The 62,100-nt window shown below is 37.1% G+C and overlaps 1 long non-coding RNA gene across 1 annotated transcript; it reads right to left on the bottom strand.

The window, feature by feature from the left end:
• Positions 1-54,009: 54,009 nt before the first annotated feature.
• Positions 54,010-57,355, bottom strand: LOC116785935. The gene is made up of 3 exons (XR_004356773.1): positions 56,583-57,355; positions 55,456-55,567; positions 54,010-54,061 (listed from the first exon to the last, which is right to left on the bottom strand). It is a non-coding gene; the product is annotated as an uncharacterized LOC116785935 (long non-coding RNA).
• Between the last annotated feature and the right edge of the window lie 4,745 nt (positions 57,356-62,100).

Raw genomic sequence — 62,100 nt, 5'->3', positions numbered from 1 at the left:
AAGTTTAATGGCTATTTTCAAATTTGCTTTCTGATGACCACAGATGTAGGATAAACTAACACAGCAGTGTAAATAACTGTAGCTGTTTCTCCACAGACCAATAAAGAGCCATGATCATTAACAATAAACTATAACCATCAACAATAAACATTTAATGACAATCATAAAAAGAATTGGCCATTGTGAAGCTCAACAAATTTAAGACAATTTCACATTAAATTGGTGATTGGGCATTTAAGAAGAGAGTATTTCACTGCAGGACAGCAAATGATGAAATAGCCACTGTCTTCTGACTCGGGATGTTTAAAGGCATTTTCTGAAGCTGAGCATTCTGGTTTTTTCCTTCTGCATGTTCCCCTTGCACAAACATTTAAAGTGCACTCCACTGGCTGAAAAGTTGTGTGAGTAAAGCAAAATGAGTCCATTTTAAAGCTGTCAATTTTGCAGGTTGGTAAAACTGTGACAAACTCTCTGCTCAGCAGAGCAGTTCTGCTCCTTTCTGAGCAGTTCTCAATGCAAGAAATTACTTTCCTCCTTTCAATCTGCAAAATACAAGGAGCAGATGGGTGAAAGCTGATTGTTTTTCTTAGAACATGTTTGCACTAAACAGTTCCTAAGCTGGCTCCGTGTACATCACAATCAGACCAAAGATTCACATTCAGGATGGGACTTAATCATTTGTCAGCCCCCCGTCAGTTATCTGGGAGATTAAGTTCCTTGCTGAATTGCACTGAGAAAAGATTACAGGGAGGAAAGGTGGCACATTTCTGTTCAGTGCAGGTCTAAAGTTTCCAACTAACATATTGAAAACACAGTCAGGATAGAACACCACAGGCACAAACACACTGAAAAGAGAATTTGGTACCTACACGGTCAACTTTGTTAAATCTACTGAGTTTTTAAAACTTAAAGAATATCATGATTCCAAGTTTCTTTAATTATCCTGAAAAAGCCCATGAATCTCTTTTGGTAAACATAAAACTTGCAGGACCAGACTTTTCAAAGGAAGAATGGAAATTAGTGAAATTTAAACCCTACTATTTTTTAAGCTAAAAGATACCATAACAAGAAAATAATTAGGCACGTCCAGCTCAACAACACAGTCAACCATTGGATCATACATAGATTGATTTAAGGTTTCAAATGATGATAGTTTTTTTTTCTTAAAGTCTTCTATTAGTTGTTTATACCAACTGTTAGAAGTCACCACTGAAACAGTGGTTTCAAAAGAGGTCTTCAACAAAGAGTGATTACTTTTCTGAAATCCGCTGGATGAAACTGAATTTCAAAGGCAGAACACAGTTTTGCCACAGTTTCAAAGCTGTGATTATTTTTTTGGTCTTCTGTGGACATGAATGAAATTAATAAATCAAATAAAAATATATACAAAGTTAGGTCCAGATGTATAGAAAAAGAATGAAATATAACTTAAATGGAAAAATTAACCTCAGTCATACCCATTTTCAGATAAATGATGAGAACAGGAGAGGGAAAGTGAGGACAAAAAATTCGCCTACATTTAGTTTGAGTAAAGGTAGAACTGAAATGAGGGTTAATTACCATTTAAAAATTTTTTTCCTGTTAGAAATCCCAAGACAGAGCCTCCCACCTCAGAGGAAGTGCTATAAATTAAAGTACCTAAAACCTCTAGCAGCTTAAGTTCTTTTCATTTGACTTCTCTAGTATTACTCTTAAAAATAATTAGCACCTCAACCTTAGTCATAACTATTTCATTAAGTATCTGCTATCATGTTATCAAGGTCTTGAAGCATTTTTGAGCCTTCTTGATCACATGTAGGTATTTGGCACTTGACCCATCAGATATCAAATCACGAGTATTTAAGTTTAAAGTATACACATGAGAGAAAGTTGATAACAAGAGTTAACATTCCTTGCTCCACAGCAAACACTATTTGCCTTGACAAAGCAAATCTTGTGCTCCCTTGAAAGGGGAACATGACAAAATGTAAATCCACTGTCACAAAAGACTGGACTGCGATGTTCACCATTGAATTTAAGCAATGAAATCGCAAAAGTGATTTTTACTTCCCAAAAGCAAAAATAGTTGCATTATAATAAAAAAAAATTATTTCTTTTCTTGATCTCACACTAGGATCTCCATGTTCCAGAACAGTCTGGTGTAAATAAAATAAAAACTTCTGATTACAGAACTAAGGTGAAATTCCTTTTCGATGTGGACTCAGCAGGTTAATTTGTCAAGGACGCTCATGGTGGTGCAGTGCTTGGCAGTAATACGTATCTGTAAAATTCCAGCAGAGCAAATAGCTGGAATAAGTGTCAGGAAAACCCAGTTATCTGCTGTACTAATAACCACAAGGCTGTACATACCATGCTGAGAGAACCTGTAGCAGGAGCAATGTCATTACCTTCAAATTTCAGGTTGGCTTGATGAGCTGTTTATTCCAATTAACACAGAAGGAAATTACTGGGTAACTATCACCTTCATTTAGACAGTCTCTCTAATGTTCCCCTTATGATGAATTCTGCACCACACTTTTTTTTGAGGATCACAACATTTAAAGCAATATTAAAATCACACAACTGAAAATTTCACTTCCTTGTGCTGTAATCACAGGCAGAAATAAATTTCTGGGGAACTTTCACACATCCAACAGAAAAAGTAAAATACCTGAAACTGCCTCTGATCAGAAAATAAGATAAATTTGCTTTTTACAAAAGGTTGCCACAATTCTGCTTAGATGTTGAAAGACTATATCTCTAGTCTTTATGAAGTTAAGTGAATGATCAAAACACTATAAAAATGGTGTCTTCTTGCAAATAGCCTGAAACGGTCACTGCTGTCCTTTTCAATGTTTGTTTTTCTAAGGATTAATGAAAATGATGGTATAACATTTAATTATTTCAGCTTCCATAAATCAGTATCATTTTGTGTGTAAAAAGACTTATTTTCACAGGATATAATGTTAGAGAAGAAATTTAATGCTCATTATCAATGAAGTAATACAGTAAACCGCTCATTTATTTATCTACTTTTTACTATTCCTTCTTTCTTCTGTTTGAAAATTATCCCCCAGAATTTTCAAAATGTTCCACAAAATGTTCAAAATGGTTGTGTTAAGATGCAAAGTTTAATGCTTTCATTCCACATGTTTGCAAGCTGACCCTTGATGAAATTAAGACATGGAAGGCAATGTCCTTTCTTATGGAATGATGTAAATAACTAAATCCTTAGCACAGGAGAAGAGTTCACAGAAAATTAAAAGTTCATGCTGAGCCAAGACAGGTAGAAGAGATCATTTTCATCAATAGACAGAAAAGCTCAGGTCAGAATAGTGAGTATATTTTATCGAGAGCAACAAGCATTGAAATACACAGTCTGAGGGTGAAATTAGGTCAAGACTTCCCAAAATGAAAAGAAACCCTAATCTGATCTAGTTTACAACATCAGCTCCAGTTATAATTTACAATTTTGAAAATAGTGTTCAAAGTAATGAATCCCAAACTTTGAGCAGATTGACTGATTCTCTTGTTCTAATCATTTCCCTATATTTCATATATTCAGTTTTTCATTTTAGGCAGAAATACTAAGATTTACAAATTGGAAGTAGAGAAGAGTCAAATGAAGCATTGGCTTCTTTTTCTCATTTCTTAACAGCATGTTCAATCTTTTCTTGGAAAGATAAATATCACAGCTAAATTAATACGTGTAAAGTACAATACAGATTCCTTTCAAATTATCCAACTCTATCTAGTACTGTTCTTGACATTTAATAACTGTCTGCCTGATGATCCTGGAACTGTCATGGGAAGGTAACAAACCTGTCCTTGTTCTTTAAGAGTAAAGACAGTAACTGTGCATTAGTTTCTAAGATGTACACAATGTCTGCAACTGGAAAAGAGAAATCAGTCTTTTTGCCATATTTTGAGATGAAAAGCCACCTCTCAGTGACCACAAAGCAACAATGGGCTGGAGGTGAAGTGGGTTCAAGAAGCTTTCAGCAGCTGTGGCAGTCACAGCATCCAGCATTGCCACAGTTCTCAGCTGATCCACTCAGAAAATATTACTGGTGAACACTGAGGTTCTCCTTTGAAAAGGAATCCAAGAAACATATTCTTGAAGTAGGTTCTTCTAAGAAATGCAGTCTTGAACCGGGTTCTTTTTAAGTGGATCAAGGCTGGAGTAAACAAAACACAGTATCTCTGAAAGTGTGGTCAGGGCTTTCTTCAGGATCTAAACTCAGAAAAGATGTGTTTATGAATTGGTGCTTTATTTGTGGCCTTGCACTTGCATGTACAAGCTCGAGTAGGAGCCCTTATCAAACTTGATATTTCAGCACTCATCTGCTTTTCTGTCTCCAGGTAGCAAAGTGAACAGTGAAAAACAAATAAGAGAATTCCTCCTTCAATCAGAACAGCTTCCCAACTGCAACCAATGCCTGTAATGCTTTTCCTCACATTAGGCCTGAATTCCAGACCTTATGCAAAATGAGGAGTACCAAAGGTAAGCAGTGCAATTAGGTGTGCCTCAGCAATACATTTTAGAAAAAATATACTTACCCTGTGTTTTGAAAGAAGGGGGAAAAAAGAACATGAGATAAACATCTGTGTTAAGTTTCTTGGGAGAAATAAAACAATAGTAGTTTGGGGATGTTTTTCTTAAAAAGCAAAGGCAGTGAAGTTTACTCATGTCTATAACACAGGAGGAACCATTTCAGTGTCGATAAATTAACTGGACACACAAAAACAAGTGTGTCAGGGGAGATTATGCTGGAACCTGGGTGTACCACAAGCATGGGGATGTATCTCACATCAAAGTTTTCAATCTAATTATGAGTGGAAATCACTAGTGGTTTTGCGACTTAAAAATTTATGTCTGAAAAACCACCATACTAGAGCAACTTTTAGATTAAGATCAACTTCTCATTGAAATCGTCCAAAAGAACTGATAAGATGAAATAATCACGCTGCAGAAATATTTCTGCTTTTGAGGAAACAGATTACAGTGTTGTTCTAAAAGCCATGGACAAACTACATCCCCATTACAGCTTGAGACAGTGAACAACATTTCTCATACTCTTCAGTATCTCTCACAGTAGAAGTGAGAGGATGAAAATACCAAATCTAAAAATACTATATAACAACAACTACATCCTCACACACATATGGGTTACCTGCATCTGCTTCAGAGACATTCACCCTGAGTTTGCCACAGCCCCTGTAAACACTATAAATGTTAGGTAACTTCTGGTGAAATTTGTCTCTTTGGTTACTTGAAATCTTTTTTATTAAATCTGGCCCTTGCTATTGGCCTCAAACATTAATCCCATATCTGATGGCTAGGATTCTTATCCACTATGTAAGAGACTTGGATACACTTCCCAAATTTGGATTAAGTAAAACAGAATAATTTCCTTCAGAGCTTGAATTTTAACCTTCAGCGCTACATTTACGTGCCAGGCATTGACTCTGCATCTTCCTTTACCAGAACTTTAAGAATTGGAAATTTTTTTAATTCTCAAAGCTCTGTGGGACACAAGAATTGTTTTTTTACTAATGAGAGTCCTATCAGAACACTGTGTATGTGTATTTAAGGTTTGTTATATACATTGCACATACTATGAAAAAGTGGAGAAAGACTATAAAAACTACCCAGCACTCTTAGTTCATTGAACCCTACCTTGTTAGGGACAGTGCTCAGCTACTCTTTCACATGTGCCCTCAAAGCTTACACTTCCAACAGGCATGGGAGAGGATGGAAATCAACAGCAAGGGCTGGGGTAATTGCAGGAAAACAACAATATTATTGGCACACGAGGAATTAGTGAAATATTGAGTACCTGAAGGAGCTGAAAAAGGCACCCTACCTTCTGCAACTTCCAAACTGAGGCTTTTTAATGGAGACTGTCATTTACAACTTCTACATTTTTAAGTCTTCTAGATGTGAAATCCTCAGCCTCCCTCTGTAGAGTAATTACTGAAAGGTGTTTCCTGCTAAGCTGTTTATAATGTTTGTGTTTATTTTTTACTTTGTTTCTTGCCATCAAACATATTGGTTACATGAATACCTGAACTAGATGTATCTTTTCCCCACCGTTTGTCAACTGATACAAAGAAAAACTGCTTCTTTTTCTGTGCTAATTGTTGTAGCAATATGTTACCAGGAATAGAATGAGTCTGAGTAAGATTTGACACTACATGCAGAGTGAAGGATGCATCTAGACAGTAAACCCTGGATCCCAGCCCTGAAATCCCATTTTATACTCATTTCCTTGGCTTTGGGAAGACATTAAGACAGCCTGCAGCTTACCAGAAATAAAACATTGACACTGACAATTCCAGTTTAAGCAGATGTTCTGCAGATGCAAAGGAAGATTTAGAATGTTTTCTGGACAAGACTCCCAAAAATTACTCTCTCACAGATGAATAAACATCAATACAAAGCACAGTGTTGCAAGTCTTGTATTTCTATATAACAGATAATGAAAAACCATCTGTCCATTGTGGTAATTTGCCAAGCAGCCAGTCTAGCATACCATCTCACTATCTGTAAAATATTCTGCTAATAAACAATATTTCTTAGCTGTTTTCATCCTGCCTGCACATGCTAAATAAAAACTTAATTGCATGCCCCACCTCTGTTAAGGTCAGTCATGTACATGACAAGGAGATCAGTTCCCACAAGTGTAACTGTGTTCCTCTCTTCAATCTGAAGAAAGAGAGCTTTACATTGAGTATTACTGCTAACCTTTTATTTTGCAGGAACTGCTCTATTTAAGTGTAATATTCTTTTGGACTTTTTATTATCAATACCCCATGCTCTCACTATCCAATTCTATTCTTAATTGTCTTTCAAGTGCCAAAAGCCAGTGGGTATTAAGAGATAAATTGTACTCAGCACTACTTGGGTCCAACAAATAACATCAAGAATATGTTTGCAATTAAAATTCACACAATGGAATATTCTAAGTGAACACCATTTAGTATCAGTAGCAGCACATGTTGATGATGAAAAATACACAATGGCATGGTACTCTGTGCTGTATTATGCAAATGGATGCAGCAAAGGTCAAAGCTTATCTCAATCTCATAATAATGTAGTCTGCAGAGAATAATTAATTTACAGTGTGCTTTCTTACATTGTGGAACACAATACTAAACTCCATTTTATTCAGGAATTTTCTTTTTCATTCTGCAGAAAGAAATCACATCAAAGACTTTCGATTTCCTATTTGGGGGTTGGGGGGAAGGAGAAGGGACAGTTCTTTAGTTTATGTTAGTCTAACAGTAACAGCAAGCTAAAAGTAAGCATTAAAAATTCTCTGTTTTAATTGCTGAAAATGCTGTTAAATTTTGGTGTTTAGGAATGAGATTTCCATGCCCAGTAGCTGCCTTTGAATGATTTCCATAAAGCAAGCAGTACTATAAGGACTCAGGTGTACTCCACAGCTCCCTACACAGGACAACAATTTAGTTCTATTCCACATTTGTGAACTACTGAAGTCTCGTGCTGTGGATTTGAGGCATCATCCAGTGCAGGGAAGTTATGAAGTTGGAAGCATAAAAAGCCAGGATGCTCACCTGGGTGCCACATACTGGTGGGAAGCTGGGAAATGGAACTCTGGTTCTGTCACTGTAAACACAATCTTCCCCATACACTGGTGCTGTTCCATTTTCTTCTGCCTGCCAAAAAGAACAATGTGATTTCTTGGCTTTGTGAGAAAAATACCTTTCAGGAGTTGATGTTCAGAGCAGCTCACGATATGTTATGCAAACACTTTTTCACATATATTAAATTTTAAATAAATGTTAAACATGAAGAATTGTAAGAAGAGGGGGCTTCTGACATCAGCCTCAAGAGAGCAGATCTCTAAACAATAGAATGAGATGCTGGTGTTCTTGCAAATCCAAGAGAGTTTGTCTTACCTTCAAATGTTTGTACCAGATTGTCATTTTGATTTGGAAGCTAAATACAGGGGCTGGGGAATGAAGAGAGGTCACACTGTACAGAGCACAGCAAACTAACACGATAAAGAAGTAGTAGCTATGTTACAGAGTTGTGTTTTACAAAGAATTAACTGGTCCTAGAGGAAGTCTGTCACTCATTTGGAATTTTAAACCAATTCCAGCTTCAGTCCCTTCAGCTTATTTCACCTTATATTTATTTTCTAGGAAGCTGTGTGCTCGGGTGGTTGCTTCAAGGGATCTTGAACAGCATGATGTCCGTGCGATCCAGCAGTCACTAAAGCTCATTCCGTGCTGCTGGCACACAGGTCAGAACAACTCTTCCGTGCTTCTTATTGCCTTTCATGGGAGAAATTTGCACACAGCAAGCACTTTTCCCCTGTCCTGAGTTGTCACCTGTCATTATAACCCCAAGTGTTGGTCACAAGATGCAGAACTAGACCAGCTGCTGCAGTACAACATCATTCAAACTACCACAGATATGGTACTCCTTATGTCAGGTACCTTTACACACCCCAAATGAAACACTGGCAACTCCAGAGGAGGGTGAAAGTGCTGTGGAGTAGTTAATGTTGACAGTAGTTGCTAAAAGGTCATTTGGAGACATTCATTAGTTTTTTGCTTTAACAGGCAGTCATTATTATTGGCAGCAGGAATTGGCAGAAAGCAGTGTTATTGTCAGAAAGCATTAAAAGAGTGTCATTTGTCAATATGTGCTCTTCTGTGGAGCTGGCTGAGAACTCCATCTATGAATTTAAATGCGAAAAAAATAGCATGAATACCCCGATGTGGTTTTATCTGCATCTCCTGATATTGTCACTGAGGATTCTTTAGGGACTCTGTATCAGGCCACTATCCTCTCTGTCTGGGAGAATAAAAGGAGGATTTTATCCTAAACTTCAGCTTCTATGATGCTGTTATGAGTTTTTCCAGATCTAATAATCTCTCTGTTTGCCTACCCACCCGTCAGCTAGGCACATTTAGCATTAACTCTATTTCTAAACACAGATACAAAAACTTTTACTATCTAGATGAATTTTTATCCGTTTATCTGAGAGGAAAAATATATTAAAGATTATATTCAATAATATTCAAGATCCCCTTTTTTGTTCCAAATATTTGAGTCAATGCTAACCATAACTCAGGTCAGACTCAGAAGGGGTAGTGGAAGAGAAGTACAAATGGCACTTGTAATTTTCCTTTTGAGGCATTCCAATAATGGAAATAATACAGTTTTTGTCTTTAATGCTGTCAAGTTCCATTAAAAGCATTTTTTAGCCCTTCCCAAGCCTACATTATAATAAATGTCAACTCTCCAGTTATTAGATACTTAAATATTTGTACTAAGAGCCTTTAATAATGAGAATACACATTGCAGATATGTATGCTGTTGTACTATTCAAGCGAGATAAATCACTAGAGTCAATTATTCCCAGAGTCTTAATAAAGGTGATTTTCTTATGAAATCTCAAAATGTCTCCTTTTTAATATGGGCACAACTGCACTAATGATTTAGAGTTATTATTTAATAACTTCCAGAATAAACACAGAAGCACTCACTAATTATTTGATGACACCATTCATTCTCCAACTGGCTTCCTTCACCTCTAGCACTTGGAATCTAATTCATTTCTCCAGGTTCTCTTCCCAGCAGTGAGTCACATTTCCAGTGGTTGTAGGAAAAGAAGATTTTAAGCTTAGTAATGGCTTCAGCAGAATCAAACATTCAAGGAGTGGTACTCCTTGAAGTCAATCACATACTCAGGTGTTCAGAGCTTAAGTCCTCAATGGAAAACACCAGTTCTAAAACCCCATAAAAAGAAGTTAAGAATTTCTAGAGAGCCTCTTCCTTCCCACCTGGGGAGGCAGAAATGGCATATTAGGGAAAAAATGGAAACTGGCAACAGCCAAAGTGTTGATGCAAGTCTGATGTCTTCAGGGTTGCTGACATCTTGGAGTACTAATTTTGACCTTGACCATCATTCTTTTCCTGATTTAAGAGTTTTCCTTTTTATTCAATTCATTAACAGTGAAACTGAATTTTTTAATTAATTTGCCTGGTGAAAGAGGGCAATGTCTTTTCACTTCAAATGTTTCCATATTTTAAAGGGACTTGTTCATGTGCCCTGTTTGTGAATCAGAGGAAGAGGTGGTTACTGTGTTACAAAAGCAATAAAACATGCGATTTACTAAAACATTACCTGAAAATATTATCCATGGAAGAATGAGTCTGATTAGCTAACAGCAGCAGATAGGTTTATGATTGCAAGTTTTATGGCTATTTGATAACATAAAGTGTTATTTGCTTCTCAAAAGGAAGTTGCAGCACATAATGCATTTGCTGAGCTTAGTCATGTCATCCCTATAAATCACACAAGTTGCATCCTCCAGAAATAAAATCTGCACTGTATTGTTAAAAATTTAGCGTGCTAATAAAGTACCTGAGAGATTATTTCTAATTTTCAATACACAGTCAAATGAACATTTTTATTGTAGCCAAAGGTATTTGCTGCTGATAAAATTATAAATAACATTACCAGTTACTGACATTTAATAATGACCATAATCAACCTGAAGCAAGTTGTTCCTTACATTAAAAATCAGTAAAAGATGATAACCTTTGGTAGTCTGTTTCAATTACACTTACAAGATGCAGTAATACAACATAACTACAAGACACACTTCAGTTACATTTTTTTCTTGCATTTCCCTGGTTAGGGGGAAAAAAAATAATCTTTATTATGTGCTATTCTTTGAGCAGATTGAATTATTCAGTTCCTTCCATGTGTTCACAGACCATGTTTTGCCAGTATTTGGTTCGAGCTTTCTCGTGTTGATTCCATCACAAGCAAATATTAGTGGAATGCCACAGTCACACTTGCACTGCAGTGAAATCTTGAGGCACGACATCCTGGCACTGTCACACAGCTGCTGTCCTGGGCTACAAACACCCCAAAATGAAATAACTACCCAGCCACAGAAGTGGGATGTGATCTGTCACATGCTGAGTTTGGGAAGCTGATGTTCGAAAAGCTGTCCAGAATAATTACCAGAAAAGGAAGATGTAGTCTATCTGAGTTACTTATAGAGTTTCTGTTCTACAGTAGCTGAGTAACCAGTTATGTTTGACATCACCACACTCCAAAACGCCTCTTGACCACTGAAGTATGTGTAGCAGACAGAGGAAGGTGTTAGGAGAGCAAAGGATTTACATGAGCATATAAAAACAGGCCAAGGTAAAGCAGAGAAACAAGTATTCCAAGATCAGCACATGAACTGTGGAAACATTTTTTTGTAACACAATTGAAATCTCAAATATTACTACTGTCTACTAAGGTTAATCCTATTCAATTTATACATTATGTAGTGGGTTCAGCCCTTTAACACTTTGCCATACAGCACTTCTGCACGGGATTACCCAATCAAAAACGCTCAGTTCCCAAGATTAAGAGAGTCCTTGACTTCAGTAACAATATTTGTTATTACTCTTTTTAGTATTACTATTTTAAAAACTGATAATTAAGGAAGAGTAATTATTATTTTAATGTCATTTCAAAATTACTGACAAGAAATGTTTGACACTAGAAAGAACCAAAAAAAAAAAGTAAGTTAGTGCAGCAGCATCTTTAAGAGGCAGCTGTTTGACTTGTGTTTATATCATAAAAAAATTAGGCAGAACACAACTGAATAGATTGTGGCAGATCAGGATTATCCAAGCACAAGAGAAAAATAACATAAAAAATAAACCAGCAGCCAAACTAGTAGAAATCACCTTTTCTAGGAGTGTGGTCTGAAGTTTCATTAAGGCACAGGTTCCCAGACTGTTTTCAGTGGAGATGCAGGTATTCAGACTGCAGATGTTCCACAGACAGCTCATTAGTCACACAGTGCTCAGTTCACCAGGCTCCTTCCAGCTGAGAAACTCTACTGACATACAACAAAAAGTATAAAAAAGTGTGTTAAATGATGTTAAATTTGTCTGTAAGTAACCTTCATGATTACAGAGAGGTCACAGGCCTGGGAGTGTCAAAGGATGCTCTCAGTGAGACAATAAAAGTCTTAATAGAACAATTTCTATTAAAAACAGAGACCATTCTGTAGAAGTCTTGAGCATCACTACTTCCAGCTGCTCCCCTTGCCTCATGTAAAGTGTCACTTCAGCCATATGCAGACACCTGTTCACTTCATCTGCTTCCCTCCTCTCTCACTTCCATTAACTGTTCAGCTCATATGATACAGAAATCATTCCCATCCCCTTTGTTTAGTACCAGCACAATAGAAATACAAACAACAACAACAAAACATTCCTTCCTGAAACTTTTACAGCAGTTGCAACACTGTCACTAAATAATAATTTCCCCATTTTCATCTTTTTGTCATTTATTACTGACAAGGCAGTAAGAGCATAAGTATGTTGGAGAAGAAAAGCCTATTTAAAACGTTATAATTCACATGTTCTTTAGCAAAACCAGCTCTGAGCAAGACACCAGACAGCTATCAAATTCCTAAAAGCAGGAGCCACAGAAAAAGGGAGGGAGGACATCATGGCATTATCTTCCCCTCACTGCCACACCAAGGGGGCAGAAGGATCTGCAAAAGAGAGAAGGTGCTAAAAAAAAAAATCTCTGGTGCATAACTGTAGGGTTTGCTGCAACAAATTCTCTTGCTGTGCTGTCTGAGCTGCACTCACATCGTGCACAGCCACCTACTGCCTGACCGAGGCCTCCTCACTCCTCTCTTCACTGAGAGATAAAATGAGCAACAGCCACCACAGGGACCAACAACAATGCTCACACACGGTTAGGAATAAGAGAAGCAAGTTTTACCTTAAAATGCTCTGGGTCTAACACAGTAATCTGTACATTAATTAGTGGTTTGAAAGAGCTACATAGATACCAGACTTCTGGCTAAATAAAAATCCCTTCTGAGCTGCTTTTCCTGTCTCTGTGGTTCCAGAAACCACCTGTTAAACTGGTAACAAAAGATAATTAGCTCATAACTACAGCTATTTGCATGCTATCTCCTCTATTTACAAATCCTTGAAACTTCTATTTTGCCCAATTAGTAGTTTGGATTGTTTTTCCCTTCTAGTAGCAAGAAGAGAAGAAACTCTCCTTTAAGATCTTGATCTCTCATTAGTCTTTCCACTGAATACACCACTCAGCTATCACTAGGCCACTGCCATAAGGTACAAAACTTTGTCTTAATAAACCGGTTACTTGCTAAATCACACACTGTTTTTCCCTGTAGCTACCACTCCATACTCCAAGATCAGATGCATTCACTCCATTGTGCAGATACTGCAGATGAGTACACTTAATAGTTAACAACCTGAACGCTAACACTAATTTAAATTACTACAATATTATATGCACATTTCCCCCGAGGAAATGTAGAATACTTGTGGAATACTTCTTTCAAGATTCTTGGTTTAGTCACTGAAACACCTACTCACCTAGAGAGGAAAAAAAAAAGTATTATATCTTCTACAATTCTACATTTTATACATGGCTACATTCAAACAAAATGAATTATTTTAGAGCTAGACTGAATATTTTAACAGGAACATTTAAGGTGTTATCTGGAATAGCACTAGAACATCAAAATGCTTAGTGCCCATGCAGGAGTTGCCCTTTGCTCACAGCAGATAAGCAAAGACTACCTGATACTCTATTAAATACTCATGTACACATTTCTCAGACCAGTTTTATTTATCACCTGTATGTAAGTATAATTCCAATGCCTTAGTTCCTCCTGAAACGATGACTCCCTGCAGCTCTGTCCCAAGCAATGATGGCACATACTGAAAACCAGAACCCAGGGCACTCCCACCCAGGATTCCCAGAGAGAGCTGGCCAAGGAACTGCTCCTCCCAAAGTCCTGCAGGGAGGTCTGTCACAGGGATGGCAGAGGGTAAGGTATCCTACAGCCTATCCAGTGGTAATTCTTTAACAGGAATTAAAAAAAAAAAAGCTATCAGTAGTAGACTCCTCTGTGTATCTGGAAAGGAGTTTACCAGATCTCAAAGTTTATTGTCCCCACCCGTTCTCCTCCTTCAAGTGGCATCACTGCATGTCTCCAACACTGAATTCCCATTTTTCAGGCAATGCCAGCTACAGATTTGGCCTGTCATTTTTGTTACCTGGTTGCAGGCCTTTGGGACCTGCAAAAGATGGTGCAAAGTCACCATTTGAATCCCCTGTCAAACTGGTCTCTGTTGCTGAGTGATGTGTGCCATCAAAGCCTCTGAAACGACCAGCACTGCAGAATTTAGGATTTTGTCACTCTTGAGAAACACTAATCTGCCTTCCTTTGAGAACATATTTTCGTGTTGTTGCCACCACAGCAGCTTCAGGAAGACAACATGACTTGTGTCTCTCTTTGCTTGTTCATCTTGGGCCTCAGTGTTCAGGCTGGCTGCTTTCTGCTTCTGCTGCTACTTAGCCTGCCCTGGGGTTAACACAGGTTTTTGCAGAGCATTTACCTATAACATTTCTGGAAAGTCAGAGTCCTCAAAACATTCACTGGGTTTTACAGCACTAGAGGAAGATTTCATAAAAAACTTCTGAGTACACAGAAAACTCAGTGAATTTGTCAACAGTTATGGTTATTATGACTGATGGAATTAGGTTTTCTAATTTTATACTGCTTTACTTATTTTTTACCTATTTCAGATGAATGTGGAATCCTCAAATATTCTACACTCAATGCAGCAAAGTTGATTGCCATTATCTGTATCAAAGAACATTTCTGCAGCCACTTTTTTTAGTTTTCAGCCCAGCATTTGAGCATAAAATCCACTTAGAGAGCTCTTGCCTGCATGGGATGTTCATGAGCTGGTATCTTTTAAAATACTCTTTCAGAAGTGAACTCTTATTGCAGTTGTGAAAAAGGTCTTGCTGCATCAGAACCACAAAAATTATACAGAAGGTAAAATCAATATAAATCTTGACCCCCTGTGAATAAGATGAGATGACAGGTCAGTTGCTCTTTGTCTTTTGTGACTAGAAAGGAGCTTAGGAAACACATTCCATGGTAATGACACAGGAGGGAAGAAAAGGAACCCTTTCAGTACTGCAAGTGCTAAAAGAACACCACATAAACTAGTTCAGTAGTGACATTTCAACAGATTTAACAACCAATTTTAACAGATACTGTATTGTCTACTTTAAAAATACAACCCTCAGTAAAAAGGACCCTGTCCCACTGTTGCAGGTCAAACCTTCTGTTTAGAAAATTCTGGTCTAAATTCCAACCTAATAACCTATTTTGGGGTCTGGTTGCAGCAAATATGCAAGTTTCACTTAAACAATTACATCATTAAGTGTTTGGGTGAAGCATTTTTGTAGTCCATCTGCATGAATACTGGTGGCCTTCTGGTGGGAAACGTCTCACTGCAGTGAATGCAGTAGCCAACATCATTGACATGCAAGTCAACCATCATCTCATTCCCTACGTCGTGTGTGAGAAGAAAACCTATTTCAGTGCTGTCCCAAATGCACATGACAGCACGAATGAAGTGCTTTCAGCTTTATGGTATCCATTACAATTCATTATCCCAAAGTCCTTGGCATCAATTGGGAAAAAGCCCTTCCTTTTGAATAAATGGACCTCCAGCAAAATTCTACAGGCGCCTGAACTGACTGCAAATGAACCCAAATATTCGTTGGCATTTTGTTACAAGCAAAGGCCTTTTCTCTATGAAGTTGTTTGACAGAGGATTTTACTGCCCTGAATTTCCAGTGTAACAGATAGCATATTGTTTTTACTAGGAGATAAAGCTAAGAAGGGGTGTTTTATGATATTTCAGGAGATGAGGTCAATAACAAGAGAAAAGATGGATATTTTATGTCAACTTTTAGCCAGAAAGCTTATTCAGTGTCAATTAGACTACCCATTATCCTAAATATTAGAAATCAAGTAACAAATTAAAAATCTCCCAGAACCATTGATAATATACAAAGAGAAAGAACATTCAAGTCAGCTATGTGCTAGGGAAGGGACAAACTATATTAGTGTGAAAAACCTGCCTAAGGACTGAGAGTTCTTCTGTTTAGTTAGAAATTACTGAGTTGGTCAGAAGTTACTGAGTTGACAAAAGCTCAAAACTTTGTTATGAATTCCTTCTCCCTTCAGGATTGGAATAGCAGAAAAGAAAGGTAGCATTTTACCATTTCAATTCTATATTAAGTCCTGTCTTTATGACGTTTCATTTGTCAAGGTTAATATTTGCCTTTCATTGTCCCTAAATAAATTCTGCTTATTCCAGTTGCTAAAGTTACCTGGCAAGTTATAGTAGAGTCAGCATTTGCTGTGTTATGAACTCTGCATTGTAGATATTTTAAACTCTATCCTTCCTCTGGGTGAAATGATTTCTGTAAGAATGGCTATTCTAGGTGTCTATTTTGGGATGGACCTACACTGAAATGACTGCACGAAGCCGTCATTAAAATACAAATGAAAGAAAATTCAGCACAAGTACTGTGCTCCTCAGATTGCCTCATCCTTGTTTTACAGCACTTACATTTGTATTGATTTTATAATGAATGCACACGAGATGAGGGAAGTGCTGACTTTTCTTGCTCTGCCATGTTCATTGCAGTTTTTCTTGTCTGAGTGAGGTGCAGTGTCTCACTGAACTATTAAAAAGGACTTACTGTGGTGGAATAAGTTTCTTTTACAGCATAACCATTATACAGCTTTTCTCATAAGACACTAGGTATAACTCATTTAGTGCATTAAGAGAAGAGTGAAACCTCTGATTTAATATTCTTTAGAACGCACAACTTGAAAGAAATTGCAGTTTGGAACACTATTAAAACATCCACAGATGCACCACTAACAAACACACTGCCTGTCCCTTCATCCTCAGCCCACACGTAGATTCTGTGGATAAAAGTGACCATGCGAAATCACACTGTGTATGATTCTTCAAGCGACAATGGTAATGGGTTAGGCTGAAATAAATTAGTGAAACATTGCCAATCAGGGCTTTGAGAAGTTTTCCTAGAACATTAGACCGATTTTCTACCTGTGAGGTCTCTTGAAGACGTTATTTATTTAGAGACAGTGTGTAAGCTGCAAGCAGAACAGTCAGCTGGCACTAAGGAAGGGTGGTGGCATTACAGTGGTTAATGCCACTAGAAATACCATTTGCCACAAGACAATTAATACCAGGTGACAGACGATGGTGAAACTTATTCCCAAGGACTCTGCTTCAGAGACAGCCACCTACCTGCTTAGCAGGCCTTGTCAGAACTCACTGCAAGCTGAGAAGAGACTGAATGCTCACACTGAAATATATGAGGGGAAAAAAATTAAAATATGACATTTGAAATGGTTGTTTAGACAGTACAGCAAATTAAAAGAAACTTTGACAGCTGTGCACTTTATGCCAAGAAAAAAAAATCATATACTAGTACTACCTGAAAAAATATGCTACTATGCTATAAGGAGTTACAAATAAAATAAAAAATAAAAACCACCTTTTGGGTTTGACACAGCTGTTACATGAACAGCTGTAAATTCTCAATGGAGATTAGGCCCATCCTGAGAGACTGCAGAGCTGAAAAAGAAAGATTTTGTGAGTTAGCAATATTTACTCATTTAATCCAGGTCCTCAAACTGTTTACAGAGACTGCTGAAGAAAATCATGACCAAGAAAACCAGGCCACAACATCACATAAAATGCCAAGGTCCACATTTATCTAGGAGTTTCATAGGTAGCTATTAATTTGCTAAATATTAAACCAAGGAGGTAATTTTAACCTACCCAAAACTAGAGAACTTTCCCCTAAGGATGTGACTGTGGCTTTTTCTCTGCTGCCGTTGCAGCAATATTCCCTTTGCAGGGAGGAAGAAATAGAAGTAGTCTTAATGGATTAAGTCTGTATTGACACATTAAAAAGTTTCAGACTTCTGTTGTCCATTCAAGTACTTCACCATTACCAGTTACAGATTAAACTGCTGTCCAGATATACATTTTGGAGTTTTGGAGCAGGTACCTCAGATAAAGATTGCAGCCATTATTTCATCTGTATCTCCACCTGGGTTTTTAATACCAACCAGCACACTGCTTCAGATCACAAAAACAAGCCTAACTGGACTTCACAGAAGATGGGGGAAGAAAACATTACAATCTCTAGAAAATAACTCTCAAAAGCTTTTAATTTCAAAGTGCTTTTCTTCCTTTTTAAGAGAAGCAGTCCCCTGTCACCTCTCTCAAAGCAAGAGGGCAGTTTAAACATGTCCCAAGAGCACAGCAGATGGTAACACAAGCTGTTTTATTCCTGCCACGTGCTGGCAGTGGCACCAGTTGTTCTGTTATGCACTCAGGGTTACAGACCAGAGTCCCCTGTGGGGAAACAAGAACATTCCACAGGGTGCTGAAATATTGTATAAGGACCTTCCAAAAAGATCCTGAACTGAGTGACGTGGAACTACAAGACAAGTGTTGTGAAAAGTTGGGAAAATCTGTAATAGGAATTGCTGCCTTGCTAGCCATGGTACCACACTGGTGACCATGGCCACTGTAACAGCTACACCCTGCTCAAGTCCTTACAAGGAGGAATACGGGTTGGTTTTTTTTTTCCCTAGATGGAAAGAAGTGTATTTTAAACCAGAGTTAGTTATAAAGCTTTATCTTTGTTAAATTCTGCTTGAGGAAAGAACCCAAAAAACTCCACAGTATTGCACAAGGCTCAAAACTTCCAGTTCAAACACCAAAATATCCCTTCTCTACACAGTGATTTTAAATTTTCATTGGGTACCACCTTTCTATTTTAAGCAGGAACAAGCAGCTTCAATGGTACATAATACTGCAATACTATGAATTTTGCTCTAGTAAATCTTCCATGGCTCTCTTAATAAATGTGGTCCACCAGTACTATTTTGACAAGAAAGAAACTTGCATCTAAATTTGTACTTTCTGTACCACTTTAGGCAAGTACTCAGTAAGTCTTTTTTCAGTTGCTGTTACACAGAGAAAGAAAGAGAGTACACCATTACAAGATTCCCCAGGTTCCAAACTAAGGAGATTTCACTGCTAAAATACTTTTCAAGCAAATTATATCCTTCTTTCAACTGACTTGAAAAGAGCTTCCAAGATAGCTTATTTCATAGATAAAAGTTGTTGCAGTAAAACTGATTAAAATGTATTACATTATTTATAGTTCAAAGTTATCTTCGCTTCAGGCAAGGTATTTACACCTTTCATCGGGATTAACTATTTTACCAAGTATTTTTTAAATGTTAAGTCACTCAATTTTAATTCAATCCATTACACCTGTTAAGTCTATTTTGGAGAGATTTCTGAGGATTTATTTCACAATAGATGAGCTTAATGTGTATTTCAATAGGAGACAGGATGGGTGGTTGGACAGATATGATGAGATGATCCATGTATCAGTCTCCTAACAGAAGAATTTAACATTAAAAGACGGAGACACAAAATGCACACACTGGCTGCTACTTAAGGCTTTTTTCAATCTATCTTCCATGTACCTGAAAAAAAAATGCTGAAGTAAATCATATTTCCTTTGGGAGTACCTGTTATTAATGGCTATTAAAACATGCAGACTGGTGTGTTTGTCAACAGAGAACTTCACAGAGGTGCAGTTACATTAAGAAAGCAATTCCTGTATTGGTTTCCTACATTTAAACAAAAAGGTCCCAATATAGCACATGGGCCATCAGGCACTTCTCTATTTACCTCTGTTAGCTGGCAAGGTGATTATATCAAACCTAGAAATTCTACATTTTGGTTACATACTGATAAAGACTCTTTAAAAAATCATCAGTTTCTCAGATCATTCCTAGAAAGTGCAAAATTCTCCTCCTATAGCCAATACACCATTCATTTTATTTTTTTCTCATACCAAAAAGCACAGCTACATTACATTTCCCTGTGCTGCAGCATTTGCATGTTGATTCTACTTTAAAAGATTTAGGGATTTGTTCAGCAAGTTCCTGCACACTAAGGAGCTTTTTTTTTCCCCCTCAAAGCAAAAAACCCCATCTTCCTCTTTCTTGGAAGTGTTTGATACTAAAAACCAGCCAGATACATTCCTAAAAATGCCAACAGAAGGAATGCTTTTCCCTGCAACTCTTCTGAAGTAAATTGATTCGGTTTGGTAAGCGCTACCCACTGCCTTGGTGTCATCTGGAATAAGGAGATACATCCTTTGCTTCGTAAGATCCATGCTAACAAATTACTGTGCATCATACCTGCCTCCACATTTCTCTGAACAGCTTAATGAGAGAGTTGTTGACTTCAATCTTATTAGGTGTAAACCAGAAGCTGCTCTTGAAAGCTTCTGGCATTTGTTCAATGTTTATTTTGCACGTTGTACACTTAATTTTTCAGCTGAGAAATAAGAAGTGCTATGTTTTGCACAGCATTCTCAGGCAGTGTAAAAGAACAGCAGGGGTTACATGGTCTTTTTGCTTATTCTGTTGTTTTGCAGGAGAGGTTTTCCACTGTTTTCAGTCTCCTTGCCATACAATTTCACTTTATGCAGCAGCATTTGTTTACATTTGCATGACACAAACACACTAAAAGCTCTCTGTCATGTTTTATCAATGTTTCCCAGATTGTGTCCTGTTTCCATACTGACAAGCTTGACAAAGGAATTCTTGTTGGACAGTAAATTAACTAGACTCACAAAATTTCTTCAAATTTCTGCAGATTGGTTGTATTCTGCTTTTCCCTTGAGGGACGACGTGTACATAAAGACATCGAAAATATATTTTTCTCTCAGGAAACAACTCAAGCTCTTTAGCAGGTAATAAGAAAAAACAGTATCTATTGATTATTGTTGAATCCTGCACCTCAGAAAATAATCCATTATGCCTTGGGTTTTGGGTGATCACTTTAGATAGGATTCAAAATAGGATTCAAATACAGTGATGAGGTTAAAGTAATAAAAAAAAAAAAAAGGCACTTACTGGTCACGGACAGCTCAAGAATCCTAGCTTTGCTAAAAACATTGCTATGAAAGGCTGGTTTTTGAGGGAATAAACGTTAAATTTGTGTCCATCTTTCAGGAACAGTATATTGGTAACTCACAGCAGATACCATTTCGTTATTCATCCTATTATCCAGCTTTCAGACAGACTCCCAGACTGGATTCCCTGTGTCATCCGACAAACTGTGCTCTGTGTGAGGTGTAACACATCCACTACACTGAAGTGATCATGCTGTCAGTAGCATGAAATTCCTATTATTTTCTAGGAAACTGTTTTAATTTCACACAATGTGGATAACTTGTTTTTCAAGAATAATTACAGGTTCCTGTGAAAAGCAAAGTTCTCCAAGACTCTGCTATAAACTCTTAAATTAGAAACCAGATATTCCATCAAAATCCCCTTAACACATGACACCAATAGTGATTTTTGGAAAAGTATTTTTCTGACCTTTATCATAATATCTACTTATTTCCATGAAATCTTGTTGGCAATAGAGTTACTTCTTGGTATCTCACAATCTTTTCAAGCTGTGGGTGGTATCTTTAAAAGCGTGGTTTGCTTACAAATTTGAAGAGAGAAAAAGCAAACACAGCTGATTTTGGATTGCCTTCAGCTTGATAAAGTACAGATTAGCACTGTTTCCTAAAGGACTTTGGAGTTGTATATCCTCCTTTCAAGATCCCCTTCCTGAGCTCAAGCTTTCTGCAAGGAACTTCTTAAAGCAATTCCACGGATTCTTTTTAATTGGTTGAACACAAGGAATTTTTTTAGTTATGTAATATGGAACTACAGGCCTTAAAAAGAAACCATGTCAAATTCTCCAATTCCAAATGTGAAAATATTATTCTAATAGCAACGACTGAAAAACCCTTCCTATATTTTCCTGAATACTGTCACCTATTTGGTGATCACTTGGAAAGGAGTGGACACTAATCAGAATGTTCCTCCCTAGGCCACGAGGCACTATTTAACTGAAATTATAATGGTTTAGCATGTATTGCTATTATTATACAGAGTTCACTTTGTGTAATACATGTAACTATTTGTACAAAGGAGCATTAAGCAAAGGATTCTCACCCCATTCACAGTTTTCTGTATTGTATCCACTGTTTCCCTCTGAATTCTCTTGCAGCTGGAAGACTCATTCACCTCCTTCTCTGCATACCTGCAACACATACTGTAGACAGAAATGTTTTGTTTTGCTCCAAATAACTGAGTTACCGAGGGGGAAATTATCCTTTTAATGAACATCAAGATTTTAAAGCACTCTTGCCCACTGCTAAAACAGACATTTTAGCCTAGAATATGGTTTGATCCACCACCCTTCGAACAGGCACAGGCCTGTTGTGAGTTCCTACAGCAAATACTCTGAAGAATAAGGGAAAACCCAGTTCTCATCTAAATAGCCTCTAACAAATTTCAAATAATACACATGAAAAAATATGGTAAAACTAACATGAAGGCAAACAGATTTTAATTGGTGGTATTTGGCAGTCCATTCCAACCAGAAAAAGATCTTTACCTCTGAGCAACATTGTCAATGTATTCTCAGAGTTAAAACTGAAAACAGTCTGCAAAAGCAAGAAGCAAGAGCCCTCCTTGGTCAGTAACCTTTTCACTGATGGCAGAAATCAGAGAAAAGTGACATCACACTTCTTGCATTAATAAGAAGGGTAATAAAATATAGTTGGGATTAGCACTTGAGAAGCTCAGGCCCGTGGACCAATATGCCTGGTGAAAGTTCTGCCTGACCAATTATGTCTTCACTAAAGTTCTTAAAATAATGAGAACCGAATCTGACATTTAAAGAAAAGAACAAGAACATTTGTCTACTTAATTATGTTAAGCCTGAAAGCACTTCAGTCCTATAGTTTTCCCTTTCATTATGTTATTATATAAGCAGCATTAGAACAAGAGAATATTAGATCCTATACTTCAGTAACTCCACTTTCTAAAAAGGCCTTCACACTCTGTCAGAAGCCAAATAATGCACCCCCTTAGTTTACAGCTCCACTGCTTTGAGTCACTAAAGTATTCAGGTGGGGGATTTTTGCTTGGTTTTGGGTTTTATTTTTAATTTTCCCCTGGCCTCTCTGCACCAGGATAATTAGAGACTGATAGTACCTGTTGTTACTATAGATTTCACAATACTTCACTAGAATACCTCATTAGGTCTGCTTCCCTAATTACACCAGTCACACCAAAAACATTGCCATCACAAGGTTGAGCCTTCCATTATCTTATTTTTTTTTTTACCTTGGGAGAAAAACACCACTAGAACTGCTTCAGCAAGATTCCCTATCCTTTACAGTGAAGGAAGAATTTCACTCAGGTGGGTTGACTTTTACACAAAATACACTAACACAAAAAGTTTCCACACCGCAGGAGACAGGGTCTTCTTGCTTAGAAACATTTTGGGAAGCAAATCCTCTGCTTGTGAGAGATCAAGAACAGGTATGAAATGCAAAGAATGGTAATATCAGTATATGCTGATATTTAAGGAAAATGGCATGGTAAGCATGAAATGAAGGATTTCAATGAAAAAAATATTAACCAAGCTCTGGATAAAATCGGAAAACTGTTCCTAGTGTGTTCACAAAGCCACAATATTGGTTGTGGGTGGCTTTGTGGTAGGTTTTTTTAGTTGGTTGTTTTTTGTACAGTACAACACTTTCCATGTTTCTACAGAGTGAAACAAATAGCATAATTTTGTTATTTAATACCACTTCTGTGACCCCTTTTTTTACTAAAAAACTTTTCGGTTGTTTTTTTAATTTGAGGCTGCAGTAAAATGCAGATTATTCTGATGGAAAATATTCTTTGATTAAGTATAATCACCTCCAAAAGAGAAGAAAAACTGGTATTACTATATCTCTACAATTTGGTACTTGTTGTTAGAAAGACACTTATAACGGAAGTCAGAGTAGCAGAACCAAAGTTAAATTTACTCTTGTTCCCTATAAAAAGGACATACCTTCCTCAAATAAGAAATGTTTTCCAAATTAGAGTATTATGAAGAGGAAACTGGGAGGAAAATACTTTCATCCTACTTAGTAAGGGAGCACAGTATGGAAAAAAAGTCAGTTTTGCAGGCATAAATATTTTTTCTCAAAGCAAAATTGCATAGATTTTACCAACAGGATGCTCTGAGCAAATTTCTTCATTCGCATCACCATCTGAGCTAACAAAAATCTCTTGTAGGCTGAAATATATAAAAGAACTTTCAAAAAAGGGGTTTGCATAGTCATTTCCCTGCAGGGAAAAACTGGCTGCTTTGATTCTACCATATGGTTGAATCATATTCCACCTCACGAAGCTGTTGCACAGCCAGTAGGAAAAATGGTATAAACACCAAAAAAAGAAGTAGTATTTTCTGTGCCGTTATTGTGATGACAGTTTTCTGAATGCTGTTTACTGTAAGCACATGGAATAACTCAGATGTTTAACAGCTCAGTGTTGTTACATAAAGCTGCACATTTGATCAGAATGCCCTGCCAACAAGGCTTCAATCGCTTGTCAATTATTTATTGTACCTAAAAACTGCAGATCATTTGGCCTCCTGGAACCCAACAAATACAAATTATTATATTTTTACATGTTGCTGCATTTTGGGAAAGAAACACAGATGTGACAGCAAGAAGTAAAACTACATATTGCTAAAAAAAAAAAAGTTTAGCTGGGCAACTATACTTTTTAATTAAAAGCATCAAACCCCAAACTTTCATTGTGAAACAAAAGGGACATATATCCACTATTTTTCAGTAAGCAAAACCAGGTTAAGTACAAAAATAGAACTCTGGGATTTAATGGAGAAGAAAACTTTGCTAAAGTAAGTAATTGCAAAATATCTGAGGAACTCAAGCTTAACTGTTAATTATTCATGTTTCTGTTTTCATTTCCAGCTACTCTGGAGCTGCTGATGCTGGCACTCTCTACTAGGTTTAAGCATCCTTTCAGCTCAACTCTGCCAAATTAAACTGTCACTTTCCATTAAAAAAATCTATAGCGGGAGGTTTTTAATCTTCTAATTTATACTTTGTAATAGGAAGTCAAAGTTTAAATTAGGACGGTATCAGCTTATGAAATAAAGCCTGAGCAGTGCAGTGACAACCACCAGTGAAGAAAAACCTCCTGCTCGCACTAAAGTGCACAGCAGAGCAGTTTGAGTTTCTATTCTTTAAAGGTTTTTATTGTACACAATCCCGAGTCAGTCTCACATTAGTTTAAAATAGCAGTGCCCATGGATTCTGACAGAGCACACCTGAAGGAAGGGGTCACTTGCCATCCAGTGTCTGAACTCTACCTGACTTTATTCACCCACTCCACCTGCAGCCTGTTCACCTTTCAAGTGTATTAAGCAGGCACTGCACAACTCACCTGAATTAACAGTCCCTTATGTGAGCTGCTCCTCCTCAAATTTTCATAAGGAACTAGGGGCTCCACACTTCACTGTGCTGAAAATTAAACTGAGCCAACTTTGGTTATTAAAAAGCTTTATAAAATGTCATTCCCTCTCCTTTTTTTTTTTGTAAAATTATTACAAAGAAAAACTACAGCAATAGTCCTACTTAATTCCCTTGAACACTACCTTTTCTTTACATTTTTTCCTCCTAAGGATTCTCCATCCTCTCCACTGGTATCACTCCTTTATTTTCTAACACTTCTTTCCCCACCAATCTACCTCTACCCTTCTGATGTAATTTTTTTTTTCCTGGCAGCTATATCCTTTGTTTTCTGTACAGGTACAACCACTGTTTCCTCTCTATTCTCCATTTGCTCCTGTGATGCTGCAAAGCCAGTTCCCTCCTCAGAAGAGGGTAAGCCTTGTAGAGAGGACCTGATTGCTACAGAAGGAAAACATGCACTGGAGTAGCTGAACCTGTTTGCTCGGTCCCAGCAGAGAGAATTCATTGCCCATCAGCTGATTTCAATTACTTTAACAGCAAAAGAATCTGTGGCTAAACATTCAGATGAGAATTTGTCAAGGAAAAAAATAAAAATCACAGAGACAAGAAAATCTCAAGTAATGGAGTAAAAGCAGAAGAAAACAGAAATACCTCAACATTTGCTGTGGAAGGAAACTTCCCAGACACTTTACCTCACATGTTTACCTAAAATATTCTCATGATCTAAAATTCCTCATGTAGAGTAAATTCTCAAGCTCTCATTTCAATTCTAAAGACTTAGTAGCTTCCCATTTCCAAGAAACCTTCAGCCAGAGAGCTTATCCAACTGGTTTAAATTTTCACACTTAAAGACAGCTCTAATATGTGCTTTCTACTTGGGGCAATATTTCCCTCAGTGCCTATTAGAAGTCCAACTCAAAATTATAAGCAGGACCTTTTAGTATCACCATAATTTAAACATTTATTTTTTTAATCAGTAGATTAGTGTTTAAAAATGGAAAATTAGCTTCTAGGATTTGAGTTTTCTTTCATCAAGTTCTACATTTCGTCTTGTGTACTACGAAAGTTTAAATTCCTTTGTTCCCAAGTCACAAGCACTGGAAATATTTTTTTCCTCTATTTACACTGAGATTATTGTTCTGAGGTACAGCTGAAGAAAATTCAGTTACAAGATGTGCTCCAGACAGGGGGAGAGTGACCTCAGCCTGCGAGAAACAGAATTTATTAGGGTTACTATAACACAATTGCTCATAAAATGATTATTTACTGCAATCACCGGCACTCTCTCCATCATGTCATGTCTCATGAACTTTGAGATCATTTTTACAGAAGTTTAAATTGCCTATAAGCATAATCTTGTTATGACATCTTTATCTTGTCACAGGAAATTTTACTCCCATCCTTCCTTTGTCCTAGGGATCTATAGTTCACTCCTACTATTAATAGATGTCAGCCACTCTGTCTGGCTCAGCATGTTCTGCCAGGCTGGATTTCACTGGAGCCACCACTTACAGCTGTGGCTCAGCCAGAATTCACTCTCTCTTTGGACAGACTGAGTAAGAAAAGAGATTAGGGAGGAGAATACACAAGCTGGCTCTAATACAATCAGTACACAACACCGCAAGGTCACAAGAGGATGATTAAACTGGGTGAAAAGACTCATCTCTACAAAGATTTTTAGAAAGGACTATTGAAACAGTCTTCTTGCAGCATGGTGTCCTTAGTATTGCCAACAAGGTAATATAACTGCCGTTTCCTATGCTTGGTTTGTGCTTTGTGTTCTCTTGTGCTGCCCCACATCTGGTTGTTGTATCCCCTCTGCTTTGTACTGAGAGCCTGATCCTGCAAAGTGTGACACTTTGCTTTCCCCTGAAGAAAGCCAAGCTGCACTTCAAAGCTCCATAACTCAGACTTCATGGGGATTTACCTCAAGATTCCAGTGCAAGAAGTTACACAGAAGTTTCACAGATGTGAAGAAGTATCCCTCCTTTTGTTTCAAACCCATGACCTGCTGCTTCATTTGAGGCCTTCCTGTTACCACATCACTGCTTTCAGGATTTCTTAAGCCTTTTTGCCCTCTCTACCCTCCACCAAATTCTTGCATTTCCAAACTGAAGGGATTCCAAGCAGCTGCTCCTCACACAGAAGCCACTCCATACTTATGATTCTAATCTCCACAAAATCTTATACCTGCTTTTAGCCATGGTTTATGACCTTCTTCCCATCCTACCACATAAAAACCAGGAAGCACCTACTTTCTGGGGTGACCACAGTTGCCAGCTAGTGGTTTAGGAAGCAAAAATTCGAGAAGTGACTGTAACAAGAGTGGAAAAACTGCTTCTCATCACCAGTGCCACAAATGGTATCTGACAACGGCATCATAGACCCTCTTCTGCCTCCTCCTCTTCATTTAAGCCTCATCCACTTCATTCACTTTCCTTACATGAAAATCTGAAGTCTCCAATTATGTAATAGAAATTAAAATACCAGAGAACATCAGGAATTAAATACTGTGTTAACTGTTTCCCACTACATTTTCCACATTGGAGCAGCACAAATGGGGTAGAAAGTCACCATATGAATTACACATTATTAACTTTAATGATTCTAAACTAAGAGGAATATTTTCATCACAAGATTTAAAGAATACATTTCTCCCATACAGCCATTTTTCAAGAAGGAGGCAATTTAAGATACAGCTTTTTACTCAGCGTGCCCAGTTGGGTAACTTAAACAATTCTTTGCTCACGTGTGACCAGGTAAGATTTTTAACATCCCTCACACTCTTTATAAAGGGCCTATAAGCTGAACAGCTACATTCACTGAGATTGTTCAGAATTTTTTCATATAATAAAGAGCAGTGAACAGTTGCAAACAATCAGTACTGTAATTCAGGCAACTCTGAAGCCTAAACTCCACTAATAAACGTGACAGACTTTCTAACAGAACACACAAAACCTGTTGAGATCTACTTTCATTCAAGCAAACAGCTAAATTATCTCATCTCTGCAAGGGAAAGCAAGGATGGGCTTCTCCATAGTCCAAAGCTTTTCTGAAAATAGATAATAAATCATAAATTAAATTCCCTCCCCTACTAATAACCACTGCCTGGAGGAGATAAGCCAAATTTGGGGTTTAAGCACTCAGCCTGTTTTAAATTCCAAAGACGCTCTGAAATATGATGAAATTTAAAGTATGGAGAAAAAAAAACCCACTAAAAGCTGTCATACAGCAAGTTCTAAATGAAGATGGGCAGGAGCCAACGTGAAGCTTGTGTTCTGCTGCAGGCATTTTTGCCCCACTCTTACAAGCACGTTGATGAGGATCCATTCTGTGAAAGTACATAAGAGACCTCCAGGACACCTTTCAATGGATTTTCAAGTAGTCTGAAATAATCAAAATTGACTTTTTGCTTCTAAATTGGAAAGCTGGAAACTGCTAGAAGAGTTCTTCTGGATTAGATATTCCTATCCTCACGCAGTTTGTCCTACATTTGATTAATTGCCACCATGAAAATCATTTTCTTCATGCTCTGCTAACTGTATTCTAAAGGAGCTTTTCTCTGATAATAACTTCAAATTCCAATTGCTGTGACAGACTCTTCTCCTTTGAATTATTTGGACCTTTGATGAAGACATATCACGTTTATCTTTGCTGAAATCTAAGGTGATAGCCTCTGAAGCTCTCCAGCATGCTTCTGCCCTCATAAGGTATGTGTGACATCCTACATTTACTAGGAAAAGGTACTATAAATAGCTTAATTTAATAAATAAACTGAAAAGTATAAACCCCATCTTTTAAAAATACATTAAGACTGGGCTATACACATGTAAGGATATAACTTAGGGAAAAAATAATTTATTACGATGTTGCTATGTGAGAATTAATTTACAGCTATATACATCCACCCTTTATTAAAGGTTTTTTACCCTATATTAGTCCACACAGCATTGCTTAATAACTTGTGGTGCTTTCTGAGGATTGAGACTATCTGTGAACTGCAGGAAAAGTGGGTGCTCCAGCAAGCCTGCAATTCTGCCACCTTTATAAAAAAGTTATGAACACAGCTAACAGGTACTTCTGTGAGAGCAAGATTGAAAAATTCTTTCTGCTCCCCTCACCAAGAAATTCCAATAACAGTTCCATGAAGTAACACAAAAATAAGGACTTCAAGTATCAGGAAAAAAAAAAAAAAAAAAAAAAATCAACCATAGTATCAAGTTACTGGATAATGGAAAAGTTTTTCTAATTATCTACCTTGTACAACTTCTCGAATTCAGAGATTTAATAACTGTCCCCTTCAAAGGAATTTGACAGAACTCTGCATCAGGAAGAAGATGGGATCATTTCAATTTTTTTTTCCCAAAGTACATTACAATGCACTGCTGATCAATATAAATTTCCTCAAAAACCTCAAAATAATTTTAGTTTGGCCACTCTATTGAAGCTTCATGTAATCACTATGGTCAAACTCAGCTGCATTAGCATAAGTTCATCAGATCTTAATCTTCTACCTGTGAAAGATCTGCCTTACATTTCTCAATAATCAATTAACCCCATTAAACAAAAGCCATCTGCTTAGCTTCTCACAGATTTAGTACAGGGTTGTTGGAGACAATTTATTTTTTCTTCATCTGAAGTTCTGAACATTGGATAAGTTATTCCAGAAGTTCAGAAGAGGTAAAGCTACAAAGCAGCTGAGGTGTTTGGGTCAAACATAAGAACAAAAAGCAATAGCAAACCAAAATTTTCCAAGATGTAGTATTTTTTTCCTAACACAGCCAAGAAGTCTGACTTCTTGACTTCTAATAAAAATATAGTATACTGATAGTGGGAAGGAATCATTTCATTTCCTTGAAACAAACATCACCATTTCTATCTTTTTGATCAGTATGTACAATTTTGTTTCCCTGTGAATTTCCAGGGTTTTTTTCCTTGTTATTAAAAGTGTCTGACATGGCACTAGTGCCCTTTATTTTTCTAGTCTAATTGTTTGGGGGGTTTTTTCCAGTATAAATTATGAAGTTCTCTCCTTGGTTGGTCATCTCAAAAAAGGTCAGTGTAAAATAAATTGTATGACATGATAGTTCTCATGTTTATCATAACTAATAGAACTAGATTTAACTTAATTGCCCAGTTAAAAATTGGAGAACATTTGCATTTATTTAAATGTTACCATTTATTTAACTATCTCTTGGCCTTGTATAAAGCAGCTGCTTCCAAATCTGCAGTTGTGGCCAAAGCCGTAAGTAGAGCAAGTTAAATTATGCAGATGAGTGATCTCAACAATAGTCTTTTTAAAACAGTAAAGTTACTCCCTGACTGTTGGGAAACCAGTGATTTTTTTATGTTTCATTTTACCAAAACAGAGTTTAATATATTTTTTGTTATAACAGTCAAGCATGCCATTAACACAGACTAAAACCAAGAGAGAAAAACACTTCAAGTTCCAAGCCTCCAATACCATCACTTCTTACCATCAGGTGACAGCATTGTGTAGCACTTACAATTCCCTGGTTTAGCTGGGATACAGGCACATGTGTAACATTGAACAATTCCGTAAGGAGATGTACTGCAAGCTATAACTATCAGAAAAATATGGGCACTGTTTAAAATGCACAGCTGGAGTAGTAGTGCACACAGCCAAATGGAGGGAGACAAAGCAAGCATGAATACCTGATTAAACAAACATTCATCTTAAGCTGAAAGAATTTATTCTGGCCAAACGAGCTAAGGTTGCTCAGTTTCATCAAAATGCTGTTTGCTTTAAAATAATCAGTTTCTTGCATCTTAAAATAAGATGTAGCTTACAAGCAAAATCCATCATGTGTCCTTTCATGATTTGGAGTATTTATCTATCCATGTACCTACATGCTACGTACACATCCTCTAATCAGATAGAAGTCATGGCTCAATGCACCAAATTAATTTTTCTGCCTAAGGACTCAGCTGCCTGGGCTACTTGTGCTAAAAGCAGAGGAAAACTAAGGCAAGTATCGCAATACCTGTCATTTTTATGAAGGCACAGAGCCACTCAGACAATGTGGGTGTCTCTGCCTGTTGCATCATCCAAATAATACCTGGCAAAACCATGCCAGCTGTGGCATGCAGGGGTATCCAGGCCACCCAGTTTTCTGGGAGAAGCACCACAACTACACTGGCACAGTATTCAACCTGCTTTCCATGTCCTATTTGGCTCAGGAATAGCTTGGTGGTCACTGTGGTACCGCTTTATGATGCCATTTGTATTCTCTTCATCTCCCTTTCCAGGTTTTCAACCAGCTAATTCATTCTCATGCTCACAAAGACATCCCATTCACCGGTGACTCACAGACCTACAACCAGCTCTGACACATTTCCTTATATTCAATTCAGGATATCAACATCTTTTTCTGACATCTCCCCAGGGACATGTCTGTCAGCTGAGATTTCAGTGGAGGCTGGATGCCCACAGAATTGCAATGGGAATTCAGGACCTCAGTGCTGAACATTAAAGACAAGTGACTCAAAACAGTTCTGAGTCATCTTGTTCCTGAAAATTAGCATCCACTACCCCACAAACAGTAAGGGCACAACCAAAGGATGCACTGGACTTGGGAAAACTATCCTTCTATAAATCCTTGTAAGCTCTAAACTATCTCAGAGTTAGCTCTGAAACAGTACCTATTAGAGTATGTGTTCTGATATACCCCACATTAAATACTTTTTCCTACTGAAGGCAAAGGCTGAATTGCAATTTAAAAGGCAAAAAAATGATAGAAGAAAAATTGATATTTACTTTCTGATGTTTGTTATCTGGGGGAATATTGTCTTTAAATTTGCAATCTTGCAACTTCACATAGGACTAACAGTCTTCCATTTCATGCCTCAATTTTGGCCCTAAGTCCCACTGATTATTTGCCACCATCAGGTGCTACTACAATATAATACACTGCACAAAATTGCTGTCTGGCTTACCGATAAACAGAGGAGCTTATAGAGTGGGAATCTTATTTTACAGGAATGTATCAAAGAACTCTGGATAGAACTGGTCTAGCTGCATTTCTATATCCACAGTCCATAATCACAGAATGATTTGGGCTGGAAGGGACTTTAAAGACCAGCCCCCCTGCCATAGTCCTAGGTTTTTAATACTAAATATTTTTTCAACAATAACTTAAGTATTTTGTTGGTGTTATTCAAGAAAACACCCTACTAAAATAATTTTTTAAGTGCCACCATATGTTAAGCTGTAGCACAGTCTTATGCAGAGACACAGCAGAAATTTTGCTAACAATTTACCTTCAAATACAGGATTTAAAACACCATGTAGCTGATATTAATATCTGCTGTGGATGTTCTTCCAATTGAAGTGGTAAAGGGGATATCAGTCAAGATATAACTTTTCATGGGATTAAGCCTTTGCATAAATATTAATCCTTTTACTCTATCTAGAGCTGTGAAGAACTTCACTACATAAGCCCTTTCCTATTTTACATTTTAGGAGCATAAACTGCCTATAGTGCATTTTTATAATGAAATGTGCACTGCTAATGTGATTTTTTTAATTTTTTTTCCTTTTTTTTTTTTTGCAGAGCACTTTAAAAATATTAGCTTCAATTTTTGAGCTACTTATTAAAATCTGCTTTCAATGAGATCAAATGCTCAAAGCAGCGTCTGTTTTCATAGAAATAATAGTACATTTTCAGATAGGATCTAGACTTATATGCTTTTGTGGAAAATTGAATGACTGTGCTGCACAATAATTTACATTATATGGTATGTAGAGATTATTTCTTTACCATTATATTAGATCTCTATGTAGTTTTCTGAAGCAAATACCATTCAGAAGCAACCACCACTTACCCTCGTGTTTGAATCAAGTAATTGCTCAGAAAATCTCCAGCATTATTGTGAACTGTAGGAAAGGACCAATCTTTTTGGCACTGTCATGTCAGCAAAACAGCCAATCACCCATTAATTGCCTCTTTCCATTGTGTTTCACAACTATGTTCAGTGTCTCTAAGCTGAAGAAAGGTATCCTCACAGGTCAGGTGCCATCATTGCAAAAAGAGCCTTACATCTGCTGTTCAGTTCCTGCAGTTTGCAGTGTCTTATTTCCTGTACGGCTCTCAGCAGACTGGAAGCAATTTGCAAAAGGTGCACTAGTCCAAAATTAAATGCAACTTCAGAATACAGTTGATTGCTGCTCAGAAAAACAACTAGCAATTAGCTGATTACAAAAAAACATCTTAAAAACAATGTTTCTCACTGTGCTGAAACCCTATAAATATCTAAAAATTGCTTTGATGCCAACGTCCCCATCCATATCTCTTGTGTCGAATAATAACCAGTTCCTGCTTTAGAGTAATTGAAGAAATGGCAATCATAATTTTAGATAAATATACTGATTGTCATGGGGCTGTAAATCTGTTGGGAGGCAAAGTTTCCTTGCTGAAGAGAGCAGTAAATACCAGCTGTGTTTCCAATTACATGTGTCTGCTCAGGGAAGGTGGGATTTTTGTCTCACTTCGAGGCTGCTCCTTTAGGAGAAGCAATAAAAAAGGAAGTTATGACTGTGACATCGAGCCTATCAAGCAGGGTTCTATAGAATTTAAGGTCTAATATCTTAAAAAAAAAAAAAAATCTTACTCCCTCCTACCCTCAGATAATTCTAGTGGGTTGACCTTGTCCAGCTGCCAGGAGCACCCCACAGCCTGCTCCTGCCTCACTCTCTCTCCACAAAAAAATGGGGGGATAAAATAAGATGGAAATTCTCACAGGCCAAGATAAAGATAGGGTGAATTATTTGCCAATTATTATCACAGGCAGAACAGACTGAAAGATAAATTAATTTAATGTAGCACCAATTAAAAATAAAGCTGGATGATGATTAGAAAGAGATAAAAGCTAAAATACCTTCCCCAGCCACTACCCCTTCTTTCCAGGCCAGACACCTATCCTTCATTCCCTATTCCTTTACATCCTCCTGCCAAGCCCAACTGGTACAGAGGGGTGAGGAATGAGGGGTTGTGATTAACCTGTAACCTATCTTCTCTGCTGTTCCTTTCTCCTCACACTTTTCCCTTGCTCCAGCATGGGTCTTTCTCAGCCTGCAGTCCTTCAGGATAAACTAGGGGATGGGTCCCTCCAAAGGCTGACAGTTCTCCTGATAAGTTCTCCTATAATTCTCTTACTTGTCTTTTAATCTTCTTTTATTTTAAAGTTTTGAAATATGTCTTTATTTTTATAGCTGTCTTCTGGAATTTAAGGACAACTATAGGGTATTTATGGGTAAGTCACCGTCCACACCTGCTCCAGAGATGTATGCATTAGGAAAATAAGAATAGGGGGAGAAACTGGAAGGGGTTTTGCAACACCTTGTGGAGAGAGGAGATAACCTATGCTTCAGTCAGGGAAAGGTAGGACTCCTGTTAGGGTAAGGAAGTTGTCTGTAATTAGAGGGGGAAACTCTTTGTGGGGGAGGCCAGACAAGGTGAAAACAAGCAGGGTTTTCACCTTTGTTACAGAGTTATTAGAAGCCAAAAATCTCCAGAACTGATCACCTAACTAGGTCCAGCATAACTATTAAATGGATCAAAGGTTTCTGTCTGGCCACAGGAGGTATGGAAGAGTCTCAAGTCCTTGTGATCAAGTCTGACAGAGGATTTCACACTTGTGTTAAACACGACCTGTTATTTCAACCCATTTCCTTATCCTAGAAAGGGTACATAACCTTATTAAGTTCAAGTTTAGTTTCTCAAATCTGCAAGACCAAGACAAGGTTGGAATGGCAGCAGAAATGATGTACTAATTATTTTGGCACATACTTCCTAAAAGACACTTCTGTAAAGTGGCTCACCAACTTGAAAACTGTCCAAATATTCAGCAATCCAAACCACATTAAAATCAAGCTATGAAGTAGCCAATTTCTGGCAATTACTTCAAGTGCTCTGTGTCAAGACAAGGCTTGTGATAAAAACTCCAGATGAATTAGGGAGAGGAAAAATGTGATGTGACAAAAATCTCATTGCTCCATTCCTGTCTGTCTTAATATTTCTCCAAACAAGCTCTTACCTGTCTGTGTAATTAAATTACTGGTGATGTTACAAGCTCAGGACCCAACGACTTAGTTTGCAGGTGTCAATCACTTCCAAAGAGCCCCATTCATGGCTGAAAAAGCCACAAATTGATCAATGCCATGCCCTTGATAGTGCTGGCAATGACAGCAGCTCTTTTAGTCTTTCTGAGAATGACAAAAAGAGGTTTTCTCCACTTAAAAATGAACAAGCAGCAGCAATCTGAGTCTAGGTTGAGCTTATCTCAGTAGGTCACTGATGCAATTATGTGAGTCTTGCCAAGGGGAGCAACAATTTGCTGCTAACACACTGCACATCACAGTTACAATGCAGGCTGTATAAATATAATTCATTTTTTTCAATACAAAGCTATCTAGAACCATCTGAAACATGCATCCTGTCAGCTTTTACCTGTCCAGTTTTACAGATGAAAATCGTGAAAACCTATGTAAACCATTGCCACATGGCATTCTGCATTTCTCACACTTCAGCGATAACTAAGATTAAACTAAGATTCACCCAAAATGCAAATCCTGAATAATGAAGTAAAATGAAGATATAAAGTACACTTTAACACAAATTAGCATTTTCTTAAACACATGGACAACATGTTATATCACCTGAAGCACTTCCTTCTGAAAACGAAGCATAAAGATTTCATGTCTATTTTTCACAAAACAATAAAAACTTAGCTAAAATTTCAGAATCAAAGTGTGTCCACAATATAAAAATGGCAGGAGGAAACCACTGAGAAGACTCAGTTCTCTCTTCTGTAAAAGAGGTGGGAACTTATCTTCAAATCTTTTAGCTTATCAGAAGGTGCACAAGGCTTGCTACACTGGCAGACCACAGTTCAAAAGTCATCTCTGCTATATTATTTACCCCTTTTTTTTTGCACTTAAAAATCCTTATTAAAGAGCAAGACCTCATAAATTCAGCTGCAGGAAAATATAATTCCTTGTGTGGAGGTGAAAGGGCACTACATTTTTAGCTTTTAATCTCCAAAGAAACTTAGATCTCTGCACATAATTCTTTCAGAGTCTCCGAAAAACACAAAAATCTACAGTTGTGGGGATTTCAAGGCTCAGAAGGCCCAACATGTAGGAAAATTTAACTCCCTGAATAGCTGGACAACAAAAATTAACTTCTCCTGCTCTTCCCACCTTCAGGGTTTTGTAAGCAATTGTCTTTCACAATGGATTTTTTTTGTGTTCTAAGAAAACGTGGATTAGATTCCAGAAGAACTCTTTTAGTGCAGATCAACTGACAGGCTAAGAGGCAACACTGAGAAATGGCAAACAAAATTTTCCCCCAGTATTTGCCCTGTCAGGAGAGATGACTCTTACAGCTACAAAGGTAGATATTAAAAACACACTGTTAATTAGGTTAAAAAAATTATCCATGTAAGTCAATTTATGATTAATTATGGCACCTGAAATATTCAAACATGTAACACACGTTACTGTCTTTTAAAAAACAAAAAACCTGTAAAAATATTTTAAATGATAGTCCAGGATATTCCATGTTCAGCAATTAAATGAAAAAGCAATAAAATTACCCCTCATATATTTCCAACTAATTAGATAACAAATCAAAATAAACCTTCAGTTTTTACCAGAAACTTTGATACTCAAATATTGCAGCATTTTTCATATATGCAGTTTTCATGCAGCTAGGCTTCCTCTTTCATTTAAACAAGAAATAAAAGCCTGAAATAAAAATTAGTAAATTTTAATTAAAATAAACCCCAAGCAAACAAAACCAGTTTAAACTAGGAAAAGTTAAAGAACACAGAGCAAACAAATTTTGGAGGAAAACAATAAAATCATCAACTTAAGTCCAAAATTGTAAATTACCAAGAAAAAAGTACAGACTGTCTTCATAAGACAACAGTTTAAAGTTACAGTTAGTACAGTAAACAATAAGTCTATCAATGTGACTTCAGTTGTACACATGGGTATCACTCCCTAAAGTATAAAACTTTGTAACAGTTCTGTAATTAAAGTTGCATGAATAACCAAACCCACACCGACTGTAGTCATCAAGATCAGAAATTGCACCTATAATTTAAACTGGGATTAGCAAACCATAGGACTCACACACCTCCACACAACATCAAACCCAGAGACCATCAGTCCAAACAGGATTTCAGTTTCAAAAACATTAGAATCTGTCTGGAATTCTTACACATGATATAGGCTTCACAAACTTCTTTCCACCAGTCCCTGACAAATAGTGTTGTTTAAACCCAGGCTTTTCCATTCCAGACTGCCTTCAAGAATTTACCACTTCTTCCAGATAGTGTGGAACAAATCCATGTTGAGAAGAAATCAGTTTTAAGGGCTATAATTTGGCTCAGCATAAAATTAACTGGTTTCAACATGATTCAGTAATAATAGAAGCAACTAAGAATTACTTATAAAATCTTATTTTGACTGTGACAATGAATGGTCCACAAAGTAACACATATAAGAAGCTGTTTTGAAACTAAAAGAGTGATTAGGACTTCCACAAATAGATGCTAATGAATCTGGGCCTTTACAGAAGTGGTACAGTGCTGACTTTTGGCTTTGTCAGTGAAAAATAAAAGTGTCTTAATGTTTTTTTCCCAAAGCAAAAGATTCTATTTAATGATATTAGGCATCAGCATAATATCAGCACGGGGAGAACTCAAAGTTCTCCAGTCAAATTGCTGTAGAGGAGTCAACAAATCACTGGACATTTGTCCAAGATGAGCAGGGATTTACGCTCTCATTCTCTTGCTTCACTGACAGACTTGAAGTACCTTCAAATTAACACTATTTACTCTTTTTTTGTATTTTTTCCCAGTCCCCTCAAGCTTTGCACTATATTTGTTATAGTCAAAAGCTTCCATGCAGTACTAAGAACAAATATGTGAAAGTACTGAGCAAAAATACTTGAATTTTTCTACAAATGCAAATGGATACATGCACGAAAACAAATTCTAGAGATAATTATTTGTCATTGAATAGAAATATTTTAAAATTGCACACACAGTGGAAAACCCAGAAGTCTATAGTCTGAAAAAAAGTGTTTGTCTTTGCTTGCAGAAACTAAACAAAAACACGTTCCATTTGCCCAAACATTTCCTACTCTGCAATTTTAGAGTCAAGTGAAACAATATAAGCAGTTGTTGCATTCAACTTCTTCAGCTACTGAAAATCTTCTGGATTCAAGAATGCAAATATTATCAAAAAAGAAAACAGTTCATATTGTTAACATAAGATTCTAGAGAGACAACAGCTGCAGTTTTAGTGCCATGACAGCTAAATTAAACACTTTATATTAGTGAACTGAAATTATATCTAACAAAGTTTTCCAAGTATTTTTTTCCTATTTTTTAGATGATTATGATCCAAACCGTGGTTTTATACTGAGTACAGCTATATTCTGCCATTCTTCTTCTCCCATGAACAAGCTCCTAGTGCTAAAGGCAACACCCAAGTGGATTTTTTATAAAGTGAATATACTCTTCATGACAGGCAAGGTGTCTGGTCACACAGTGCTCATTGCAGGATAATCATCTAATATGGCAGATTATTGATTCATTTGCTTGATACTTTACTTCTAGAAAACCTTTTAGCACTTTGTGCATTGGTGAAAGATTCCTGGTTGACAGACCTGAAGAACAAAACTGAGGAGTGTAAATGTATGAATGTGGTTTTATCACATTAGTGGACACCACTAAAAAAAGTAGAAAATTCTATGTCTTGGCTTCTTAACAATGCTGTCAACAGAGAGGCTAATTAGTTCCTAATTACAGTAGCAGCTTTACAGCACACATTCATAAAGACACTGTTCTGACCTTGCTGGTATTTATCAGCATTGTCCATGTGACAGCAACTAAATGCTACTAACAACATCTCAGCTTTTCTATGTTATATGGGCACAGCAAAAAGAGACCTTTTCCCCAGAGTTCATCCTGTGTATATATATAGAGAGAGACTAGACAAAAACCATGTTTGAGGAAGACTGAAGAAAAGAAAAATAAAAGTGGACAGAGTCAATGAATTTGATCAAAGGACAATTTCTTGTATTGAGAACCAAATTTTTCTGTTTATGAATATTAAAGCAGGAAATGCTGAAGTCTCTCCTGCCTATCATTTTTCCAACCATCACTGTTAAATCTGTTTGCTTTTCTAAGGAAGAAGCAAACCTTGACTCCACTCTGTTGCTCACTCTCTGCCGATGCAAGACTTTTGAAGCTGCAAAGCAGTATTTTTACTGACGTGATGTAAACTACTCATGACTGACCATAGATACACACCTAGGCTTCATAAGGAGTGTGATCCCTGGTTTGTCTGATATGACATCCCAAAGAACTGAGAAGCTGATGGAGTTCATTGGGACAGTGTGATACCTGGGAGCTGGCTAACACTGGGGAAATATTTCCGGAGGATCCAGTATCTGACACTGACTTGGGGAAATCAGCACTTTTCAAGGTTGAGAAACACCACATTGCAATCACCTGAGCTTGGTAACCTGGGTGCTGTTTTATGCACTTCTCCAGCAGCAACTCTGTCTGACTGCACTGCACTTTGTCACTGAAACAGCCCACATTTTGTTTCTTCCCCTTCCTTCACCATTCTCCCCAAAGCTTGGCCACCTGTGGCTGCATAGCAGTTTCAAAAGAGGTCATGAGAAGTTATACCCTTGGAGAGGAAACAGGTTTCTGTACAACAGAAGAGAGTAATGCTAAGTGAATGATTCCCAAAATGGGATGAGAGGATGGCATTTGGTGATCTGCAAAGAGATGATTTGTTGCACGCTACTGAGTCTCATTCCAAAGCAGCTCTTGTCATTTTACTAATGTTCCTGCTCATGCAAGCACTCGGATTTTGGCATATTATGACTTGATGCTCAGCTGAAGCAGCTTAGTTCATGGCATTGTCAGCATACAAATCCCTCCTCTCCCAGACACTGAAAATGAGGCACCAAAGAAAGGGATTTGTGACGTGCACTCAAAGATGACAGGCCTCAGTCCTGCAACAGGAAAAACGGAAGAGCCAGAAATATCTGAATTCCTGTACCTCTTGGTAATTTAGGCATCCCAGTGATCCAGAATGTGACTCTGTTTTACATCTATTCTGTGACCATTAGTGATTGATGGCTCACACCTACTGTAGGCAAGAAAATAGAGTCTGAAAATGTAGAGAAGTAAGCAAAGCATTAAGCAACTATGTGCACTTAAAAAAAGCTATCAGAAGCATAAAGAAGGGAAACTAACTGCTTGATATTTTTTCTTTTTTTTTTTTAATTGAGTATCTGCAAGAAAGGTGACTGTGCTCTCTGCTGAGGGAAAAGAAAGGCAAGAAGGCCATACTTTTCAAATGGACAACACACAAATTTAGTGCCTGCTAAAGGGCTGTAAACCTCAAATGCTCCCATGTCATTTTTGAACCTGATGTCATGTACTACACTTTGCAGTTCACATATGTGCAAATTCCAAGGACCTTTATGGCTCCTCACTGCAACACATACATGTTAACACTAACCTCAGAGAAAAGTCTCTAGTCTGTTTAATTCCACTGATAACTGATCTATAGCATTATCAACAAGTGACATATACTCATTTGGTTATACTATTCACTTGACTTGCAAGGCTTGCATTAGATTTTTTTTTTTTTTTTAAATCAAGGAGGTAAGAGCAACCACTGATGAGGTAAGAACTGTCAGACTTGTCAGACAGCTCCTCTGAATAGTATTTAACAGTTTGACACTAATGTGCTTCAGTTTGAATGATACTGCTTGGAGTTAACACCTGAATACCAATAATTCCAAAACTACATGGGATAATCAAACTTGCAAAAGAGGGTAACAAAACAAATTGCAAGGAGGAGAGGTCCATAGATCTATTACCAAAGCAACATGTGCTGCTTTGATCTTTCAAGAATGCCTCTCAACAATAAATTTATCAGAGGAAAGCACAAATGTTAGTATTAGGAACCAGAACACTGGCTTTTTTTCCCTGCCATTTTTAAAGTAAGCTCATCACCAAGCCAAGAGCAGACATCTGGTAACATGTTCATCTTTTCATTCTCTGTGACCCCGGTAGAGCAGCAGAGTCCTCAATGACAACCTGCAGTCTCTTCTGATTTGACTCTAGCAAAAACTTCATTATCCCAAAATTATTCCTATCACAATCTTGGCATCACTCAAGTAATATACCAAAGAATTAATGAAACAGCTCCTGAGAATTTACTGTGAATCCTTAAGTGTTTTGATGCATGTTCAGCCTTTAGATTAAATAATTGATCATCATTAAATTAGATTATCAGACTGAGGAACACAAAACATACTAAAAACCTACTCTTCTTTCCTACTCCCAAATAGATTCAAATCCCAAATCAATACATTTGTTGATCTATGCTAGGAGAACAACATGCCAATACTGCTCCTAACAAAAATATTTGCTTAAGTAACAGATATGGACTTATCACCCTGTTTAATAGTTCAGAAAATTTCTTGTGCAATATTTTAATGTCTTAAGTCCTAAGGACAGTTTTCATTTCTTAATGACTCATGGAAGTAGAACTGTCAATGCAAAAATGAACATAGCTCAATCCACTAGATAAAAACATCAAGATATACCCATCCCATTAATTTATTAGATTTGTCTTGAATTTTAAAGTTCCAGGCAGCTGTCATTTAAAATAATGAGATACCATCATGTGTTTTCCTACAATTAACTGAAACTGAGTCTGTTCAGATCAGTAATACTTCCCCTAACTCTGGAACATATTAAGAAGTTGCCTTCCTTTCCTCCCAGGCAATCATCTACTGAACTCAGCATTCATAATCAATCCCTTTTACTTTCATCTAAATGCCACCCCCGAAAATACCAATTTCTTCTTTCAGAGAAAGCAGGCAGTGCTTACTAGTTTGTGTAAATGAAAAGGTGGAAGTTTATCTGTAAGGGAAAAGAGGGAACGTTTGCCCAAATACATACTCCATTTTTATGGGCAATATTCAAACATTAATAATGGTATGCTATTTAATGCTGGTTCATAGACTTGTCTTGTAACATTCTTTGGACTTGACATCACAAAGATGAAGAGTTCACAGTAAACCCATTCAAGGAAGTACAATCAGGATGTGGTTACATAATCCATGTAGTATTGGATCACACAGCAGTATAAACACAATCAAAATCAAATGTGAAAAGAGGATTAAATTTCCCTGAAAACTGCCAGAACAGATGACATGGAGTTTATGCCAACTTTATGGCACTTCTATGACAGCTGTGGAAGGACAAATGATTCATGGTCCAGAATAAAATAAGGAAGGGTTGGACAGATGCTACCCTGATGAACACAAACTCTGCATGCACAAACTTAGTGCATCAAAAACACTGCAACATTTTGGATCCCACTCCAGTGGGAATTTATATTGAAACAACATACTTCATGTGTGTTTGTTATCTGATTCTGAGCCCTGATGCCAGGTGTGCTGTAGGATTTGCTCAAAGGCCATATGCAGAGATATCTTACCAGACTGAATGCAGAAGTATCCAAGCCTTTTTCCTTTCATTCAGCACCAGCGACTTCCCTGTCGGTAGGCAGGAGAAATTCAACACACAGGTTTATTCATCACAGTCTCACACGATAAGTCAGCTGTGAAGGGACCTCTGAAAGGCATTTAGTCTGAACCCAACCCTGAGTAATTCCCTAGAGGAGAATGCTCAGGGTATGTACAGTCTAGTTCTGTTTTCCTAGGATCAAGGTTCTCTGAGTATCCCGCCACTGTGTGCCTTCCCTCAGATGAGGAGTTCTGCCTTAGCCTCTCTCATGTTACAACTTGCAGAATTTTCTGTTTCAAATTAGGTTTCAATTAGCCAGTAATTTTAACTCGATTCAGGCACATAAAGTGACAGAAACTGACTGCTGGTGTGATCTCAATTCAAATTTCTACAGGAAACCAAGTAAAAAAAGTGGGTTATGAATAAAAGCAAACAATCCCTTTCTTCTCCCTGAGAAAAACCCAAACACTCAATATTATTAGAACTAGTGGTATGGAAACATATCAAAGAAACTGCAAAAGTATTTCCACAAGGAGCCAATTTTGTGTCTGCTACAGAAGCAAGATGCACAACCATCTGGCTCTGAAAAATATTATGCCTCTATAGGCAGCTATGAACAAACCAAGGCATTAAGCAGCGAATATCACTCATTATCAGCTTAAAACTAAACAGGAAAAACATCAGGAGAAGCAAAATAACTCTTCCAACCAAGAGGTATCATTAAAAAAAATAATTCAGATTACCCAGTAAAATCAGAGGCAATTTTAAATCTCAGGAACACAACACTGAGAAAAGGTGTGTACTTTTTGATTAGTACTGTTCTTTTTCATTATCTGATTAATAACTGCATAGTTAATCCTTGGAAAAAATATAGAATTAGCTCTTCAATTTATGTAAGTGATCCTAAATTCATGAGTGTGTAACACAGTTTTGAACTATGCTTTAGGAGAAACATAAGAGGTTAAAGGTATGTCTGAGGGGCTCAACATGACAACTTGAATCAAATTCATTGCCTTCATTAACTTAATTATTTCCAGAAGAATGAGATGTTTATGATTATCCATCTGGACTGAGACTCCAAGATGAGAGTTAGCTCTACAATACAAACTTTGTGGTCCAGGCAACTACTGCCAGCATTTTCTGTTCTTTAAAGAGACGTATCCCTTGGATATTTTTGCACAAAACTGGGATAGTCAACATCTCCAGGATTCATTGGTAAGCCTGACTTACCAGTCTCTGTGAAAACTGAGAATTTTTTGAAAGACCTAACACATCCTTCCCCCTCCCCCCAAAAAAACCAACAAAACAAAATTTGTTGCATCTACTTCTACAATTCTTGTGACAAACTGGCAGGATTTCAAGCTGCTTGCAAAGTGAAAATTGTCCAGTTGGATCTTGTTCAGGTGACTGTAGTCGGCTGACTGACTGAGTTCCTCTCAGGATACTGGGAGGTTCTAATTTTGCACACTAGATGGCTTTAAAGTCTGAAGATTCAGTCACTGCACTTGTTTTAATATTAACTTTTTTTATGTAACCATACTGCAATTAGTCTTCTTTTAATTTCTGTTAATCACCTGAAAAATTATTGTAGTACTTAGTGAAACAGATTTTGATCTAAGCAGTACAAAGACAAAAATTAATTTGGACAGAACTCTGAGCAAATGCAGGGAAGATCTGTGAAACTGAGTCCATCTGATAATGTAATACTCTAGTATAGTATTTCTGACTATTTAGATTTGGTTCTTAGGCTGCAGCTGAGGGCAGATATGCATTTTTCAAACAGCTACAATTCCTCTCCAGCAGCTTTTTACTGGTAAAAAAGAAGTGAGGTGCAGAATGTTACTTCATATGAGAGTTCTTTAGCAGAAGCAACCCAGTTTAGCTTGAAAAAACTGAGTAAAAGATTTAAGCTAATGTGGTCATCCAAACCAGAAAAAGGGTAGGATAACACAAGCCATTTCAGTGACAGCTACATCAGAAGTCACCCCTGGCACAGCTGCAGCAATTAAAGACAGTGGCAACAGCAGCTTTGCTCACATTCACAATGGCATTTACACAAAAATAGCAGTCATGCTACCTAGAAAATTATAGATTAAGCAGTATGCTTGGGAAAGATTATGAATTACATTCAGAAAACAAACAGTAGTAGTTATTGTTGCTAAAGACTCAGCAAGTCTTGGGCTGTGTATTTAAGGTACAAAAAAAGGGTGATACACCCGAGTATGAAGAGCAGCAGGTGACTGTAAATCAGGAGGATTTAAAAAAATAAATTTAAAAAATCAGAAGCATCTTCCTTACCTTACCATATTTTATCAAAAGTTGGATGTTGGGGCCTCCACAAACAAATTATTTATCTCCTCCCACCTCTGTTGACCTGAATTCCTGGCACACAATGATGCACACAAACCAGCACTCAAGTTGATAAACACGTATCTTTCTATCATCTATCTCAGAGTTCATCTATTCAATTTTCATACTTTTTCCTGTCTTGTTCTTAGCAAATAATCTGTACAGGCTCTAAGGTGTGAACTGAAAGCCACAATATTGCATTTTTTAGAAAGATTTGGTATAGATACAGTGAGGGGGGAAAAAAACCAACCAAACAAAAAACCCAAACAAACAACAACAAAAAAAATAAAACATAACTTAGTTTTGTTATTCTGAATGTTCCATAAGAGCAAGTTTTAACCATTAAGACATCCTGCTACAAGTTCAAAGGTGTAGTTGCTTAGAAATTACGTGCCTTCACATAATAATCCAATATTTTTATATAGGGGGAGTGTTCTCCTACCGTGCCATGGAAATTAAAATATAACAGGACATGGTTTTGATTGATCTTCCATCAATTTACTGTGGGTGTCTAAGTCTGCTTTGAAAGAGTCACTGGCACTACCTCAAAAAGCACCAGATGTACCATTTGCATAAGTAGGGGTTTATATGTGAGTTTCTTCCTTTTCTTTGTCTATGACTACAGATTTGTGGTAGTAAAGGGGTTTGTTCACAGATGGACAAAAAAACTGCTGAAAATCTTCTCAATATCAGAGAGGAGCTCACCAAGTGTCACAGACCATACCCAGCTCTGTTGGACATGGCTGAGGGTGGAAGGCACTTCCAGGGTCATAGAAGGCACCTCTGGTGTCAGTACTACAGGTAACATGGTCTGCCAGCAGAAACTCTCCTACAGCTGTCCCAGACACACTTCTTGACAACTCTGGTTTAACACACTCTGAGAAAACCAACTGCTGATTCTCTAAGAAAAAGAAAAAAACGAGTAAAAAAACCCTGCATGTCTCCCAGAAAATTTCCCTGCCAAGGCTTTAGTGAAGATGCTGTAATTATCTTAACCCTAGTCTATCCCCCAGGAGTGGATACAGGTGTTCACGCTGCAGAGATGAACAAAATGCATCTTGGAAACGCAAACACTAGAACCAACCTCTTCACACAGCGGATAACAACCCATGGCTTTCATCCACACACAAGAGAAGTCACAAGTTGCAAGTGCAGTTAGCATAGAATATTCTCCCCAGCAACCATTAAAAAAAGTAATTCGAGAATTACTGTCAAAATGCAACATATTTCAAGCACTAAGTTACAATCTGATTCTGTTGGTTCAGTAATCTTAATTGTAATAGACTATGTTCGAGAACATATCACTCAGTTAAATTTTCAACATTTCCTTCAATCCCCAAAAGTATAAAATAACTAAAGATAGCTTCCCAAAGAGAAACAGATTTTCCTTTTCGAGTTGATCTCACTAAGATGCCCAACTTTGGAATTCCCTTAACACACAAAAATATTTTTACTGTTTCAAAACAAGTTCGGGAATAAAAACATAAAATGGTCATTAATGCAGTAATAGAGGACTCCACAAAAAGGTAACCAGGAATAGATGAATCCAAACTAATATTTCAATTGTGTGTCTCAGAAAACTAATCAGCAATTATTAATAAAACCAAGGAATATCCTGTAGGGAGTTAATTTACTTATAAAATTGAGTCTCTAAAAAAAAAAACAAATTCTGTACCCTGAATGCTTTATTTTTTCCAAGGAATTCATAGTGATGGAAAGCCCAACCCATAACTTTATGGTGAATAGCCGAGAAACACTGCAATTAAAGGAGAATTTGCTTTGTATCAGGCTCATTAAAAACATAAGGATGAAAATTACTTTTCAGTTGGTAGTAATTGCATTTTGTTGACATCTGATTAGTCATGCTGGTCCTAAATACTGGCAAGGCCATTAATAAGGTGGGAATTAATGAATTAGGTAATTTAGAATATTTTTGAGTAAATAAATCTTTAGAGTAATTACCCTCTGCAATGCCATTTAAAGACAATGAACATGGCATATTTGTACTAAAAAAGCTTTTTTAGTAATGTAAATATATTAATATTTTTAAATAAAGGAAACAAATAAATCATAAAAAGGTCAACTAGATTGTACTGTTTAAGGAAAAAACCCGACATATAATTACTATATTAGCTAAATCATACACTTCCAAGAATAGCTCTACACTGTCACAAAATAATCATTGAATGTTCTTATTTCTACAGTGTCAGCTTAAAAATTAAAAAAGGAGATAATAGAGGATTCTGTTGAGACTTAATAACTATATGTTGAAGTTACCACTGCAGCGAGAAGGTATCCTTGTTTCAATGGGTACACAGAGCAATAGGATTTTTATCTTTCAGAGAAATATTCTTTTTTATTGGTACAGTAGAATTCCATAAACAATGCCTTACCGTTTTTCCAGTTGAATAGCAATGAAATCATAAGTTCATTAAAATGACAATAAGAAAGTCATTCCTTTACTGGTGATCAGAATAGTAATTATAGAGCTAATGCTACTTCAAAGTCATCTAAATCGATGCAAAATTCAGAGCGAGAACTGAAACCCTTTAAATACCTGCGAGGACTAAATTAATCACACAGAACAAAATTATCAGACGATTTCTGCAACTAACTCATACCTAATGACTTCAAACAAGCTTTCTGTCTGATTGTAAGGAAGGTTTTTTTGGGAGCTCAGTTTCTGCAGTTTCACAAAGACTCTGGTTTCTAATGGAGCTCTTCATAGGCAGGTTCCTGCTTATGTACATCCAGCAGCAGAGCACACAAATATTTTTGCCTTACCTCAACTCTGAAATGCAAGAAAAAAAAATCCTCCCCTCCCCTTTGATTTTGATTTGACAGATTATAATTGCCTTTACTGTGTCAGATCGTAACAATCACTGTGAGTCATCACCAAAGTCCATGTGACAGCTCTTGATAAAGTTAAAATGTGAACATTTTCTTTCTCTGCGTGGCCTCCAGGTAGTGAAAAGGACTCCAATGATTAACTGTTAGAAAAGAGTTATGTGGAAGGAGCTTTTGTGTTCTGATCTCATTCACTTCCTCGGCATTTGTCAAAGCTTTGCTTGTTAATAGGGTCAGAATTTCATTCCAAAAATAACCAGGGAACTTGTGCCTCGGGCTTTGGCAGGGCAAGATTTCACACATTGAATTTTAAAGGAAAAGGCTCATATAATGTTAATCAGAAAAAATGTGAATGAGAAAGAAGCTTGAAAATAAGCTTTGCAAAGTGTGCAATTTCCCATGAGAGTTTCCTGAGAAAATGATTAATATTTCTCTACTCATATGGAAAAACACTGTTCAAAATCACTTTTCCCTTGCTCAAGCCAAAAGCTGTGAACCAAAATCAAAGCATATTAGCAATAATAAAATATTAATGCTCTGGATTTCTTATGCAAACTTTTTCAGTGCTGCATTATTAATGACATCTAATTGTAGTGGAGATTGCTGCAGGACACGCTACTTTTACTACAGACTTTGTATTTTTACCTATAAAATACTTACTTGGAAAACCCATCAAGATCCTGATCGGATTTCATCATGTCTTCTAAGATTCAGATGTTCATCTTGACTGAAAATTCATCATCAGAAGCAGTAACTTATGAAAATACCAGCAAGTATTAAAATGTTTGTACAAATTTATTTTGTGATATAAAGAATACTTTATTTTAAACTAGTCTAGCACAGACTGCACTCAAAGGGTACTACACCCAGTCCCAGTATTTTACAGTATCAAGAACTATCTCATCATTACTACTGCCAATATTTAGGCACACATCTTTGATTTGGGTTCAGGTCTAGGTGGGCAGCACTAAACTACTTCAAGTTGCTGAAGTAGATCCTGAAAGCCAAAGACCACCAGAATGCAGTAGTACTGTTTAAACATGTCACCTTCTTCCTACAAGAGCTCTGTATCAAAAGGGACTGGAAGATCACACAGGAGCTCATTTACCTGATCTGTGATATCTGGGAACTGTCAGCTTCTTTCAGAGACACAGCAACAAGAAGAACACCTAAAAAGCAATATGATATTTATATTGGGAAAAGGCTGTTTTGTTCAGGAATGGGATCAGCTAGCTACAATTGAGACAGTTAGCAAATCAGAAAAAAATTTACTCTCAGATATGAGTTTCATGAGAGCCTCAGAACATGCAGCCTCCATCTTCAGCCTAATTGTACTCCTATGTGTTCCTTTTTCTAAAGGTCTGCGCGCTTGGAAACAGTAACAGACTTTAACAGTTGCTGTAACAGAAATTGTGGTCACCATCTTTCTCATCACACTATCATTCACTAGGATTACTTTTACTCATACATTGATTACAAGGTCTCTTAATTTTGCATTTAAATTCTTGCTTTAAATAGTGCCAAACCTCGAATCTCTCAAACATTTCCCATCCGAGTTATGGTATTGCACACTATTCTCTGGTTTTACCAAACTTGGCATTTTTGACATTATTTTGTCTTTGCACCCCTGTAGCTTTAGTATGTGCTATAATCCTAAATCAAACGACAGTGATCACTGCTGCCTATATCCCTCCCTTATCTTTCCAACTTCAATTATGTTGTTTGTGTTACTCTATTTACTGAAACTCTGAAATGACTCTTCCCAGTCTACTCTTTGGTAGTGGATAATACCAGACTGCAGTTCAATTTGATATGTTTAGATCCCTAAACATACCCTACTTTCTAATTTTACAAAGTATTTCAATGCCTTGCCTATTTCTGCAGTCCATTTTTATTGCATTTTTGATAGCCTCCCTTGAATGCATTTTGTTATATGATAGCATGTGCCATGGTCCCCTCTTTACTTATGGGTCTGGTTTTCTCTTATGATTAATGTTATAAATGCATGTATTGACAGTGACATAGACTGAAAACTAGGAAATCCAACCCAAAATAAACTAAGAACTTAAGAATACTGTAAAGCGTCATTATGACTGACAAAAAATTGTTTCCATCACTTAAATACACAGGAAAAAAAGCTCAAAACTTCCATCTTATTAGTGGTTTTAGACACATACATAAGTATAGCACATATTCTCTTACCTGGTTTGAAAAAAAATTTAAGAGGAAAGGACAATCTTGGAAAAATTCACATCCATGTGTAAGCACTGATGTTGTATTAAGGCCTATTTTTTCCTACAACAGACAGTTACCACCTGTAGTTCATAATATACAACTGAAATGTGTGTTATATTTGATTGTATGTGTACAAGCCACAAGACAAACTAAGTAACATTAGACATGCATATAAAAAATAGACAAGGTGCCCATTTCCCCCCTTTTTTGTTTTACCACATTCAATTTATGGTACCACCAGCTGCAGTTCTAACAGTTGTTCTGGAAGACCATTAAGGAAAATCATATTTCTATTGCTCTTAATTAACAGAGTGTGAAGTCATTTCTGGACAGATAAAACAAAACAGGAGTTTGTTTTCAAACATGCTGGGAGATTCAAGGGACAAACATGACAACAAACATGACAAACACGGCACTGAGTTAATTTCTGACACTTGACGTTTTAGAATGTATACAGAAATGGATGACCTGACCCAAAACACTATAAAGTCAAAAGAAAGGTGCTCATTAATTTTAACCATTTCCAATAATTTGGAAGTATTGGAATTGGAAATATTGGAATATTCCAATATTGGATATTTTAACAATATCCAATAATTTTAGCAATATCCAATGCTTCCAATTTAAAGCTTTTTCACCATGACTGGGCCTAAATCTATTGTTAATCAAATTAAATGTTTTGAAAGTGAAGCTGTCCTTAATTCAAGGGACAAAAATTGGTCTTGCATATTACTTGAGCTCACTTAAATCCTCAATCCTACATTTAATGAAAGGAGAGATGTGGCAAGGAGTTAATTTTATGTTTAGTTAGAAGTGATGTTCTTTGGATCAGACAGTAAAATGAAATACATCCATTTATTGGGTAAAAATTAAGTCTTCTGTGGTATTTCAACAAAGCTACAGATCCCTCAGTAGATGTGTCTCTCCTTTCTACAACCTTGCCATGAAAGGTTTGGTTGACTCATCAACAAACAAGCTCAATAGCTTGAGACATCTATGACATCTATGAGATGAACACTTGGAGGGAAAATAATGGCACAAACACCCCTGCAAAACCAGGGAAATGGAGAAAGTACCATATTCTAATGAGTCTTTTTCCTTGCAGATCACTCAGTTTTCACTGGCACTTTACCACCTCAGATTCGAGGAATAACTAGAAACAGTTGGAGATGAATGTTCAATTTCAGCAGGAATACGAAGTTGTTCAGCAGAATTTGACTCGTTTCATTACACAGATTAATAATGGTTCTTTTCTGCAATGTGTCCACAGGATTTTTATTAAGCAACTGCCTATTTATTTCACATTGTTCTACCAAAACTAATAAATTCACTGAAGCTATTCCTAACCTGGTGGCTTCGTGACACACAACTTCATCTACTGCTGGTTGCCCTTCTCTTTCCTGTGTTGCAGTTCTCATTGCAGTGCATTTAGTTATCAAACAGAAGACTTACTTCTCCTAAGTTCAAAATCTGAGTCATTTTAACAAAATTACATTCTTTGGCTGCTGTAAATGGGAAGAACCATATAATCTGTTGTTACATCAACCACTGTTTTCCTTATTCCTACAGTAGATTTGCTGTCCCCTATGGCAAATATGCAATAAAAAACCTACTTCTAAGTCAACTACTAGATTATATATTATAGTTCTTGTCATTCAAAGCATATAATACACTGAGCACTATAATAACTATCTCTACTAAATAACATGGAACTACAGCAGGCAAACAGAAGTGAAGCAAAAATTACTAGGTCCAAGTTAGAACTGTTTGTTGTACCTCCATTATTCAATGTATTATTCATTCTTAATAGAAAACTCCAAAAGAAAAAACCTTCTACAAATTACACTTATAATTAGTTCTTAAATATTCCCATTAAAAATAACAGCCAAATTAATTAGAAGAGAAATCATACATATTTGTCCCATTAAACTCTAGCACATCTGAGCACAAGGTACAGATATATTCTAGGTTCAGTAATGAGTTGCCATATTAAAAGAGGACAAATAGTACAAAACTGGAAAAAAAAAGTGTCATTTTTAAAGGGAAAATTAGTCCCAGTCAGATTGAAGCAAAGAATTCATGAGCAATACAGTCCTTGAAGTATATTCCTATTTTACCTATTAGTCTTAAAAGAAACTATACATTTTAGACCCTGAGTTCAAAATAGGACTAAGACCATGCCAAGTTTTATCCCAACCTTCTTTTAAACCACAAAAAAGCTTTATTATTTAGGCATTCTAGAATTATTAGCTCTGTGGAAGAAAAATACCCAACAGCAGTAAGCAATTATGCAGATGCACTTGTACTGTGGAATTTAAAGGTTTATTATGCTTTCAGATTAATAAAAGAATGCCCCTGTATAGAGCCAGCCAATTCCTTTAAAAGTTTGCATTTCACATTTAATCTAGTCCTATAATTTAATCGTGATAGTCTTATGCATTATGCTGGGGTTGAAAAACTGTGTAATTATCTGAAAGCAAGATTTTTATGCATGAGATAATTAGTGTGACTGACTAGTCTAGCCCCACAGTATAGACAAGAAGAGATAAACCAATTAATATTTTTTTTATTGTTTTTATTTTATGCAACTCTTTCATATTCCTGGGTAAATATGAAAGGTGATACAGACTATCACATTTATATGAATTTAGACCTTGAATGCTTACCATCTGTGAGGAGAGCACACTTGGAATTTGAGAAAAGTCTGTGAACGTTATTTTCATTCTTCAGCAAGAAATGACGTATAAGTCTCTTAAGGAATAAAGGTTTGAGTCATAAAATTTTTTAAGAAATGAAAACTCAGCATAGTTAAGTTTACAGATCCCAAGATTATATGCATGCTATTGATGAACTATGAATGTAATTTTTCTATCATTTGACCTTAAAAACCTTTCTCCCTGTGTTCTTCCACTCATGAAACACTAGAACAAAAACGTGTACTAAGAGTAAAGGCAGGACATAACTTCTGTGTGGAGGAGTGGAAGCAGCCTCAAGGCAAGGACACCACTCACTATTACTGCTGCTTAATCCTTGTAGGTAGGGTTACTGGTAAAAATTAGTAATAAAAAAGGGAATTTCCATTAATCAAAGCCAGTGTTTTTAATACCTAGTGGAAACAAACACAGAGGCATTGTACCTTCACATTCTCAAGAGGAAGAAAATTGAAGTGATGTCTATTCAGAAGAAAGCATGTCAGGAAATTAAATCTAGCTTTTATCTCACGGTTCCTTTCTTTCTTCTCTCGTTTTTCCCCAGACATGATCTCTGTTCACACAACTTTACCCATCTCTGGCATCTACACAGACCAGCTTCTACTTTGAATTTGTGGGGACAAGAGGATAGAGGTCAAGTTACTCAGGCATGAACACTTCTGTGTGCACACAGCTACAGGATCTGCACCCATTTTCTCTGTCCAACACAGCGACCTAAGTTGGATAGCAAAGACATTCCCCACTGGAGTTGCATGAGGGAAGTATTAAGAGTCCCTGCTTCCTTTTCCTCCCTGCCTTGCTCAGCCAAAACAGCTAAGCTGGGCTGCAGAAAGATGGCTGCAGTAGGGAAAAGGTAATAAAAACAGCACAGCTCAGATAAGGTAAAAAAATAACAAGAATAATCTTAATAAATATTTGCTGTGAAAGAAAAGAAATTATTTATTTTTTTTTTTGCTTTTCAGTCGTGGGCAAGAGAGAATATAGGTCCCGTCAGGCATCCATCAGCTAGGAGAAGAAAAATACAATAAGCTGATTCAGTTTCTGTCATGTAATTTATTTTCTTGGCAAAGAGATTATTTTCTTTTGTATTTGCTCAATATAGATCATATCCACCAAAGCAAGTTTCTTTCAAATATCAATGTGAAAAAGCTTATCTACCAGTTGAAAAGTATGAAATAAACACTACCTTAATGTTCAACTTCTTCTGTCTTCTCTTCTGTCTCAAAAATTGCTAAACAGACAAAATCTGCATTCTTTTCAATTTGGAGCTTTAATGAATATTTAGCTTTAAAGAATATCGATAAAGAACAGAATTGTAAGCATGAAAGGTTATATCCTCTTCCTGGTCTACTTCAGACTTAAAAAAACAGTCATCACAAATCAGGATGATGTAATGTAGTTCTGCTGAAACTTATTAAACTTAGAAAATGAGTTAATTTCCATTAATGGCTTATTGGTCTCCATTTCTCTACTAGATCAACTAGAGAAGTCTGGATTTGCTTAAATGCACCTGAACAATTTTAAAATTATTTAGAGTGAGACATAAATGGGTAAATAAAGTATCCACTATTCATTAATAAGATTAGGATTTAGAAAGACTTACAAGTCTTACAAAGGCACATTTTCTTTCTAAGATGCACAATCACGAGGTGAATCTTACCAAGCACAATATGTTGGCTGCATTCAATCACACAACCAGTACAGGGAAATCTACCATTCCCCATAAAAGTTTCATACCCATACCCTGTAGTTAAATGCCCAGTTTGGGCACCAAAATCTGGCATATTTATGCAGAGAATAAACAATCAGGTAACTGTTGAATGAGCTGTAGATGAGCCTTTAATATGGTGACCTTGCTGTGATTCCTGCCCTTATCCCTGCTTATACTCTGCCATTTCCAGCAAGTTCCAAGTAGCTCATAGGCAAGTAAAAACATGGTTATAGGAACTATTTAAGTGTTTACAAACTGCAAGCGCATAAAATTTAGAGTATCTTGATTGTCTACCCATACCTCTAGATTTACACCTGTATACAAGTTACATTTACCCATTGGTCATAGAAACACTCCTTGACACATCAGTAACATTGTAACAGTAATGGCAGTAACAGGATCCAACAACAGCAACTTTTTCTTTTATTACCTTTTATTACCTGTAGAACCGAGCAATCAAAAAAAAAAAACAACAAACCCACAACAATTCTCTCCTTCCAAGAATTTACCTGAAAATGGTGAAGCTGGTATCCGCTGGAGAAGTTTTGCAGTAGCACTGTGAATTTCTTGCTGTTATACACACAAAATCACAACATGAATAAAGCAAGGAACCAAACACAGGACACACTCTTACTAAAAGCGCAGGGGTCGAGCCTCAGCTATTCTGAATTTTATGAGACAAACTTACTATTTTGGGTGCTTTTCTGAAAACTGCAGGCCAGCAAAGGTTGGAAAAGGTGGCTTGAATATGCACACAGCAGGATTCTCCTCAAAAGCCAACTGAGCTGTTTGACAACACTCTGAAATGAAAAAGTATGTATCATTACTTTTCACATAGATTCATACTTCCCCTTAAACAAAACAAATATTCCTAGCAAGTAACTGAGCATTCTAATTTGCCTCACTTTTATTATCACTGATTAAACCCGTTTGTTAAAAAAGCTGCAACAGACAAAGGCATATGGAAAAGCTGAAAGATACTAGTCTATCATATGAGCCAAATATCTTGGCAACATTTACTGAGTTTTGTGCTAAAACCTTGATCTAATCATAACAAAACACAAATATTGTCAGATATTGGCAGCTTCCCTATGTTCATAAGGAAACGTAATCCTATAATACCAATGTAATACAAGTATTAACACTGAGGTTTTTCTAGTTGATGTCATAAGAACCATTCACAGATGCACATATGGTGTTAGAAGTCAGCAATACTATGAATACTATTTTATTAATTATTAGTTGTGTGAATGAGCATCAATTCACACTTCTAGGCCCACTTCAAAACAAACAGGCAAAACCCCCAAACACAACAGGCACACCATGCTTTCCTCTGCCTAATTGTAATCGTCAGAAGGAATAGTACTGTCCAAAAAATTTCAGTTTTATCATATTCTTACAGAAATTTCAAAGAGCTTTCATTTTGTAGCACTTCAGGAGGACAGTCTTGCATACTTGACTGAAACTGAGGAGAAAAACCTGCGACACTGGTTCCTACCTGTAATTCAGGATGTATGTGTGAACATGACTGTATCAACACACACAGGAGACAAGTAAGAGAAGGTAAGAGCTGTGTGAATGCCAGGAACTCAGGACAAAGATTTAGGCAGTTTCATCCCAAAACAACTGTTTCGACAGTTTATTAATTTATTTATTAGTTCATTCATTTATTAATGGTGGAAGACACATTAAAATGCATTAAGCCACACCTCCAAGTTCTTCATCTTTCTATGTTAATGGTTAGCAAAGACGGTCTTTCTGAGAACACAGATGACAGCTGGACAAAAAAGCCCCACAATTACTATATGTATTTACCTCGCTCCTTCACAAATTTCTGCACAAAAGAATCTTAAAACCAGGCCTTAAACTCCAGAATTTTCTAAATTGGTGCCTAGTAACACAGAACATCATACATCACCAAGGAACTGGTTGCTGGATGGCCTTGAAGACAGGGGGAAAACCATGACTGTTCCTCAAGTTTCCAGGTAGCACAGAGTGGAGTTAAAAAAAAAAGAAAAAGTTATAAAAATAACATTGTACTAGCGTACTACAGAAATAATAAGCATTTACCAATGGGGTAAGCAAACTTTTTACCTTGTAGAGGCCTGTATTTGTTCTTCAAATATCAAATAATAAAAGGTTCAACAGTTTTCCATTTCGAATCTGTAATATTTTAAGTAGCTATCTTCAATAAAGCAGCACACAAAGCTCAAATAATGACCTGAAACAGCACTATTTTACTGAAATGCCTTTGCAAAGCAATGGGGCTGCTGCTTTTTAAATCAATTTTCATTTCCAAGCCATAATTTTAATAGCTACTTTAGACCCACCCCACTCCCTTAAGGGGGTGTTGGGTTCTGATAAAACCAAAATCACAAACTTGTTTTCTTCTAAAAGAAAAACATGCTTTAGTAATAGCTATTTCTTTTATTAGCACCCTGCTGGTCGGTTTATTAAGTAGAGTGGGGGGGATATATAAGATAAGGGAAATAATTACGCCTCACACATGAGGGCAATGAATAGGGTTAACCCCCGCTCGCCTGTAAAGTGCTCAGTGGCGTCTTTTCGCCATCCCCAGGGGCTGACAATTCAGATATAAATTCAGATATAAATTCAGATATAAATTCAGATATAAATTCAGATATAAATTCAGATATAAATTCAGATATAAATTCAGATATAAATTCAGATATAAATTCAGATATAAATTCAGATATAAATTCAGATGACGTAAAACCACAAGCAGAGGAAAAGGAGTGACCTTGCACCTCAGTCAGTGCCAGAGCCGAAAGCGAAGCAGCCTGCAGGGGAGGCGGCACGGACCGGCCGCAACCAGCCCCTCAGAGGGCTTCCCCCCCTTGAAAAACAAAGTTCTTCTTCCCTGAGGCAGAAGTGGGAGGAAACCCTTCCCAACCACCCAGCGTTACCAGGCGGTATAGACCCACTAACCTGCCGGGAGAGCACCAAGGAGCTCCGAGGAGCAGCAGCCCCACCATCCCCTCCCAGCCGAGGGCAGCTCTGAGGGAGCGGGGTGATGAAGCCTCCAAAAAGGGCGGGGAACCGTGAGGGGCGGGGGCAAAGAAGACTTTAAAAGGGGAGGAAGCGGTAAGGGGCAAATAAAGTTCCAAAATGGCGGGAAAGAAGACTCTAAAAGGGTGAGAAGAAGTGAGGGGAAAAAGAAGGCTTCAAAAGGGTGGAAAACTGTGGGGAAGGCAATGGGCACCATTTCTGCCCTCAGACCCGCCTCAGGAACAACACCCAGGTGAGGAGATACTGGTACAGCCTCCAGGTGATTGCTCGCTCAGCTGTGTTTGGCAAGTTCGTTTTCATTGCTCATGTTGTTTTTTTTGTTGTGCGCTGTTTGGCGTTTTTTGTTTGGGTTTTTTTTTTATTTGGGGTTTCTTTTTAATTTGGTTCTAAAAGCCCCCTCAGAGCCTTGTGGGTAGCTCTGAGGGACCCCAGAGCGTCCCCCCCCTCCCATGAAGTGCCTCCCTCAGTGCCCCACACCTGAGTGAATAAAACACCCTCAGGAAGTCTAGTTTAAGAGAGACACCAAATGTGCACTGCTTGCACACTACTTAAGGAGACTCTCTTCCTGTGTTCTTGTTAGAAGGTGGATATCAGCACGAGAAGTGGTTTAAAACCAGGTTGCTGGTGAAGGGCTGAGTTAGGAGGGCTGAGCGGCCCCACTGGGCCTGCTCACCCAAACACCACTCACATCTGAAAGATGTTTAAGCTAAATCACAGCTACAGCAAGCTAAACGCAGAGCAGGTGAGTAACGAAAAATGGTTCAGTGTTGATGACCAGCTGTTCATTAGGCCTGCATGACTAGGTTCTCTCTCCAAGTAAGTTAGGGGGATGTTTACACAGACCGACAACAAAACAGGCTCTGCAAAGTCCAGTAGAGAAATTGTGATTGCATTTCTTTTTTTTACTTATTGCAGGTGATTGTTGAAGCAGAACAGAGAACTGTTGTGGTAGCATGGGTATGAAATTTATAAAAGAAATTATTGATTTATGTTATGCATGTGGCTGTTTGTTCTGAGGATTTTTCTGTAAAGCAAGTAATGTTTATGAAATACGAAATGCTATTTTAAAAATCTGAAGAAACAGGGAACAGTGAAAACTGACAACTCACTTCAAATCTGACACAGCCTCTCCAACACTGATTACTAGTTTATGCAGCGTTTGCTTTTCTAAGTAATTTAAGCAATACATTTTTAAATACGTCGTCTATTACCCACCTCCTGCATGTTTAATAACTGCTGTGTAGTCAAAAGTCTGGAGGATTCTGTAAACTTTCTTTTAAATGGCTTACAAATCTTCTTACTTAAACCATAGTTGTTCCCATTTTCAGCCTGAACCAAGAACAGTCTGTGGAAGCCTAATGGCAGTGTTGCTTTGTTGCAGAATCTCACAATATCTCCTCTTTAATAAAAGAAAAGGAATTCTTGTCCCCTTTTCCTCTTACAGTGTGGCAAATGCATCCTTTTTATTTCAATCTCACCGTTTTTCATGTATTTAAATACTGGTCTTACTTTTGATTACTTCTTAAATCTCTCTGTATTTCACCTATTAAATTCTGCATTTGCGATTTTTGTGGATGCAGGCACATTCAGTTTTACTTTTTGAAGGAATAGTTCCATTTGTGATTATCACTAGCTTGATGTCATATTCTGACTTAAGCAATGATCAGCACCTGTTAGATTTCCCAGATATTAATAAAAGTAATACCTCAGTAAATGTAGTTCATACTCCTTTCCAGTAGCTAATGCAGTTATGATATATTGATTAGATCTTCTACCTTAAGATGTTTCTCTAATTCTAAATAAGCTGTTCTTCTTTATACCCTCTCTTCACTCTCACACTGAGTTTTTGGTCCACATTCAAAGGAACAAACTGCAGACTTAAGCTGACAAATCATTGTATATAACAGCAAATACAAGGAAGTATTTAGTAATTCTAAAACTTTCATGTTATCTAGGGTATCATTTTTCCATATTTATGTCATGAATAGGGGAAGCACAGCTGGAAATCTCATTGTACAAGCATGGGAAACTTTTACCTAGTCATTTAAGCAGTTTAATCTTACTATGTGCTGATGTAATTGTGAAATGTGTTCTCTTTGCATTCCTAATTACTATAGAACAGATGGCAAGGCTGCTACTTTAAAGCAGCAAGCCTGTTTTAAAACCTCTGTGGTGATTCTTCACTCTTAAAGAAGTTTACTGTGGTCTATATGTGTGTGTGTGTGAGGGGGAAAAAGCTTTTTTTTTTTTTTCTTGGCTTCCATGTTCCTAACCTAACATTCTGAATAATTTCAGCATGTTTTCAAAGGTTCTTGCTAGATTTCAACAGTTCCCAGGGAAGAAGTTACCTGACCAAGAGTATGATTTTCATCTAGTTAAAGGGGAAAAATGTCATGACATTTGTAATACAGAATACCGTGAGCATCTTATTGAACATGAACACAAGTTAAACAAATGTGTATTTCAGGTATCATAAGTTGATTGTAGCTACAGCAATAACTCATTTTTTATTTATTTTTTTTTAAAACAAAAATAAAGAGGAGAATTTATAGAATTCATCGTTTGAATATTAGGTATAGAGCTGCTATTTTTGAATCCCAAAGATTGTTTCAAGTTCTGAATAACTATCAGAACAGCCCTATACTGAGAACTGGCTTTAATATTCTGCTTTTTATTCACAAGAACACAATAAAACAGAAGAAAAGAAAAACTTGATCAAAATTAATGCATTGTGAAGTCAGTCTACCTCTGCTTGCCTTATTACTTTGTAATATTCTTTCAAAATCCTGTCCATGAATTCCATGTTCTTAGTCATAGTCTGGAAAGGCTTTTTTGGAAGTACTAGTGAGGTGAGTTTTCTGTGAAGGCTTAACCTGCAACTATTTTATTGTTACACTGCTACCTATGCAGATTAACAGTAGTACTGCAATGTAAGGGTGCTGAACACCTTTAATAGACACATAAACCATTACAGGCTCAATTCAGAATTCCCATTGGTCATTTCTGCTCAGTGCAGGTTTTTCTTTTTTTTGTCTCATGTTTCTTCTTAGTAGTGACCCACTGACTTGTCCCTTGTCTGCTCAGTACTGTTTCCAGCTTGTTTGGGTTTTATTTTAATTTGGAGTGCATGTTTTGGTTTTATATAGATGATTCAAAACACATTGAGACACAACAAAATGTGAATTACAGCACTGTTGAAATTCACTCTGCATTCACTTGGTTTTGCCTGTGCACTGCAGTTCTTGGCCCAAACTGTTCTTGTCTCATCACTTTGCAGCTAAGCTGAGAACAGGGAACTTCACTGGGCAGAATTAGCATTACAGAGTTCTTTTATCTCCAGAGCTGCTGAGATCCTTGGCACTGCAGACATGGAACTCCTTTGATTTGGGGCTCTTGTGGTAACTCTTCTTTTCTAGAACTCTACTTGTTGCAGTGATTTACAGCTAAAACTGCTATCAGCACTTTCAAAACTTCATGTACGTGATTTTGCCTTTCCCAGTGTCCAGTTTTCAGTCCCACTTTATTTTCCAGAGAAATATCGCCGCTAAAATCAGCTCCCTGTTCGCCCTTCGGCATTCTGTGCATGGAGATGGTGGAACTCAGCCAGTTCTGTCCATCTGCAGCCAGACAGTTGTCTCTTCACTGTAACTAGATTGGCTTCAGCTCCTTAGCAGCTCCCTGGCTCCAGCTCCATACTTGAAAGGTTCCTAGAAGATCAGGCAGGGATGATGGATGCAATGGCACTTAAAGGGAAAATAAAAAAAAAAGGGGGGAGGGGGGGGAAATTACATGGCCATGACAGAAGGGAAACTTAAAAATAAAATAGGGGCAGCATGACCATGACTAAAGCTGTGTCATTCAGCTTTCATTCTTATTTTAGTCTAAAAGGTCCAGTTCTGTAGGTAATCAACTGGCTTAAAACAGTTCAGAGCAAAATCCAATGTACAAAACCTAGTTGTGATTTTTAAGAAAAAACAGAGTGAGTACACTGGAACAGATAATCTCAGTCAATATTTTGGTTTTCCTTTTTTTTCATGAGGTAAGTGATAGGTAATTCTCTACATTTATTGTAGTACCTTCTTAACATATTTTGGCTTTTAAGTGAGCTCTGTGAGCCAATCATTATGATTGTACTTGAGAGGTTTCACAGTTTCAGAATATCAGTAAATTCATCACTTTACTGACAGCATTGAATAGTTTGTCTGTATCAACTATAAAAATGATTTTTTCCCATAATATATGCCTTATATAGGTGATATTTTATACTGTTCACATAAAAATAGATTTTTTTTTTTGAATTTAT

The sequence above is a fragment of the Chiroxiphia lanceolata genome, chromosome 4 (assembly GCF_009829145.1).
Source record: "Chiroxiphia lanceolata isolate bChiLan1 chromosome 4, bChiLan1.pri, whole genome shotgun sequence".
Classification (NCBI taxonomy): Eukaryota; Metazoa; Chordata; class Aves; order Passeriformes; family Pipridae; genus Chiroxiphia; species Chiroxiphia lanceolata.
This window is presented reverse-complemented; position numbering and strand designations above follow the sequence as displayed.